We start from the raw sequence: 72,089 nt of genomic DNA, 5'->3' as shown, positions 1-72,089 counted from the left end.
ATGATCATTTAACAAACAAATAAAGGTTTTTTTGATTGCAAAAGTGCTTTCTGCTGTATTGATGTAAGAATCAGGAGGTTGTGAGGGTGAGAGTCCTGGCAATAAGGATTATACGTGGTCAGAGCAGGGTGAGTGGAACCATCACAATATTTGAAATATGCCATGGGGTCAGCCCAGAAAAGCCTTCCCAATTTCTGTCCTCTGCCCCTAATTCTGCTTAGGTCAGAGGTGGTGCTCATCCCCTGTGTGTCCCAATGGCCCCTCTGCCTGAGGTACAAAACATCTTCTCTCAGCTCTTGATCAAAACTCTCCTTGAGTGGCAGGTAGGAGGCTGTGCTGTGATACACTTCATGCATGTTTATGTCTGGAAAAGAATAAAAGTTCTGTACAGGGCCATTTAAGATGCTGAGAGCTGACTGGTGTGTGCGACCTTGATGTACAAAATGCCATCTTCACTTTTCCATTTTCCTCCCTTAGTAGAGAATAATTAATTACATTGGTGGGAGATTTCAATCCAAGAGCAACATGCTCCACTAACATGAACAGGAATATTCTGGTGATTGATTTCAGTGGCTTTTAGATCACACTCGGGAGTGCTAATCCTACATAATGCTGAGTACCATCCACTGTGGTTAACTCAGGTTACACTTCCCGTGAGGACTCTGGGAAGCTCCACAGCTTCCAGTACATTGGTCTCAGAACGGGTTGCAAGGTGTTGCAGAGGAAAGTGTGACAGCAATACTGGGAGACACACATGGAAAACCCACTGACACAGGTTTTCAGATTTTTGTACATACTGCTGGTGTGTACTCTGACCCTCACTAGGACAAGGGATAAAGGCTTTTAATCTCACAGAGGGTAGGCTTGGATTAGATACTAGGAAATTCTTTATTCACAGAGTTGTGAGGCACTGGTACAGGTTGACCATAAAATCTGTGGACACCCCATACCTGGAAGGGTTCCAAGGTCAGGGTGGATGGAGCTTTGAACAACTTTGTTTAGTAGAAGGTGTCCCTGTCCATGGTGGGAGCAAGGGAGGACAAGAGGAGGGGTTGATCCTCCCTTCCCTCCCAAGCCATTCTGTGATCAGCACAAGCTGAAATCCTGGCTGTTATCTTGAATCCAGCAAGATGAAGCAAAGCTGAGTTGGCTGTTTTTATCCATATGTGATCATGCCTTTCCTCAGTGCACAGACATGTTTTAACACTATCATTTGCTTCATTTCCCCAAACAGCACAAAAAAAAATCTTTTTATATTGGTCTTCCCTCATATTGACTTGTTAATTATAAGGTTTAGCACTTAGCTACTATATGATCTTAAATTGTATAAACTGCATAAAAATATTATGCAGAAGAAAAGAAGAAAGAAAGGAATGAAAATGCCATTGTTTCAATCCTGCTTCATCTCTGATATGAATAGTAATTTACCTGGTAAATTACTGTCTATTATGAACTGTGCTGCATAAGTTTGTTCCCTCTTAGTACCCGTTCAACAAATTAAATACCTTGCTATGGGTTAAAGGCAATGTCAGATCATGCTGTCTCTCAAGAGAAATATATAAATGGGTGGTTATTTCACTGGTAAAAAATGATGCACAGTCCCAGGCCATTAGGGAAATACCAGCAAAAGTTATATGGTATAAAAAATATAAAAGCTGGGTTCACAAGCCAGTGTTCAATCACTGTAGCCTTGAACAGCTGGTTAAAGTCAGAGAGGGCAGTAAATCCAGCCATGGCTCTTTAACCAGTAGAGCCAGAAGCATGGATCTGGTGCCAAGAAATAATTTAAAGGTGAGGAAAATCATTTCTGAAGCTTATTCAAAGATAAATAAGGAAAAAACTGACTACATGTAAGGGTTCCAGCTCTCATAGGTTGACAGCTACGGATGTGGTGCTGTCCAGGTTCTGGGATCTGCGAGTGTGAGAGGACACAGGCACTGGGCTGAGGATGCAACGGCCATCATTCAGCACAGCATCCTGGCATGGCTCTTGACTACACACATCTACATGATCCTGGGTAGAAAGTCCATGAGAGAGAGAATTTTGAAAAAGGTAAATCACTCCCATTCCAAAAGCAGAATTTAGCTAAAGTGTGTGGAAATAAGCAGCAAAAAGTCTTCTTCCTCTGTAAATACAAATTCTAGATTGAGTAAAAGAAGATCACAGGCAAAAAGAAGAGAAAAGCAAAATTTGGCCCATTAGAATAGCTCACCCACACATATTCCAGAGTACTTTGCTGGAGGTAAAGCTTTAAGTTAGCTCTTTCTCTATGTTTTTTGGGGAGGATTTGCACCTTCCTGTCCTATATGGCACAACACTGCTGAGTTTTGTTTATAAAAGACCATTGATCTTGGCTGATCTTAAACTTCAGAACAAAAGTCCACCCTTGGTCGTACTCATATATCACTTCCCCCTGCAAGGAGATGTACAGCTAGGGAATCAGTACAGGAGGGGAATAAAAATGTATTTCCCCATAAAGGGAAAACCTAAAAATAAACAGAAGAAAAAGAGCTGGAGGGCTGTTTTGCTATCAGTGGATTATATATTTACCCCACAGACTCCTCTGAAAACCATCCTGTCCAAGTCCTCTGATCAGAGCACAGTCAGTAACAGCAGGTTGCTCAGGGTCATCTAGAGTTAGGTTTTCAAAACCTCCAAGGACAGAGACTCTGCAATTTCTCTGTTCCAAAGTTTGACCACCCTTCTAGGAGCACAGTCCTGAAAATTACCTCCTGAATCACTACATCTGGTTCCTGCATCATACAAGATCCTTCATTGACTGGTACGAACCCCGTTTGGCTTTGTACAGCTCTATTTTTTTACCAGTCTGTTCCACTCCTTCTGATGACAAGACGTTTTCTTGCTATTTTCAAGTCCAACATACTCTTAGCACTGCCTCTAGTTTATGTAGCTCACCCTGCTCTCTGGCATTAAATTCCATGGCAGAAAGCTGCCATGTCCCTCCTTGCTGCCCTATGTCTGGCATCCCTTGCTGCCTTCCAGTCCTGAAGACTGCTGGCCTTACAGTAGTTTTGAGTGTGTTAGTGTTGGTTTTTACATCTTTGCATCCTGACACCCAACCTTGCACCTGGGGGCTCTTGATCACAGCAACACAAAATCGCCTCATCAAGATCATTGTGTCTGGTTTAGACTTTACTCTTTCTTCACTCCTGCCTCCAGGTGAGGATCCAATTTATGTAACCCTTGACCACATAGACCTTAAGTCTTTGTATGTAATCAAATCAACGTTTTTGCAAGTCTACTTAGATTCAAGAGTTGGTTGGGGTTTTTTTCAATCTTCTTTTTTAATGAAATATTTCCTTCTTGCCTTCAGCAGCTACAGCTCTGCTGGAACTAATTTGCAGTAAGTCTGAATACAGGTGCTAAGTATGAATGAAGGCCTTTAAAAAAAAATAAAGTCTATTTATTTAGCTAAACCTTACCAAAAGAAACAAGTTCAGTTCTAGCTTCATAAGCATATACACAGAAAATATAAGTCTTTCTGTAGCAATGCCTGGAAAATTCTACAAACCTGCAGCTGGAAGCAGTACACAATGAGCTCAGACCCCAAGCTGGGCTGCAATAGCCACCAGACACCAGTAAGGGGAGATGAGGCTGCTTAAAAGCATTTTCCTACTGCTTTCCAACCACTGACAGGATTTGCTTGCATTCCGCTTCAAAAATAAAGCTTATGCTTGGCATAAAGACTCCCCTTGCACAGGCATTTGACAGCAACTTAATTGCGGCTAATAAGCAGTGAGAATTTAAGCTTTGTTTCCTGTATTCCTGGGATCCCAGTTCTCTCTCTAAGTGGAAAAAAACCTTATCAGAGATCATGTTCAGGGAGTGACACTAGGACAATGTCTTCCCACACAACCCCACCACCACATGGATCTACATAGGAGAGCTGATGCTCCCTTCAGCATGTTGCAAGTACCCCTAGTGCACACAGTGGGTCCTGTATCTTAAATTCTTCTATCCAAATGATACAGTCTTGGAGGATGTGTACAGCCACACACAGCAATGCAGGGCTGCACCACTGAGACACTGTCCCTCCACAGAAGCTACTCCATTGGGTACCCAAGGACAAAGCAGACATAGACCCAGCCCCTTGCCCCACAACTTCACGGACTGGCCAGGAATGCAGAAGAGGTGCAGCAGGTCTGTGATCCCTTTCCTCACCAGTGCAAAGTCCAGCCCCTCATATGCCTGAGTATATGAATGAGACAAGCATAACAAGGCAAAACAATATCCAATGAAACTTTTGTAACATGTCATGGGCATCTCTGGGTCAAGCAACACCAAAGATGTGACAGAGTTGTGAGTCAACCTCCACCCTATACCTGCACACTGCTGAGTAAACCATGTGTAAAAAGATATCACCTCCAGTGCTGCATTTTCTTGTCATTTCTGGCTGACACTGTGGCACATAGGCCAAAAATTCTTAGAGGTTCAGCCTAGCCATAATCAACGTTGCTCTGTATCATCCAGTTCTGATATCATGAAACAAGCATAATCAAACCAGTTATAGAAAGGATTGTGACCCCTCCATAGAATTTATTCTGCAATAGCAGAGTTAGTCCTTCAGTATTTTCACCCACACTGATCACTTATGAGATCATGGAGACATAGAAAGGTCTGCATGGCTTGAAGACAGCCACAGAGGAGTCTGGAAGCAGTACAAGTTCTTAAACACAGCACCTCCACCTTTATGTACTAATCAAAGGATCCAACTTTGGACCAATTCTTTATATCAGAATTGCACTGGAAAAATATTGAATTCTGTGGCAGCTTTCACAATCTTCATTGTTTGATCAGCGCTGATTGTGTGCAAAGCACACAAACAAAGCAATCAGTCAATGTTATATCTTCATTCTCTTGCTCACAATAGTATCACTTCATCTCCCTCTCATTGCTTTCATGGCTATCATAACAACAGCATGTGAGCATTTCATAATGCCTAACATGCATATCTTATAACAGTTCAGCGAGGTGTGAAAATATTATTATTGCCATTAGAAGACTAAGCACCAAGCAACAAAGTTTCCCATTGACCAAAACTGTTTAAAGTCTTATTCCTGGTAACTGATTCCCAGGCATAACAATTAAAACACCATTGCTGAAGGGACATCAGTGGAACTTATTGTCTTTAGCAGAAGTTACATGTCTGAAAACAGAATCACAGAATCCCACAGAATCCCACAGAATAAATCACAGAATACGTAAGCCTGGAAGGGACCACTGTGGGTCATCTCGTCCAACCACTCTGCTCAAGCAAGCTCATCCTACAGAACACTGCTCAGATTGCATTCAGACAGTTCTTGAATATCTCCAGTGAGGGAGACTCCACAACCTCTCTGGGCAATCTGTTCTGGTGTATGGCCAACCACACAGCAGAGAAGTCCTTCATGTTCATGGGGAACTTCTTGTGCATCAGTTTCTGTCTGTTGTCTCTTTTGCTATTGCTTGGCATCACCAAGAAGTGTCTGGCTCCATCCCCTTGGCACCCTCCTTTCAGATACTTACATACAATGATGAGGTCCTCTTTCAGTCATCTCTTCTTGAATACGCTTGTGGTTGTAGATGGACATGACTCCTCCAGGATTCATCATGAGGTCTCTGTGGGAGTCAATACTTAGTCCAGTATCAGGCTCCAGGTGAACATCCTGCTCACCAAATCATTCCCTGAAAGCAGGGTTAGCAAAATGCTCCAGCATGAAGGGGAGGTGAAGGGATATGGGACTTGTCATACTTCTGGTAACACACACAGGCCTGGAGCAGCATGAATATTGCCAATGATTTTAGTTAAAGACTGATGGGTTTTTTTGCCCAGTTAGCATTCACACTTGTGTGAAATTTTGGGGAAACGGCGAAAGTTTTGGTATTGTCAGAATTTGTCACCATTATTTTAAAAAGTCTTTTCCCATTCTTCCCAGAGCCATGAAGTGTCATTCTGCTCTTGCAATGTTCCCACCTTGCTGACCTTCTGAGCCCGCCTGGTTTCAAATGGCAAGCAATTGTCCAGATTCAGCATCAGGGGAGGGTGGCGCAAGGGACAGAGAGTGGGTTCAGCAGGCCAGACTTGAAACAGGAGTCCGGCTCCTTATTCCTATAAATGAAAGGCAGCAGAATGTCCATCTAATGGGACACCAGAGCTATCTTATCCCCCAGGTAAGCACTGCTGTCATGGTTTGCATACAGTGGCATTGCCTGGTGTCTGTCTCAATTATTTGTATGGCATCCATTGCAACAGTAACTGAGAAGCCTCATGATCTTTCATGTATTTGTCCATATAGCAGCCAGGGAAAGTTTTATTATGCCCCTTTTCAAAAGAAAGTACCAAGGATAAAGGAGATTAAAAGTATGTCCCTAGCAATTGATTGATTCGATACACAAACAAGTTTGATTTTCTAAATCAGACACTGATAACTATAATTTCAGGTGTGGGGTGTTTTATTCACTGAAAACCTACCCAGTACTCTAGATGGAAAATACATTAAGATTTATGCTTGGATGTAATGCCAGTAATGCGAGAAGCATGGAAATACCTTAGTTGGATAGATGTTGGAAGAGTCTCCTTTCCAGCAGGCATGTGATTAGTACGGCCTGTACTGTTACAGCCACCCAAAACAGATTAAACCTATTTACACAACCCTAATCCACCTCTGGCTGAGTGGAAATATTACCTTGCCCAGGACAGAAGCAAAATTTCCAATAAACTGGTGAATGGTTCTCAAGATTTCCAAAGTACCTGGACACCTCCTGCACCCCAGCAGAACCAGACAAACTCCTATCCTTTCCAGCCAGAGATAAGAAGTCCAAAAGTTCTGCATCAGGTGTTTTGAATTCTCCTTGCTGAATGAGAGTAGATTCTTAGTGTTTAAATAATTACTAGATGTCTCATCCAGATCCCACATCTGGCCTGAACATTTCCCTTGAAGCTAACCTTGAATATCACAAAAATACTTAGGTCTCCTTGACTGACTTATTGTATAAGGTGATAAAATGTGAGCAAAAGATGTAATTAATAAGCTGATAGGTTACATATATATTTCTCCCTGAAGTATTATGGTGACATTTCTTCTCTTAATGCCTGAGTGATTTTCTTGAAGTAGTTGAGTATTGTCTTATGCATTAATTTGAGTTTTGAGGTGGGAATAGAAATACTAAAAAATGAAATCAGTTTCCTATTTGGCCCAAAAGGCTTTCTGTAGCAACCTTACCTTCCGTCTGAGGATTCTTCAACATGCTGAGAAAAGGACATTTTGTTGGAGTCTCTAGTCAAAATATAGGCAGAACTCCTCTGAGTTTTTAAAAGTTGTATGAGGAACAAAACAAATGATAAATAGGTACAGCAAAGTTCTGGATGAATTTTCCAGGACCACAGCTAATCGATTCTGCACACTTGAGATACAAGCCGCTCACCAAGTTGGTGCATGTATAGAATCCAACCCTAACTAGCTATGTGTGTGAATTTTGGATTGCTGAAAAAACATGTGTTTTTAATTTAATAAATCTTCATTAATGTGGCATGTAGCAGAGACAACCACAAGAACCATTACAAATTGAGCCTTCTCATGTCCTCATAATCCTGCACTGGAGATACACCTAATTGGGCTCATGAAAAGTAAACATTGATTGGCAGGACCACTGGGATCCTTAAAAGGGCTGTGTGGTCAAAAAGAATCACTGCATTCCTGATCTTTGGAGCAGCAGCTGGCTGTTTGTTGCTTGTGGTCCACAAAACTAACAGGAAAACTTCTGGTAGCAAGTAGTGCATAAGGCAACAAAGAAGGGTATGGGCTTACATTTGCAGGTAAAAGGCCTTAAATACAACACATTACCACAGTCAGGCCATGGTAACCTCCACATGACTGGTGGGGGACGTATGCTACAAATAAAGGTGGAGATTAGGGAATTAAGGACCTCTGAACGATGATATAGTCTTGTTAAGACTTTGGGGTTGTTTCTCCAACATTTTATGTTTTGTAAGTCATTAGCAACAGCAAAATGAGTGTAGGAAAACATGGGCAAATCAATAGTGTATTACATAGGCATCAGTAATTACATAGCAGCGGGGAATTGGGCCTTGGGACTTTTCAATTATTTTCTGTTGCAAATGATGTACAGACACCATTTGGGAAATCATGTTTTGGTCAAACACTACTTATTTGCTCAGTGTGAGTCAGTGTTACAGAGGTAATCAAATAATATGAATGTTTCTGTGCTTAAGAAAAATCTATCAATCTCTAAAGCTCCATCTCTGAGTCCAAGCCAAAAAAATTTTACTGGCTTATTATTGCTTGAATGTCATTTGGCTGGAAAAATCATGTCGTGAATGCTCAGACATTGCCTTAGACATCTAATTCAATGCAGTTTTCAGTGCATAATTTGCCGGCTTTTAAAGTCAGTCTCCAACCTTTTCTTCTATAGAACATGTAAATTTTATTCATCTTTCTGTATTCTAGAACTACACACACATATGTGCACTTCAATGACATCTAAAATCCCTACTGCACATCAGGGGACTTTTGGTAGCAGTCCACAGTACGTGTTCCAAACTTGCAAAGGACGGTAGTGTGACCTAGTGTAGATCTCTCAGAGCAGCATCAGATAGGACAGCAACATTCACATGGGTAGATAGTAATAGTACAAGGAGAAACAGTTTTAAACTAAAGGAGGAGAGATTTAGATTAGATTTTAGGAAGAGATTCTTTACTGTGATGGTGGTGAGACCCTGGAACAGGTTAACCAGAGAAGCTCTGGATGCCTCATCTCTGGAATGAGATGGTATTTAAGGCCCCTTCCAACCCAAACCATTCTGTGATTCTATGGTAAGTTGAATTACCTCACAGTTGCTATGATCAGTGAGAGCACACACGAGCTCCAGTTTACTCTGGACCTCCTGATGTGCAGTCACTTGCTCAAGTGCCAGAGTTTCACAGCTTGTCTGAGCCCTTTGCATCATCCATTGTCCCTAGTTTCCTGCACTAAAAATCTCTAGGGTGACTAGGAACCACAGGAGGTTGTCTCAGTTCATCTCACCACTGCTTGCACTGGTAGCACACAGACACAGAGAATTCCCATGCAGGGATGCAGCAGCTCTGCCTGCACCAGGACATCAGGCAAATGCTTCTGAGCAGGCTGAGGTGGAAGCCTGGGAGGCCTTTCATATTTCATTGGAGCTTGACTGCAGTGAAGAAGTGGAAGTGTCAAAAAGGATTAGTGTGTCAGTGGTTAAAATTATTGTGGCATGAAGGGACTGAGGGCTGCCAAAACCAAAATAACAAGAAAGTGTCTCTGAAGGCACTTATGATGCATTGCTTTGACAGATGTGCATCTCACTGTTAACCATAAATAAAGGGGAGAGTGGAATCCTCTGCAACAACCTCCCTGGCTGGGACTAGATTTGGGATGGGTCATGCTGAAATTGTATTCAAAACCAGCTGACTTGGTCAGAGCAGAGACATTTCTGCCACTGCACTACTGCAAGCAAAAGGGATGGGCCTGAACATAAGAGCAACATATCTTTTGCTGCTTTAAACCTCAGCAGGACCCAGGTGTGGTGGTTGTCAGTGACTCAAGGGCCTGAATCAGCATGAGAATCCAGACTATCCCACTGCTGGAGCGTCTGCATTTTCACTGAAATGTATCTAGACAGTCACAGATTGCAGGTTTGGACATTTTTGCTAGGGGCTCACAGACTCCCCACAGGCACCTGCCATAGGCCAGCATTCCCTGAGTCCCTTAGCTGATGAAGGAAGGAAGGATTTCTTCAGAAAACACCCTCAATTCAATTCACCCTCCGTATTCAACCCTTTCCTTCCATGCTCACACGGAGCACACCACAAGAAGAAATTTCCACCTTGAGAATGCAGGAATGCTCATCCATGCCTGTTTTCTCCAGTTCACTGCCCTCACAAGGATCCTGCTTACATCCAGCACCAGCTTATCTCTTTGTACTACTTAGTCTAAGAGCTGCAGCACTGCAAGCTGTATTTGATAGGGGCAGCTCTGCTGCATGTCTGATGTGAGCCATACATACATCCTTGTCTGTTTTTCATACCTTTGCCTGCCTGGCTGGAGGGCTCTGGACCATTCACCAAGAATGCCATATCCTTGAATGCCAACTGACACCGCTCAGACAAGCACTTTGTGGAAATCAAAAAAGGAAATAGTGAAAAATAAAAAATTGAAATACAAAAATAAATGCAGATTGTTACTATTGTCACTTGTGTTTCTACCTGATTTCTTTGGACCTGTTTTTCCCGATGAAAACTGAGTGAAACCACAATGTTATATGTGCAGCATAGACTGTGCAGTGCTCGGACTACCTGCTGCTCCACATATATTAATGGAGAAATCCTTGGGCAAATTGCCACTCAAGCCACAGTGTTGATAAATTCAGGAGTTGCCAGTACTCCAGCAGCATGCAAAGAAGCTGAACAAGACTGATTACAGTGTGCAGATCTATCTGCAGAAGGTTGATTATATGGTTTGCTTCCTAATTAAATATCTAAGCATCCATTTACTGCAGAAAGTGAAATTGAGGAATCATCATTTACAGCAGCCTTGTGTGGAATAAGAGAGCCAATATGAAAATTCATGGATCACAAAGATGCTGTACTGGCCAAGCACTCTCCAAAAAGCTGGTTGGATAGAAAATGAAGTTTTGCATAATGAACATATCCTAAACCTTGTCACTCATCAGGGTGAGATGAAATCACAAGTGGAAGAAGCAGTAAAATCAGCTTCTGTCTCAGCTTCTGGTATGCGCTGGGACGGAGCAGTGATCATGAGCTAGATTTGCCACAGCATCATGTCTGCTGACACCTCACAGGGACTGCTCAAAAAGCAGCAGAGGGACTTTTTGAAATGATGCCTCAGTGGATCAAAAATCTCCATTCTGGTAATTACTCCTGAAGGATTGCGTGCAAGAGGCTTACCACTGACAGGAGGAGAGGCAAGGGGGAGAGAAGGAAAATGTCTTTAGTAATGTCTTTTCTCTTGTTCTCTCACTACCTTGTCACTCCCTGATGCTGAATCAGACATTTACAAGCATACACAAACATAGAAATTACCATATGGGCTCAGCAGGGTACCCGGGAATGATTTCCCCATCACAGCTACACATTAGGTCTTATCCTGATCTTTAGCATTTAACAGTATTATTTCTGGTGTGCATAATTAAAAATTAAAGTCAAATGGCACTGCCATGAGAATAAATTACTATAAATTAGCCATCAATAATTTTAAACATGATGATTAGAAGACAAGAAAGTCTGGGAAAGTTTCCTGAAGGATACTGAGGACTGAGAGTTACTGCACTGTGTGAAGTCTGCTGCATTTAGAAATTAAACTGTATTATATGATTGCCTGCAACAGGAAACTGGATTTAAAGCCTATTGCACCTTTGCTTCTCTGTCAGTATTTAGCAGGTCTCCAAATTCACTTCTTCATTGTTGATTTTAAGGATTGTCATTTTGAGACAATACAATCTCCATTAGCATGTTAATATTGTGTCTAATCAAATAGTGCTCGGAAAAAAAGGTCACAAAAAGGTCTGAAGACTAGAGTTAAAACAAGCTTTCATTTCATTTTCATTTTGCTTGGGTGGACCTCTGCCTTGTTGTTGTTGTTGTTGTTTTTATTCAGCTCAGCTCAGCTCAGCCTAGAGTAGTTGATGAAAACAGGATGAGTGAAGGGTTAATGGAAAGAATGACTGAGCTGGGCCAGCATAAATGATGGTGATCCCAGGTGTGATTATTCTGCTTTATGATCATACTCAAGTACATACTCAAGTCCATGCTTGGCCAAGTTGGGCAAAATCTGCACCTTTTCTTGCATTTAACAGAGCTACTTCCATTTGTACCTGAGGCCAGGTGAGTATCTACTGAACTGCTTTTCAAAGATCCACCTCTTAACATCAAATGCACAATCTAGCCTCCATTTTCCATATAACTCTTTGATAAAAAACAGGGGCCCCCATATAAACACAGCCCATCATTGCAGTGTCTGTGGTACAGCAGGTGGCATTCACAAAATTAAGGGAATGATATAAGTACCAAATTATTAGGAAAAGGCACAATCAATACATGTGAAATGCATTTAGGTCTAAATTTAGGGGTGAGAAGAATCCGTTGCATATCAGAGATGAAAAGAAAGGACAAAGATAAGCAAATTGCACACTACTGAACTGTCAAATCTTATTACCCTACCAGGAGCCCAAAGTAAGTAATAGTAAGAGTTGACTACATGTGGCTTTCTATAAAAGAATAGCATATGGTTTTAAGGAAACCATAGTCACTTAAAGTTATCAAGTTTATGTAAATAAAGAAAACAGATGCACTGGAGGCTTAAGAGCAAGTTTCTCTAAGAATATAGTAGAGTGACAGAACCACAAATGGTTCAGTAATTCCCAAGGAGCTGGTTGGGGCTGATCGTGCTATTTAAGTGATATTTCTCATAGGTTACTAATGCGAGCAACAGTCTGCCTGCTGCATTTTAAATTACCAGCCCACTGTTTTATGTGACTCCCCCTCTGAATAGATAGGTTTGTTCATGAATATCTGGCTGTTCTGTGAGTCTCCATCTGCAGTGAGTGGAACTCGCTAAACAGTATTTTTCTTTAGTCAATTCTTACCAAACTTGCTCTGTATGGGCTGCTGTGAACTTCATTCAGATGTGCCAAAAGTTGATCACTATTTCGATGAGATTTTAGGAAGGAGTTTTACTCAGGGGGTGGTGAGGCAATGGAATAGGTTTCCCAGAGAAGCTGTGGGTGTCCAATGCCTGGAAGTGTTCCAGGCCAGATTGAATAAGGCCCTTGAGCAACCTGGAAGGTTGCTGGAAGGTATCACTGTCTGTGGTGGTGGGGTTGGAACTAGATGGTTTTCAAGGTCCCTTCAAACTCAAACTTTTCTGTGATGCAATGACTGTGATGACTGAAAAAGGGCCAAAAATCAGTTGCTCAATGTTGTTGTTTGATCACCAGACCACTGTCAAGAGCAGAAGGACTACACAGAGGCATTAAAAAATGCAGAAGGAATGACACTCCAGTGTGTTTACTGAATGCTGGAAAATGCTGTTATCTGAAGTAATTTCCTGCTCTACAGGTCTCATTGACTTCATGGTAAAAAAAAAAGAAAGAAAGAAAAAAAAAGAGGCTTTCAGCAAATGAACATTCCTGACGGGTCGCAGAGGTGACCTGATGGCTTTCCACAGACACCACCAGAGCTGAGCATGTTTAAGTACATTTAATATTAATCATAAGGAACAAGTGTAGTGTTGTAGGTAACAGTGGTGCCAGTGAAACAAAGACACTGGAACAGTGGTTCTGACCATGGTCTCCCTCTATCCAAGAGCAATGAGCACTATGCTGAACCCATGGATCAGGAGCGGTGCCAGCATGCCCAAGAGCAAGATGGCACCTGTCCTCTGCATAATCCACTAGGCAAAGTGGCAAGATAAAAGCAAGAAGGAGAACCCATCCCTCTTCTAATTACAAGCATTATGGCTACTCTGAGGAGTGGAAGGTAACAAAGCCATCATAGTAGTGATAGGAGTTTTCCAGCTGATGTTTGCAAGGCCATATGCAAACCTGAAAATTTTGTCACACAACACGCACATCGTCAGACATAGGATCACACCAGGACAAAAATTCTGGATGAAGAACCTAACAGCCTGCATTGAAAAAAACCCAAGAGATATCACAAGGCTGGTAAGACTAAGGATTAATTCCTATTTTTATTCTCTTTCACTTCTATCCTTGTTGAACAAGAGTTGAATGCTTTGTAAGATGAAAACTTGAGCATATAGTGAATTCTGAGCTATTACCTCTGGCACTTAGAGCAAAAATGTCCCTTGGGATGTTTGACAGGATAAAATGTCTGACTTGATGATGGAAACAAAAGAAGTCCTCTCCATGGCAGATTTAGTCTCTTGAATTTACTAATAATGCACTCTCCTCCAATAAATGAAAATTTCACTTCATCCACTCAGATATTGGTTCTGTGCTCTGTTGACTTGGAAATGCAAACCTCCCGCGAAAGTAAAAGAAAATGTAAGTTATATTCTGATAAACAAAGAGAGATTTCAGAACAGGGGAAATAGCCTTGGTTTACATTTAAAATTAACTCTCTGAAACACTCTAGCAGAGAGAGAAGTGTAAATATGTGCTGGTGCAGTGCACAAGTAGCTCACTGCCATATTTCTGCACTGAGCCTTCAACACAGGGGTCAGATTTCCCTTTGCTAACTCCTTGTCTTTCACCTTGCAGCCCATCAAACTCAGCATAGAGAACTTGCATCAAGTGCAGGGTCATTCCAAAGGGATCTCTCCGTCACCTTCCTCCCAGCAATATGTATAAAAATGTCATTCTGGCCTTGAATTTTCTCTGCCTTAGCATAGGGTAGGTGTAATCCAGCTGTCTGGGTGAAGACGCACATCAGAGCCAGTCCTCCCTGCTATGCAGAGAGGAACAAGTGCCTGCAGGATAGGACTCACCTGTAGTTTATGTAGATATTTAAATTAAGCCAGACGAATTGCCCCTAAAAACACCTGTTTGTCTCCCTCAACTATTGTGTAAGCCCGGGGTGATGTTCTAAGCTGGGGGATAACTGCAGGAGAGCAGATATCAGAGCAGCTGAATCCTGACTTGGCAGTTAGTGAGAGAAAGTATTTCCTGAGGAGGGGGAAATCCTACACAGGGTGAAAGTTCTCATGCTTATATTCTATTCAGATGAGCATGGACTTGCCAATTGCTGACACAAAGAGGAGCCGAACCTTCTGCTGTGCCTTCTACTAAACTTTCTTCTTGCAGATTTTTCAGTTTACGCTGGTAAGCATGGAAAGGATCAGGAGAGAAAAAAAGGGGATGTTGGATTAACAGAATGATAGCTCATGTGTGATGAGCATGGTGGGACATAAACAGAAGTCCTGGTCTGTGCCTGGTTTCCAGGCAGATCACTTGAACTCCACAGCCTGCAGTTCCCAAGGCAGCTGAATGCAACATGCACCACAGGCATTGGCTCCTGCACTAACCATTTCCCACTCAGAGTGGAACCCAGTCCATGTGCCTTCTCAGCTACATAAAACCCAGGTATCTGATCTAAGGTGGCCATCCTGGCTCCCTGGAGAAATCTATTAGCTCCCTCCCACCCCCGAAGGGGCCCATTATCTCATCTGGTTTAGAGCTCTTAGAATAGGATAAGGATGGGTGTCTCTGTGAGTGCCTACACCTCTCCTCACTGCTTATTCCATTTACTAAGGAGGATAAATTCCTCTATATGAAACCCAGCAAAATACTGTGAGTGCTTTGAATGCACCTATCTGTAAAAAGCAGATTGAGGGCAAATTTAGCCCATCCACCCACAAGATGGCAATCCTTGCTTGAGGGGAAACCCTCTGTTCCTTCCTCTCATCCAAGACCTTGCAGGGAGTCTGGTAGGGACTTTCCAGCTCTCAGTAAGGGGTGTCTGAAGCTGGGAGTCCAGCAAACAGAACATATTTAAGCAAATGAGGCTGTGTTAATTCATCCTGGGATCTCAGGTCTCTCTACATCAGCAGTCTTAACAGCCAGCCGTAGCTTGTCTGCATGTTCCTATATATCAAACCTGAATAAAATGTTGACAGAAGAGCTGAATTTCATGCACTAATTCAAGAAACAGCCTGGGTGAAGAGATGTCAAATTAAAGTGTCTCCTTTCATCCAGCTCCACATTTCACCCAGCTCCCCCATTCCACCAGCGAACTGGTACACAGTCAACCTCCCCTAAGACAAGGCAAGGTGTGCAGGAGTTGGAGTGATGTGTAGACCCAGGCTGCAAGCCAGGCACAGCTGAAATGCAAAACCCTCTGCCCCCTCCATGCACTTGCTTTGAATGTGCAAGGACCTGTTTTGCGTGACAGATAAGAGCTGCAAAGCAGGCAGGTCAGCACTGTGGCAAGGGTCAGAGCTATTTCGATGTCTGGAGATGCTCTAATTATAGTGTTGGGAGGGCTGGAACCTGCCAGATTCAATATGGGAATAATGTGACAGAGGAGTTGCAGAGTAAACACACTTGCGTTTTTGTTCTTCATTTCTTAACTCAGGGACAAAGGCTTTGAGGAAGGAAAAGCAACTTTAAGCTTATAATTCATCCCCAGGAATTCTGAACATATATATATAATTAGACACAGAAAAAAAATCAAGGCAGCCTTGTGTTTATTGCACTGGCTCCATCTCCTGTGCTTTTGGCACTGTGTGTTTTCAGCTGAGCTTCAGCCAATTGACTGGGTGGTTAAATATCCTTCACCAGGATAAACAGCTGAGGAAGCCCTGCAGCTCACTCATGCACAGTGCCTTTGGTGGGTGTTCAGGCAAGTACATGGCTTTATATATATTGTGCTATTCCTCTCTGCTCCCTGCTCCCTACTCTGCTGTGCCTCACTGCAAAACTTTCACAAGGTTATTCTTCAGTGTTACAGGATTTAAAGCAGCACTTTCCCCACATTTTTTTCTCTGATTATTCTTAGGGTGCTCTCCCTGGATAGTTGTGGGCTGCACAGCCTACAGAAGCCTTTGCTTGAAGCACCTCAGAGTCATCTCCTACCCCTGGTGGCAGGGGAATTTTATGAGATGGGATGAGCAGTAAGTTGACCCCAGCACTCAACTCTGCTGTTTCCCTTTTAAGTGGCTTTGGGCGAGTCACTTTGCAAACTGGTGCCTGTTTCCCATTTTGATAGATGAGAAAAACAGTACAGAGGCAGTTGAATGAAATATTCTTGGACACTTGGGCACACATAATATCACTCATGATCCACCTGCTGGGACTGCTGCCCACTTCTTGTGTGCACCAGCTTTCCTCATGACTTGCTGTTCCAGTGTCTCCCTGTTTCAGACATCCTCATGCATCCATGACACACCTCCATCTTTTCTGTGCTTCAGCAACTTCTCCTCCAATTATCATTTTTCACAAGCTCATCAGAGCATATTACCTTCATTTTTTTTCTCCTTTTCTCCAGAGATTCCTCCCCTCAAATACTGGCTGCCCTTTTCAGTTTAGGCAGCCTGGCATGCTTCCCATCCCCTCTCCCATGCCCACCACAGCAGCCAGAGCACTGCCTGCTCCCACATGGGCAGCTCAGCAGTGATTTCCCCCAGCTAGTCCTGCTTAGGAGAGAGGCTCTTTATTTCTCTTTCTGTAGGTATAAGAACATTCACAACATGCAAGGTGATGATTTTCTAAATTTATTTCTTTTTCATTTGAGGACTAGGAAAGAGCTGGGAACCAGTATCTGGTGTAATGCCAGAGCACTGGAGAAGCACCAAGGACAAGTTTTGATCTGTTTACTCTGATACTATTCCTCAGGCAAGGATCAATCACCTCAAATCAGAGACATTGTAAACAATATACTGTAAATAGAGATAAAATGAAATACACCGATACCCTTCCATTTTATCCAAGACTGAGTTTAGTCAAATCCAGGCCAAATTTATCCCAGATGTATCTCCAGTAACAATAGTAAACATTGGCCCAGAGTGGAACTCAGTCCATTTGCTTTACCTTCCTGACAAAGAGTTTATGTAAACTGCAAAACTGCTAATGCAAGCACAAGTGCAAGGGAGGATGCAATCTCACAGCAATCCCCTCTTCATGGTCACCATGGCTATTTGTGCTTTGTTCCACTCTATTTACAAATTATTAAACATATTGACCACAGCTTTGTGTTTTGAAAACAAGAAGGCAAAGAATCCATTTTTATTACTTTATTAACCTTCTTTATTTAACCTGCTAATAAAACTATTCAACTATGTGGCAAAATCTCAATTAAAATTTGCCTTAGCTCCAGGAGACACATAGGGAAATGCTCCCGTAGTTATTGAAGTTGGTTTCCTGGTAAAAGCTGTGCTCTGTTATCAGACTCTGTTATGCAGTACATAGATCCCTGCTTTCCAGCCAGCATCACTTCGGGAGGTGGTTTGAAAGCTTTCCGGCTCTCCCAGTGATTGCTTCACTTTTCTTTCACAGCAATTACAGTCTCTTCATTTAATTTCAATGGAAACTTTAGCGTTTTAGACCTTGCCCATGTAGCTGAATGCTCATCTCTGGATCTTATTTCCAGTCCTCAGGAGGACCGGTTTTGATGACCTAGTCTGATTACAGCATCTTTGACAGCTTTAAAGGAATTTACTCTGGGGAACGAGACAGCTGCTGCTCTGATGAAGGATTTTTCTGAGCAGGCCTCCCAAGCTAGACATGTCAGTGTGAGATGCTGCCTACGTTTTTCATTGTGACCAAAGGTACGTCTAAAAAAAGGTTGTGTGTTCTTGCCTGCATAGGCCAGTGTGCAGAGAGCCTCTATCATTAAACTGCCTAACCTGTTTCTGTCAAAACGCTGCAGCTTCTTGGCTTCTTTTGCCTTATGTTGTATATTCAGCCTCTCTGAAAACTGTGGGCCAAATCTTTGTTCTGTTGTAAAGTGGCATTGGTCCTTCAATTTATACAGACTTCAGGTAAGGAACAGTCTCTTTACCAGTATCTGTAGCTCTTGTACAGCTCTGATCTTAAACAAAACTTATGAATATGAGCACATTATTTAAGAACTACAGTAACCCTTATTAGGAGCTGCAATAAAATCTCTTAGCAGACATTTTAGAATTGAATCAGTATAAAAGCAATATGATGACCTGTTCCCCTAGAGCTCATTTTTTCATGAATGCTGAAAACAAGACAGACAACATTTCAGTTCCCAAACAACCCTCTTTACCTCCACAAAGGAGGTCTGATCTAACATGGTGTGGATCATCAGGAAAGCTCTGTGTTCCCTTCCTAATGACATTCTCAAACCTTGGAATTTAACTCCATTTTGCTCAGATAAAGCCCCTAGAGTGAATGAGTCATTATTCAGAGAGGAAAGTTTTGTAATAGAAGGTTTTGACAAATACCTGAATTTGCATAGTTCTGTATATTCATCCTGGAGCAGCTACTTTAATTTTTGGGAACCAAACAAAGGAAAGATTTCAGATAGGAGGGCCAGAATTACCAGTGCATGTACTGTTGAGCAGAACCAAATTTGGGAGAATTCATCCCCAAGATATCTTCAGCCGCAGTTTTGTAAAATGGGTAAGCAGATGGCTTGGAGGCCTGGGAGATGTCTGATACACTGACTTTTCCTCTCCTGTGCTAGCCCATTTGCCATGCAAAACCCTCAGCTTTGATTAGCCTGTAACACTGATGCTAGCTCACATTAAATCCTCCTGAAAGACATGACAAGAGTGGTGGCTCCAGGAGTCACCTTCCTATGAGTGAGTTTAAAGAACTCCTCTCCCCTTCTAACATCAATGTGCTTTTTGTACGTGCTTTAGCTAAGGGACGTTTTGCACCCACAGAAAATTTGTGAGTTTTAAGAAAGCGTGTCTTTTGCAATATAGCCACCTATCTGTAACAGGAGAGGCACCCAACACCTGGCTCACTCATCACAGTCTGGCAAGCAGGCTGCAAATAGGTCTGCAGCATTTGCTGCCACCATGACAAATGACAGGCAAAGCCACCCAGTACAGCCTGAGGCTGGTGGAGCAGGTGAGAAGGCTGGCTACTGCGCTTTAGAAATGGGAATCAGGTGTTGTTGTGCAGAGATGGCTGAATGTGAGTGAAATTCATGTAAAGAGAAGGAAGTGTGATGTAGACAGATACTTTCTTCACTTATGTGCTGCAAGCAGAGTATATTACTCAGTAGATTATTCAGAGTATATTATTCAGTAGGCAGAGTATATTAGTCAGTAGATTTCAGGTGCCAAAAAACCTGGAAATTCACCACTTCTAATAAGCCAGTCCAGGCAGTAAGAATGTGACAGTGAAATTACTTATCCTTTTGGCAGAAGCCAGTGGAGCCATAGCTCAAGACAAGAGAGTGCCAATCTTGCATTCAGATTTTACCCCTCACAGTAACAATACTTTAAACAGAGAAAATCAGAAATTATTTCTTTGGTCACAAGAAACTTGATATCTGTGTTTTGGGATCAAAAATACTTTGTCATGGTTCGTCTTTGTGCTTCTTATTGCTTTACTTACCCAAATAGAAATGCCATTATATTTGGACTAACAAATTTCCATTTGCTGTAATATTCTGTTTGGGCTGTAAGGAGAAAGGCAGATTTGACAAAGTGCAGAGATAAGTTTTGCTCATTTAGTGGAGATCTATCAGTCCCATAGATGTGAGTTGCAGAGGTGAAATTCTGCCTGGGTTCCACATGCAGGGCTCTTAACTGGAATCAGTGGCATTGGATTGTGGAGTGGGTAACAACTAGGTGTTAAAAAAAAAAAAAAGAGAGACTTGTAAAAAAAATATGACAGTCAAGTATAAGGCAACTTATCTGAAAAGATGTCTTATAGCATCCCTTGCTAATAACCTTTTGATTTGGAGTGTCAAATATACCATCAAAGAAATTGACACTACTTTCCCAGCTCTGGAACTATCCACGCAGCAAGTGACGAAGGCTGCCAAAAGCAGGAGTGTCAGTAAAAGGTGTTTCAGGTCTACAGCCTCAGAGGTGTCGCACACATAGGAAAGAACTTCTGGGAAAGAGGAGTGGTGGCATCACCTTTCCATCACCTTTACTTTAGAGCTGGAAAGAGCCTTTTGGCCAGGTATGCTTTAAAAAGGATCTAATACTTTCCCAGCTTTCCAATACACAGGGAGAAATGCTAACACAAGGTAGGAAGTATAAGAACTCTCCAGTCTCAATATTTCTCCCAGAAATGCTTGCTCGAGTGGGTATTATGATTGAAAGAGAGAATGTAAGACAGGAACTAGCTCTCTGTATTCGAAAGTTTCACCTCTGTTAGAGAACAGCCACATCCTCAGAATCACATAATAGACCAAGAGCTCAGCTTCAATGCTCGTTCCTTCAGACGTTATTAATTCTGCGTCTCCACAGCTGTCCCATGAAGCTTTATTCCTTGCCTTCGCTTTTGTATGGCTTTAAAAGAAAAGGCAATGTAATTTCCATTGTTTCATTGAGGAGACTGATTGAAAGGCTCATGCATTTGAGATGATGAAAAATATGCTGATGAAAATGCTCCACATTGGAAAGAAATGCATTTGCTGAAGCCGAGATGATTCTGAACAACTTACTAATTTAAGCTGAGAGGTTTCCTTTTCCCGGACCAAATTTTCAATAAGAATGAAGGAGAGAATGGTGAAGAAAGAGCTGAGCTGTTGCAAAGCAGCTAATAACAATCTGTATCCTAGGGGCATTGCACTTGAAGGAGCTGATTCAAACCTGTCAGGGATCACAGCTGGACTCTGGTTTCCCACCCTACTCCAAAAGCACATCCTGCTCTCAGCTACCCCATGGTAGGACACAAATTGTCTTGGTGTGAGCAGGACTCTCCAAATCTCCTGCAGAATTGCCAAAGGATGCTCTGCTTTGGAATGAAAGCACAACTCAAATCTTCCTCTTGCCTGTGCAAAACATAACTGGTTTTCAACCTGACTTATCAGCATAGCCTGATGTCCACAAGTGTTCTTTGATGTTCTGCCTGAATTTTCCCTTGCTTATTTTCCTTGCCTCAGCTTAAATTGGGATGCAATTGAGTATAGGCTACAGCAGCACTCAGCCAGTTTTGGAAATTGTACCAATTACTCTGTGTTAAACTGACTTGTTTTACTCTGAAATCACCAGTCTCCAGGGCTTGGAGAGTTGGAGGAGAGAGAATTATGTACTAATTACAAAAACAAATACTATCATTAAAAGACTTAACATTAATGTAAAGCGGCTGCCAATGACAGAGGGATTTGCCACTTGCTTTTTATAATCATTATCCTCCAATATCACCACGCAAACTCTTCCCAATTCATGCATTTTTTTACTTATTTGGGCTTTTCTTATACTTCAGTCTGCTCTTTTCTCCATTTTTCTGTTCTTCTTTTATGTCATTAATCTAATCTAATCCGCTTCCAAGGTGACACTGCAAAAGGAGCTCAAGAGCATCAGTGCCTTCAAATCACCTTATATAGCAATACCCATGTGTAAGTGCTTTGGAATTCCCTTAGCTTCTTCCCTTTGCTGTCAGTCCCACTTGCTGCCCTTCTCAGGGCCAGTTTGGCATTAATGGCTCCCAGGTTTCTAAAATCCTTTAAGGAAAGACAGTCAATTGGAGTCTTTTGATATCTGGGATTTAGACAAAACCACTAATCCCCTTTTGAGGCTACATCCTGCAGTCATCCTAGCTGGATTTCTTCTCAGGTCAAAGCTCACCTGGTAAAATGGGCAGAAAACCCCCATCAACACAACAGTGAGCAAAAAGAGATTACAACTAAAATGGAACTCCTGAAGTAAATTCCACTTTCTCTGTTCCTAAGGGGTTTTCTTTACATGTCTTTTTTATGCCAGCTCACAGGTCCTCCTGCTGGCAGTAGGTTCTTCCTTCTTGTTCATCTCATGGTTGGCAGCAGCCATGACATCAGCAGTAGCCCAAATGCTTTAGGTTCTGGTTCCACTCCTTTTTGTTCCAAAAATGTAATAAGTGTGTGACAAAATCTAACTCAGAATGACCTCACTCACTCCAGCCCTGTCGACCTCCCACCTCCCACATCAACGGGACTGGCTGATTTGGATTCAGTGAGCCAACAGTAGATATTAGCATTTGGTTACTTGGTAACTCTGATTTGATCAATACATGCTTTACATTTAAGATCTCAGTGACAGGATGATCAGAACAAATTAGAAAACCTCAAGTGGAATAAAGCTAATGGCTATGGGACCTTTCTAAAATAAAAATGCATGTTGAATCACAAATAATAGCTTGGCTGCAATCTCAGGAGTCTAATTATGAAATGGATGTGGAATCATTCTGTAATTATTTACAAAGTTCATTTCAGCAGCCAAAAATTCTGTGTTTCCTTTATACCATCACAAGTCCTCTGTGGTTATTTGTAACATCTACCCGGAAAGACACTTGAATAAGAGAGGCAATTTTAAGAAATGGAGACAGAACTATGCCTTTTATAAGTCAATGGATTCATGTCAGGGATGTATGGAGACCAGGTTCCTCAACAGAGTTAAATCACTTCCAGTCAGTTCAAACAGAGAAGAATTTGCTGAGCCCTGCAGGGGGGATGTTCTCACTGTATTGCAAAACCCTGCAGCACTTCTGCTCAGTGCTTGTATCTTTGCCTTAGAAAAGAGCCCAATTCAAACACAGTACAGACCTGTGCACACTGTGGATTTGAAACTGGTGCCACAGCTCCAGAAGAGCTACATGGTTCCCCTGCACTCAGCAGTGGTGAGGCCACACCTTGAATCTTGTGTTCAGTTTGGGCTAGAGGTGCTAGAGTGTGTGTAGGGAACAGGAATGGAGCTGTGGAGGGGTCTTAAGAGGAGCAGCTAGGGAAGCCAGATTTAAATTGTAGAAAATGAGGCTCACTCTCTATAGCTACCTGAAAAGAGATTGCAGCCAGATGGGGGTAGGGCTCTTCACCCAAGTAACAAGCAATAGAACAAGAGGAAATGGCCTTAGGTTGCATCATGGGAGGTTTAAATTGGATATTAGGAAAAATTTCTTCACAGAAAGGGTTGTCTAGCACTGGAACAGGCTGCTCAGGCATGTGGTTGAGTCACCATCCCTGAAGGTATTTAAAAGATATGTAAATGTGGCACTTGGGGACATGGTTTACTGGTGAGTTTGGCAGTACTCAGTTAACAGTTGAACTCAGTGAACTTAAAGGTCTTTTCCAACTTATTCTGTGATTCTACATCCACATATAAAGCCATGGCTCTGCCTTCAGAAATTATTTCTGTTGTGATGGATCAGATGTCTACATGTGATAATACCATCCCTAATTAATTTTTGCAAAGGTTAGCAATCCAGGCCGACAGTTCCTGAATGAATGGCTCCAGGTCAGCCCACCTGCATCAAAGGGGAACTTAGAGATCTGTGTGTCCATGAGAACTTCCAGCACAGGGTAGTAATATCTAATGGGTAAAGAGAAGGTTTCACTGAGGGGAAAACCACCTGGGGCACCACAGGGACTGCTGCTCCTGCACATTTTTCTGACCACAACTGCCCTTCCATGGTGAAAAATACACCTGGATACACAGATCTCTGGGCTTCACAGGAATTAACAGATACAGAGAAAGGAAAATTGATTGCTTTCAGACTGGATAGCTACACACAGAAAATGTTATCAGAGCATCTTCCCATTCAGTGCTCTGTCTCCATTATGCTTTCTTGTTGCTCTGTTTTTCCCCCCTGAACTTTATCAAAGCACCCAATTTTGCAGTGATCACCAAAAAACAGATTAATCGTGACCTTTCAGGATGTGGAATTGAAACATGCAGCCCAAAGAGCTGATTTTTGCCTTAAGGCTGAGATTTATACAGTGCTTTCTTTACTGGAAGGTTGAAGAGCAGAAATGGTGCCATATGACACCTCCTGGGTGTCCCACAGCTTTCAGTGGTAAATCTGTTTCTCCAGAGGCAGAAAAAGCTAATTATATTCTGTGGGTCAATTTGCCTTTTTATTTCTTGATGTGCTCCCTGACTAGTGGAAAATCACTCTTAACAAATACAAAACTTACCTTGCTTCCAAAAGGTGCATCTCTAAATTATTAATCAGGAGTACGCAGAACCACGAAAGGTGGAATATTGAACAAAGGCTCAATTGACACTCTGGAAGTTGAGGAAGATATGGAAGACTCCTCTCTAATTTATTTATTTCTTTTCTGTTTTGTTATCCTGATATGCTGCTTCCAGTTACCACTGCACCCCACACTGTATGGTATTACGTGATTTTGTTTTCAGATTGTTGGAGATAAAGTTACTTCATTATTAATATATATGTGCTGTGCATATCCATAAATATTGAATATATACGTGTGTGTAAACCTACTGGAAGTCTTAATAGTTAAGATAAACGAAGTCCATTATTGCAATGAGTAACTATTTCTATGACCCTATTTGCAATAAAACCAGATTCAATGATATGAGAAAATTGCTAGGTTTCAGAATAATTGAACTGGGCCAGACTAATCCTCACAAAGGCATCATTTACAAAGTACTTTGCTTGTCTAAAATATTTATTCCTGCAGAAGGAAATGGAAAAAGAGTTCAGATGGTTACACAGCTATCCTATGAGTGTAAAATTGTTTTATCATGTTATGTTTATTTCCAGACATCTTCCACTGGGGTATTGCACAAAAAATACTGGCTATGCAGTTAATTCCTTTGTGTGCACTGTTCATATTTATTCTCTGGGAAGTCAATCATGTTTTGTTCAGTCTTGTCTTGTTTTTCTGCTGAGCAAACACTTAAGCAACCCTTTTCTTGTAAAAACTTATTTGCATATACAATAGGCACCATTCAACATTGGTGCTACACAGAGAATTGAAATGTCATTGCCTTCCCTCCTGTGTACCATGGAAAGTAGTGGCCTTCTTTCTGGAAATGTTGATGTTGCTCTTTAAGATTGCAGTATATTGTTCGTGTTTAAGGACTGCATCAGTAGTTATAGATAATTTTAGTTTGTCTTGTATTGAAAGCCTGGATAGATTTTTACTATTAAATGTTCACAGCAAAATGCTTCCAAGCAATCTACAGACAAAGAATTACTCCCAGCAATTATCCACTGAATAAATCTGAATAATGAATACATTCACAAAAGTCACTATCTATTTGTGAACAATTAGCTGAAAGAAATAGAGGTGACACTCACAAGCTAAATAATTCATTTATTAATTATTTGTCCAGCTTTACTTCTGACATATGTTGCATGAAATGAGATCAAAGCTTAGACAAAAAATTACTTTAAAAAGAAGGGCAATGTTAAAGGAAATTCTTCTAGCTTCCAATACAGAAATCATCCCACTACCATAACTATTATTTATTACCAATGATTTCAGAGGCTAGTGAAGTTATTTTCCTGGAATATTTTATTTCATGCATTAAGCTATGTTTTATTCCTAACATATAACCAATTTTAGGTTGTTAGACTGCAATCAAAAGCACTTAGTAGGAATGGAGCTGTACCTGTTGTGAGATTTGAATTCCTGACATCTTTATGCACTGGAACTTGAGTGTCCAGGTAACTATTAATTATTCAAGCATTTATAACCATTACTATCAATATAATTAATACATTGTGGGATAAAAGTGAGAATGGCACTATGAAATGATCTTTCCTGGCATTTAGATAACAATCTTTCATGAAAACATTTAAAAGCTATCCCATTATTTTTCTGTCGCATGAACAGAAAATTTGTTTACATTTAAGGGGACTCTAGAACTGAAAAGAATTTTTTTTCTGGCATCAAAAATTATAAATTGTCTCTTTATGTCTATTTCTTGAAAACAACTAATGCCATTGACTTTTCTGCACGTGTTTGTTTGTTTTTGTTTGTTTTAACCAAAAAGTTTTTGAGCCATTGCTTAGAAAATTGTGAGACCTTTCTTTTAAGAAAACCAGATTCAACGAAAAAGACATGAACAAGATTTTTCATTCAGGTCTAAAAATTTATGAGCTCACTGCTGCTCTCTGCAGGAATAAGAGCCTTGTCTTATGTGCCTTGCTGAGTGACACTAGTAAAAATAAATGGGACAATGAAGAAGATGAAGATGAAAACTAGAGTTTGACTTCCCTCTTCACACCTCCATCAGTCCTGCTGGCCAAAGCAGGCCGTTAAATTCCGTCTCGCATTAATTATAGCAAGTGATTACCACAATAGGAAGAAGGAGGAAGCAGAGAAGCCAGGGACCATGTTTGATAGGATTTGTCACCTTTCTGTCTAGAATCTGTTATTAACAAAAGTTTGAAGAATGTCTTTTCCCAGCCAAATGCCAGCTTAGATATTCCAAAATAACTTCTGTGAAACACTTTCAGGACACACCAAGAGAGGGGATTTCAAAAGCACTCCACAAGTTCTGCAGCTGTGAGCCAATCTCAGCATGAGGACAAGCCCTCCATCACCCCAATGTACAGGAAAGAGAAGGTAAGGTAACTGTCTCCCAGTGGCTTTTAGATATGGTGCATTCAGTGAAGAGCCCTAGACCAGGAAAATCTCTTTTTCTCCATGTTGATACTGAGGTCACTACTGAGAAGGGCGGGACTCAAGGATAGCAGACTTGTGCAGAGGCTGAGCTGCAGGAGGGCAGCAAGTCTTGAAGGGTCTGCTGGCCCTACATCAGCCACAGATGCCTCCTCTGCTGTGTTGACCTGGTTTTCTCTGGGAGGGGATCCCAGCCCATTCCCCAAATCCCTGAAAGAAAGTTAAAACAGCGTAATCCACAGAGCTGCTGTGCTCTCTGGTTTCTACTGTCAACGTAAGCATCTTGCAACCTTCTCTCCACTGGGTAGGTGGAGAACAAGGGCCAGTCTGAGCATGCCATGGGAGAATCCATACAACCACCTGGAAAAATATATGTGATCCCACTATATCTACATAATTTCCTGATGGCTTTACCCATGTATTTTGAGGGATTAAAAGCAATCCCACTTGCAAGATTTTTGAGACTGGGATTGGATTTTGGAAAGGAGATCAACATGCTTCACAGAAATGTAGCAATTATGACAAAAAAGCAGCCTCAATTTCACATTTATGCAAAAAAATAAAAATAAAAAGGTAGGTGTTTATCTGTGATTTGCTCCATTCAGACTCTTTCCTGTTGCTAGGAAAGCCCTGCTTCCCAGCTGCACAATCAGTATTATCACTCTGTGCTATTTTTGGCTACTGAGTACACTTCATGTAGCGTCATCCTTCCCACACCAACACTGGTATGAAGGGCGGAAACTCTTCTTTCCACTCCTCTGTCATTGTTGCTGTTCCCATCTGCTCGGTGGTGCTGCCTGCTCCATCCTCACTGCTGAGGGATCTCCAGACACTTTTCCGTAGTCCTTCTCATTTTCTGGAGCAAGTGGTTTTCCCTCCAAAGCTTCATGTGGGAGGCTTCATGTTGGCATCCAGAATACATGTCTCAGATATGTCCAGTTCCACCTTCTGACCCTTGTGCAGAGGAGCTGCTGGTAAGTTATCTTTTGATGGGCGATGAAGTCCCTGTGTCCAGTTCCTGAAGCTTTTTACAAATGAGTTCTTTTAAAGGTCATATAATTTCCCAGCTATCAGTTTGGTAGGTTTCCAGCTGTTGTCATGATATGTTAATGCCAGGTTTCTGTCTGAGGAGAGAACGCATTATTTCTTCTGACACTGTGTACCTTTGATTTCCATAAGGTATTAAAGTCTGGTAAATTTGGTAAAAGTACTTCTTTTTCCAGGTCTTTCTTGGCTAGGTGCTACCAAACCAGCTAGTTGTTTAATGTTTTTCTCTTCTGATGTGATGTCACTGTTAAGTCTTTGGAAGTGCTCTTATGGACAAAAACTGCACTTGGAGTTAAAAATCTCTTCAAGTATAGGGTTCAGTTTCCTTGGTTGTGCCACAGGAAGAGCCCTCACAGCTAAAGCTATAACCACCTCTAACCTAAGCTGAGCTGTGTCTCCCTAAACCTGTTTCATTTTACACAGAATAATCAAATATTGATTATGTGAGTAAGTGTGTGTGCGTGTGTGTGTGGCTATAGCAGAGTGATTAGGGTACTCACCTGGTAGATGAGAGACTCTGTTCCCGGTGACTGCTCCAATGAATATTTAAGTATTACATATTAAGTATTCATTGGAGCAAGGATAGGAGCAGACTTCTGCCACCCCCAAGGGAGCACCCAAACACCAGGCTGTAAAGTCATTCTTTCCTTCTTTAACTCAATAAATATTTAATTATTCAAGGCCAAACAAGACGGCTTTAGCAGCAGAGACTGAGATTCCCTGCTCCCACATGTGTACCATAACTCTGATGGTGAGAGCATGTATATAAGAGATGTGGGTTTGTATTTGGAAAGAAGTTGAATCCAGGTTTCCCATACCCTGAATGGGGTTTCCAGCTTCTGAGCTGCTGCATGAAAAATACAGGGCTCCAATACACACTATCCACAGTCATGCATCAGAGGTGCTATGACACTAAGAACAGAGAAAGCACCCTTATCATTGATAAAGTTGGTTTTATAAATCTCTCAGAAGAAGGTATCAAAGCTGAAGACATTCCTCACTCCATGGCAGTTCCATCTGGCTATGTTATATGCCTTTCTGAGGTTAACCAGAGCATGATGCATAAGAAAACTTAATTACCTTGTTTACTCCTGGGTCTGACACCCCCAGACTCTGGTTAATGGGACTTAATCCTGATTCTGCAGCCCAAGGAGTGGGTGTGTGAAAAGATGAGTGTGGGGAAAGCATCGAAAGAGAAAAGGTAAGGCAAGGGTGTTTGAGCCTAAAAAAGGATAAAAGTAGAGAATTCAGGAGTAGCAAGATTAAAGCAAGATGAAAAACATGCAGTAAGGATCATGCAAGCACTGAGTAGGTAAGTAACACATAAGGGAAAAAAAAGGAGCAGGAACAGTGATCAGAAAGGCACAAATAAATTGTCTCAGAAATAATATCCTTTACCTAGCAGAGGAACAGAGGAAAGAGGGACAAAGGCCTAGAGAAGATGACTTCAATCTTAAAAATAAAATATGGAAATCTCTACTGCACACTGGAGTCTGAAAAGTAGAACATTTGCAGTCTGCTCTCCACTTCTGGAGGACAGTGAGTGTCTCTGAACCAAGACACTTTGGATTCACTTCAGGGAGCTGACTGTGGGAGCATTCCTATGCAGAAGAGTGACTTATTACTGTTATTATAGCTCTGTTTCTTGTAATTATGAAGAATCCACAGCATTATGATTCTGTTGTCAAAGACTGCGGCTTCCAAACAAAAAACAGAGCAACAACATAACTCCTATATCTAAGTGCAAATAAATTACCTTCTTGTACCCATTAGGATCATGTCCAAAACCAAGCCTGCTGCATAGTCCTAGTTGCTGAAATGGCAGCACTGCATTCTGAATGGAACTGCTTAGCTCAGAACATTTCAAAGGTGCTCCAAATGAATTCATGTATTTCATACCATACTTACATCCATCGACCCCAAGGCTGTTAAGCAGCCACCTTCAGCAACTGTTCACTACAATTTAGAGAAATCCTTTCTGAACAGTTTGCTGTCCATTACTTTAACTAACCTTTTCCCTGAGACTAGAAATTTAGAGTACTGAATATCTATGACATGAAGGAATACCCCTATTGTCTTGCCATATGTGTTACAGTGGTCTGACTATAAATGTCCAAGCAGATGTGTTACATACCATGTTCTTGGAAGGCCACAGTAAAACAGCCACAAAAGCTCAAAACTTCACCCAAACACATTAACCCCATTTGAACGGCCGTGTGTTTTGTGTTTTGATCAACTCTTTAGACAGATGACAGTAGCTATCCTGCTTCGATACTGAGGAAAAGGCCATCTGTGGACCAAGCTGTGGGGGAAAAGCGGAAAGTAGAGAGAAGGGTACGATTTCGTGAGCCTGAAGTCATTGAATATGGTATGCTCAAGCTATTGAGCTTTTGGCATGACCTTTCTAGCTTTTAACATCCACCCTGTCTGTCCACATCAGCTTCCTCCTCGGATAATATTATTAATGATTTTCAGCTCCTCATGGAGCAGAGGATGGACAATTTTTGCTCTGTGCTCTGCAGAATTGCATCTGATCCATTTGCCTGCCTGCCCTGGGAGGAGACAGGCTCCGGCACCACCCTTAGCTCTTCTCACAGTGATCTCCTGAGTCCGTCCCCACAGGGATCATTGTAGACCAGGGGTTTGGCTGAGCCCCAGGGCTATGCCAGAACTACATATCCACTCATAGAAAGTATCTCAGACAAAATTTAAACATGTTTATGTCACTCTTGGTAACCAGTAGGTAATGGAAAGGAGGAAACTAGCCCTTTCATGGCTTTGAGCAGCTGTGTGCCACAGAATACAATTGCAGAGGTCTGAGCCTAGCAGCCTGGATGTAATGATTTCTGCCAATGAAGGCACCCAAAGAATGACACAGCTAACAAGAACTCTGGTCATTTCGTTCATAGCACTTTGCAGATAGGTCAAGTGGGAGTGACCTTAAGAAGAAGTCTTGCACAAGGATCAAATTTGAAGTTCCGCACCTGCTATATGCCCTCCCAAATAAGAACTATTCTTATATTCTAACTTTCCCACAGTGACCCAACTAAGAAAATTGTTATCTATTGGTAGAGAACTAAAATTGTATGTGTTTGATACATCAGTCATTAAAAACACAGGTGACAGAATGGTAACATTTCTATGTCAGCCACCTGTTTGGACTGCTACAGCTTCTGAAAAAAAGGCTGGCACCTGCTGATGTGTCTGTAAACAGAACTCTCATTTGTTTGGCAACACATTGTTTGGGATGCCTCCTGACGCAGAAGGGGAAAGCTGTTTCTTGATAAGGTTGTTGCTATGGCCTGGGCTTTCCCATGAAAACTGAACTCCTGGAAACACTCAGTGAGTCAGCCCTAATTGTCCAAAGCTCATCTGACTGCTCAAGAGCAGGATTTTTATGGGAGTTAATAACTCTCTTCATTCTCTGCCACAGTCCCTGCCCCACATCTGGGGCTGGTAAGCCTAAAGTCAGTCCAGCCCAGGCAGACCAGGTTGGTCTCCCACTGACTGTCTTCAGCAAAGCCATGTTGGAACTCCAGGGAACTGTAAGGATGGAGAAGACTCTGTCTCTTTTCCATGAAGAAATGAGAAATGTTCCAACCCGTAATTAGTATTCTGTGTTGCAAACAGTCTGCAATTTAGATTATTTACTGTTTGTCCACACAATATTATTAACATTAAGGCTGGTAAAATGAAGGTTTCTGGCACCACTGAAATTTTTTCATTCTATATACTTTTCATCCTTGATTGTGTCTGGGCCCTGGCTGCCAAACAGAAGCACTTCCACAATACTTTTGGATGAAAGTTAATCTGACAGTGGGCCTTGCTTTTTTTAATTTTCATTCTTCTCTCAGCCTGTTGGTCTATCTCCTTTCCTTTCTAAAAATTATGTGGAATAGGGAGTGGTTTTTCACAGAAGCTGATTACTGACCTACCTGAAACAGCAGCAAAATCTGCCTCTGAACTCTTCCATACAATATTTTTCCTCACTTTCATGAAGTGCACCTGCATCTGCATGTTTGCATGGAGTGGATACATCCTCATCCAGAGCCAAAAGTGTTTTAAGAGATAGCCCAGCATCTATAAGGTAACAGGCAATTTCAGAGACACCACTTGGTATTTGCTTTCTTGCTCACCTGCTGCCAAGAGACCTTTCCAGGCATGTAAGAACATTTTCATTCTGTTTTCTAGCCATTTCCTGCTGTGACTACATAGTGGGTAAGTTGAATTTTCACATTATAACTATGAGCTATCCATAGCATTAACCTGAGTTTGCTTTTGTGGCTGCTGGGATGCACTGTGCAAATACACCCTCTGTATATATAGCACTTTGTGCTGTCAGTGGTTGTTGCCTTTTCTTCTCAGCATAAGCAGCACAAGGTGCTGATGAGGTCTGGTGCAATTTTAAACAAGACGTCTAGTAAGACAAATAGTGGAAACAAAAATTAAATCCCTGAAGCTATTTTTAATTTAAATATAATTAATATATTTTATGGCAATAGAATAGATACAGGTTTTTCACTAAGATATGCAAGGAAAGCACCCCAAGCGAAACAATAGTTCTCCCTGCTGAGTTTTGTGTGTAGGGAAGAGACAATTCATTTATATGCTGGCAGCAGGGTAGAAACAATAAAAATAATATGTTTTTTCTTTTTTTTTCATTCAAGGCCTGACAGCCTCAAGCAAATGTATATATCTGGATGTTCTTATGATGGTGATCTTTTCTAGAGGCCCTGGCCAACATCCAGCCCCTGCTGTATCCAAAGCAGCAAGAGGAGAGGGGGAGATATATATATGTGCATAGACACACACAGACCCATAGTGCTGGGAGGCCAAAAAGCCCTCCAAGTAGATGTCTCCATATCTCCTAGTTATTGCTTTTGTCCAGGAAGAGGGGTTCATGACAATGGAGGCATTAGCTAAGGCAGTTATTGTGCTAGAAAAAAGGTACTACAGGCAGGAAAGAGCCCGGTGGAAAAGCAAAGATCAAATATTCTTCAGGGGACAGTGGAAACGTGAGCCCAAAACTGAACTGAAACAAAATCTACTGTATCTGGGTCCAGTGCTTTTCTCAGATGAGACTGGGTACATGTCTGTGATTGTGTGTGCCCTTCCAATGAGCAATTTAACTAAAAAATTAAAGCATTAAATTTCTACTTGTAATCTAGAAAAACAAACTTAAATTTCAGCACATAATTGTAATGATGTGCTGAAGCTGTTGTGAGAATAGCTCATCACTATTTTCCATGTGAAATTATTTTTATACATTATTTATTTTTCATTCATGGACTGATCATACTTCCTAGTTTTGCAGATTGAGAGGATATAAGGAAAACTAAAGTTTGCATTTGACATGATGCAGAAATTTCACACAGAAAGTAAGTTTTTCAAGGTTGAAAAAGGCTATAAGCACTTCATAGAAAAGGGCTGATGTGAAAAGCTGTTGAGTTTTCACAGAAACGTTTCCCTGGTCCCATGTGTGCTCATCAGCCAAGTCCCTCACTGTGAAAGTCAGGTGAGCACCCAGTTGACAACTGTACCCTGTGGTGTAAGAAATCACAGAAGGGAAATATCAACTTCCAACTCACAAATCTCTGCAAAAGCAGAAAGTGGTGAGCAATTCCCTGGCTAAACACCTTCATATCAAACATTCATAAAATAATGCCAAATAAACAAATTTGTAGAAACTGAAGTCTGCTCATAGATAATTTGCAAACAGAAAGAAAGGCTAAATTCAAATGAATAAATTATTTGCTGCAAATAATTCACTCAGACCTATTATGGCACATTGATTTTGTTTCTGGTTAGCTATAAAATGAATGCCTATTAACATTTTACCTTTTCCCCATACACTTTTTGATACATTATTATGTGTTTCTTGCTTGGTTTTATGACTTTTACCTTCCTCTCTGTACATCTGTATGACAGTTTAATTGACTGGTGTGTATTCCAGGGCTCGGAGTAGAAACTAATTTAAATATGTTACAGCTAATGTTGGCCCTTTACCCATAATAATACGCTCCACATTTTTATCTCCTTATTGATTATGTGCATATGGCAGGAAAATAGCTGCACACTATGGGTTTTTATTCAGGCATGAATTTGGTTTTATACTGCATGTTTAATACTTTAAGTGTTTTATAAAATAGTATCAACTGTGCAATGGCCATGAAGTCAAACAGAGCAGCCAGATCTGAATCAAACCGGATTCCCAAGGCCCAAGGATGCATACACATGTGCAAGGACTGGGACACAGATGTCAGCAAGCTAGATGTAGCCCTCTGAATTCCACATGCCTGACCCATGGCACTATAAATACACCTGAACTGCATTTTGAAGGCAAGAAAAATGTTTACAGGGTCCTCCTGCTTAAGAGTAGTGCAGAGGATGGTTAATGGAGCGACATTTAAGTTCTTACCATATTTAGCAGGAGTCAAAAGCAAGCTGAGTTAGCAAGGAAAAGGACACAAATCTGTATCTTGTTTCTATTAGGGAGCATTTGTGAGTATTAAATAATTGGACAAAGCAACTTCATATTCTCTTAGTATTCAACTTAACTTTTAGCATAAAAGTATAAAAAATTATTGCTGGAGGGGATTTTGAGATCACGCATTAACTATGGTAATCCTGTTCTTATTGTATATAATTAAACCCTTTAAATGCTCCATTAGATGATATCTTTTATACTCACCACCCTCCATCAGGAGGTGTGACTCACTATCGCTTCACTGATGTTATGGGAGCACTCACAACCAGAGCCCTGTGTACCCTGCTGTTCCCACAAAACTTGTACAAAGGATCAGCAGGGGATCAAATTTGGGAAGTGTTTAAGATGACACTAAAATAATGCTGCTTTCTTTTTTTTCTCCTCATCACCATTCAGTAGATGACAGGTCATCATCTGGATTGACTGTGTTCCTGTGGCTCTCATTTTGTGCAGTGCTGATCCTTGCTGTGAGTCTCTACTATACGAGCATGAAACAAGATGTGAAAGTCCTGGAGGAATTTCAATCCCGACTTGTTATCTTCTTTCTTCATATAAGACACACTGCACAGAGATGTTGGACTTGGTTTATGAAGCAGTAGCAATGTCCTCCAGCCTGACACTGCTAAGCAGCATGAGTCAGTGCAAAGCTCCCAGTCTACTCCAGCCACATGCACAAACACATGAGCAACCACCTCGAAGAGTAAGAAAATCACCCTGTTGTGCATCATCCAGCAGACACTTCTGCTTTTTTCTTCTATAGTTTTTTATTCTACATAAATGAAGTCATATTAGTGCCTTGAATTCTCACCAAACTCGTGCTCCATCACTCTGAACAGCAGAGAAGTACCTGAATTGTGTCCTCCCCAGTTTATGAACTGCTGATATGAGGAGCAAAAGTAGAAAGAAAAATAGATTGATCTGCACAGGCGACAGTAAGCTCTGAAGAAAAGTCTCCTGAGTCTCAGGTCAAGGCTGCAGATATCAAACCACCTTTCTCCATAAGCATTCTAAGAGCTATTCAGCAAAAGTTAACTGCTCTGGTGGCCAAAGGCTTGACAAGCTGCTATATCTATATACCTGAAATGATTATTAGTAAAATCACAGCAAATGGCTTTCTTGTTTCCCTTCACACATTTTTTTTTCCTCCATGGGCAAAAGCTCTTTCTTAATGATTCACTTGGCTCCCAGGTGTGAAAAAGAACACAAAAACTCATTTAAACAGAAAATAGTTTATTTGCCTAACATAACAAATAGCAGCATTGAAACCCAAGCTAATCATCAAATCGGTAGTTTAATCCTCTGGGTTTGATTCAGTCCATAAACTGCACAAGCTGACTTACAAGATTTATGATAGTGCTTGAATTCAGGAAGAGGTTATGCTTTTATGTTTGGGTGCAAGGCCCTGTATCATGGCCATATGGACTGATTATGAAGGTGTGGAAGTCCCTTTCTTCCTCCATACTAGGCATGTCTCTGAAGGGAATCCTTTCAATGGAGCTCATGTGAAATGGTGCTCTGGGTAACTGAGAGGAGAGCAAATGAATGCAAGCTTGTGAGAGTCAAAGAACCAGCACAAACAGCTTTTTTGGCCTTAGATTCTTCTCAAGTAGCACCTGATGTGTGCTTGGGGTTATTTAGTATGGTAAGATAGATGTTAGAACCTGTAAGAGCTGAAGAAAAGGAAAAAGGGAAAGAAGAGGGAAAGAAAACACTGCAAAGATTAGGAGATGCCCCTGCAAGACCTTGGCTTGAATTCCCCTGCCATGACAACACCAAAAAGGAAAAAAATGGTGCTTTATTTTTAATTGATTTTTTTTTTTAAAGAAGGCTATACCTCTGCCCCAGCAACCTTCTCTCAAGCAGCCTAAGGACTTTAACCAGGAGACGGTAAAGAGAAACACAATATGCAGCCTTCTCTCAGGAGGAGAGTGGGCAGCAATTAGATTGAGAGCAATGCAAAAAAATTGCAGCCAAAGAACGAAGTGACTTCAGTGACTGTTTTCATGCTTCTCCTAAGCTGTGACAGGCACAGGTAATGCATTTGACACGTGCTGGTCTGGGATGCAGAAGTTGCTGCAGGAGGAGTATTTAGCTCAGAGGCTCTGTGTCTAAACCACTAAGGTACCCCAGCTCAGAGGGTAAGTTTCACCACTGCTTCACTCCCCTCTCCACTGTATCAGCCCTTCTCTTTATGTAATTAAAAGGACAGGTTTTAAACTTGTGTGTTGGTGTATCTCTGATGAAAAGTCCAGATTGTTACCTGAACAGGGCAAGGGGGTCATTGCAACTTCTGTTTGCATCTTTTGATGCTTATGATCTTTTTAATGTTCATGTTGAAACTCTGGCAAATCAGTGGTGTTCTTTTTTGGCTTTGGACTGACATGTCCTCCCAACAGTAGACAGTTCCTTCACTCCAAGTCATGGCACATTTCAGCAAAAATGCAAAGGCTGAGTTGACAAGAGCAACCTCAAGAGCAAGAATGTTAGAGTGATCCTTAGCCACCTGGTTTCAGTAATTTCAAAAGGCCGAAGGTTAAGGTAAAACAGAAACTCCTCTTAGGACTGTAAGGTAAAATGTGAAGGTGGTGTGAAGACCATATCTGTGCTCACCTTCCTGCACAGCAGCCCAGGAGCTGGACATAGGACCACCTTTCCACTGGGTATGCTTTAAATGGAAAATGTCTGGGTTTCTCTTATTCAGACCCAGCTTTATCAGTGTGAGTGAGAACAGCTATCACATCTGGGCTGTCAGGGATATTAAGCAGAGGAATGGCTATTCTGGGCTTTTGCACTGGCTCTGGTTGGGACAGTTTTGGGCATGGACAAAGGCAGCACTTAAGTTATCTGTAGAGGTCGCACCAGAGCTTTACAAGGTCTCTCAGGTTAGGATTGTTTCTTGTGGTCGGTCAGGTATGTGGCAGGCTGCAGAAAGCCAAATTAAATTTGCCTCAAAGCAAGAAGGTTTGAAATAAATAGAAGGTAAATCCCATTACTGGAAGAATGGTGTCATTTTGCAGGTGAAGAAACTGAACCTAAGAAAGCAAATGCATGTGTGGGAGTGAATGAAGTAGGTCAATAACAAGGCTGGGAACAGGAGGAATTCCAGCTACTGGACCTGCATTTGTTTACTGCTGCACAGCTTCACTGTGGACGTACCTATTTTATTTCCTTCTCACACTGAAGCTCTTTTCCCATTCACTCAACCTGTTTAAATCCACACACATACCCTTTTCCCTCTCTGCCCCTTCATTCTGTTCTTTATCCACTACAACTTCATCCTCACCACTGTGAGCTGGAATGTGATTTCTCCTTATTCTTGTTCAATGGTGTTCTTCTGTGTGACACCTTTATGCATTTGGAACTCTAAAATTACAAAAAATCAGCCGTGTTGGTTAATAATCTCCCTGCTGGCCATGCTGGGTAATATTTCCCTTTGGATTGACCAAAAGAGGTAAAAAGTAGAGCAAGTAACAAATTTATTTTAAGTGGCGGAGTTGCTCACCTGAATTCACACTGGTGCCAACTTGGTGAACTGCCTTAGAAGTCAAAAATCCTGCAGCTAATCACCTCTGAGCAATTATTTGATCCAGCTTGGAAGTGATCAAGTTTTAGACATAAATTGCAGAAAGAGGAAGTGACAAAGGACAGCACTCCGGCAGCAATTTTTGAAGCAGACAGTGGGTATGTGTGGCTTCCTAGGAACATCTGAGGTGGCAGAAGTCAGAGGGCCAGAGAGTAGAAGGAAGTTTGTGAACGACAACAGACCAATGGCAAGGCCTAAGGGTAGAAGTGCTGCTTAATATTCCTTATGCAGCAAATATATAATTAATACATAACAGAAATCAGCAGACCACAACAAAAGGGTAAGTGTTGTTTTGACAGTGTTCAGTACATTCCTGCAGTGTGAATGGATGGAGGGCAGCTGCCAACACCCTCTTCAGGCAAGGCCACCATATCTACAGCACCTGATTGCACTAGCAGGCGTAACCATACCCATATGATTAGAGGAGATAGAAAAGGACACAGCAAGATGACACTAGATGTTTCTACATTAACCTTTTGATGCACTCAGCGTTAGTGCTGGTAAAAGGCAGCCCTACAGACTGCTTCTAGTCCCCCTCCCTCCCTTCATCTGTCCAACCCTGATAGTCTGGAAACAAGTTAATGGAGCAGGAGAAGCCTACAGTAGCAATTGTAATTGTCATTTCCGCCTTTTGCCACTTTGAAGCAAGAAGAAGGGCTGGCAGCTTGTGACTATAAAAGGGGTGTTACCAGCTGCCCTCAAGGAATAACTCAGGAGCCTCTAAAATAATAGTGTTGACTTGTTTCTTATTAATTCCTTGCTCCAGGATAGCTGTTGGGGAACCTTTAGGCCCACCTCTGAAGAGAAAGACTGATGCTACATGAAGAAAATTAACCAGCTGGCCTTTAGAAAATTAGCCTGCTCTTGCAGGCTGTGGTCCCACTTTACATTTGGTAATAAGCTGCCTTTCAGCTGCATGGTGACACAGGACTACCTTCTCCTTGCCTCCTATGGCATTAGGGTTCACTGCTGGGAGACAGCACTACAGGGTTCAGGCAGTTTAGGGTGGTTGGTCATATCCTTGAGTATACAAGCTGTGGAATGGAGATGCTGGGGAAGGAGTATATGAACTAAGATGCTGCCACCGACTTTGAGAAAAATTTTTTATCTTACATGGTAACAATTTAAATTCACCTTCAAAGAACAGGCAGAGAAATATTGAATTTTCAAATTATTTATTTTTATATATCACCAAATCATAAAAAGCCAATGCACTGTCCAGCAAAAAGCATCAATATATAAAACACATTAACTCGTTCTCAGTAATGCTAGAGTGTGTCACTTACACTGAACCCAGTCCAGCTCCTACTAAAGCCAAAGCAAACTGTCAGTGACTCCACTAGCAGAAGGATTGGACTCAGCTAGGTGAAAGGGCTGTATTAAAATGCCAGTAAAAAGTTTCCCTTTTGAAGCTGTATCAAAACAATAATAAACCTCACCCCCTTTCCAGCTTTGTCAAATACATGCAATTAAAGCCCCAAATCAGCAGTCATTACACTGCAAAAGACCATACAAATCAAGAGAGATAATATTCAAAACAGGCAAGGCTCTACTCTCAGCTTGTGTGGACTGGCACAGCTGCTTACAGGCTGATCTATATACACTGGCAAGGGATCTGCCCCTCTGCTGTTTTCAGTGGTTAAACAAATTATAAAGAAGTATTCAGTTTTCTCCCCAAATACCCATTGTGCAGGGACCTCTTTAGCAACATAACAAAATAGCTAATCGAGACTCTTATAAAGCTTTTCCCAAATGGCTATAAGATGAAACAGTAGCTCGAGAATACATACATCACAGGACATGCATTTCAGAGAGGCTGAAATGCTTTCAGGCTCTGCACTGACTCACAAGCAAGACAGATCTGCTTCAGATCTTTGCAGGTGGTACCACATAAAAACCCTAAACCTTTTAAAACTATGGGTGCTAATGAGCTACTTTCAAAAAGGTCAAGTCTACAGAGATTTGGGAACAATCTTTCCTTCCCTGAGCAAGTCACAAGCTACACTGGGCAAAGGGCGAATTACGGGATATCTGAATCTGCCAACATGAAGAGCTTTCCAAAGAAGCCCGTACAAATTAGGTGGGAATGTCAGCAACTTCACACCAAATACCTGAATGGCTGGCACTCTTTCCAGAAGCTAACTTTAGATGAGCACATGCTTCAAGGGGATGCTCTGAGGTTTTTGAAGCCACACGAGCAGGTAGTGGCTGAGCAGGCCAAGCAAAGGCTGAAAAGGATGTCAGTGCCAGCATAGACACTGCCACTCAGATCCTTCACATAATAGCCTGAAGCCAAAATCCCTCACAGGAAATGCACTAACAGTTCTCCTCACTACCTGTTTCTATTCAGATTGATGCCACTGTCCTGCACTCCTCAGCTGTCCTTGCCCCTGGCAGGAAGAGATATGACAAATAAGGCCCAATCAGCTTGATAGCAATAAAGATGTCAGTAGAACTACTGGGGGGTTTTGTTGTTGTTTTGTTTTCTTCATAAACCTTCAAAAACCTCTCAGGAGCGTACTTCAGATCATAATATATTGATTTCTCAATTGTGTAGCTTGGGCTGTTTTAATCAGAGAATACCTGACCTGAATTGCTCTGATACCATCAGTCTGTGCTGGCTGTGGACCCCAATGCAGTGGCCCTCCCTCTGGAAGGATGTTCAGTATGGAACTTCTCAGCATCGTTTAGCAAAGAGATTACTTGCTATTCCAAAAGACTGTGATTTAGTAAGAAGACTGCCAGCACCTTGTGAAGTCAAATGCTGGACACTGTTTTCACAATGATGGTTAAAACTGCTGCACCAATGCAGAAAGTGGAAGGGGTTAACAGCTGCAATCTAGATCCAGTGTGTTGCAGGAAGATGTGCTGTGTTTCAGACACAAATTATTGCACTTCACAGAGTTAACGTGGTAAGATAATTCCCTCTGCTGCAGGAGTGATAGGGTGAAGAGTTCTGGACTGTTCTATGTAGGATACCATGACAGACAGTTTTCAAACATTTCTCTGCCTTAAAATCTACGGTTTAACATAGCACTCATCTAACTCCACCAGGTTTCTTAAGAGACTGCTGGCACCAGCCTTGGAGACCTCCCAGAGTTACATGTCAACCAAGTCAGGCCTGGCTTATATAAAGGGAACAATTTGATGTTACACCCCAGAAAGTCTGAATGAGAACAGGGCAAATCTGTAACTGTTTTTCTACTTTTCAGACAAAAGTTTACCATAGAGACTGCATTTTTTCTCACATTCATAAATATCCTTCAGAATCTGTATACAGTCTGGAGTCAAACTCAGTCAAATCTGGGGGAAAATGAGGGGAAAGTAAGGAGGAGATGAAGAGTACTTTTGTCACAGGACTGTTTACTTACTTGTGTGACAAATCACCCAAGATGTCAATAGTAGTTACGAATCGAATGGTCATTCTCACCTCCTGGCAGGTTGTCTCAGCCCTCACTTTACAACACAGTCAATTGGAAAGGGGGAACAAAAACTTCTCACATTGGGTTTCCACCATATACAAATAATCCAAGCTATTGCAGTGAGCAGCTCTTGCTGCCAAGTACTTTATCTCCTTGACTAATGCCAGAACCACAAGGCTAAAACATTGTTTAGGTATTTAAAGCCAAGTAGAAGAGTTCCAACAGGAGGTTTTGAAGGGGATCCAGAATAACCTTTCATGTCTAACAAATCACAGTTGTTGGCTTTTTATTTTGGGGATAAAAAAAGAAATTAAAAAATCGCAAAACAATATAAAATCATTATTTGACCAGTGTCAAGGGCTATTCACACAGTCCTCTTGGGTGCCTATACCCATTTTGTAGAAATTAGGATCTGCCAGGAAGTCAGTAAGCATAAAATCCTAAATCCTTTAGCTATCTATGGAAATAGGATTTAGACTCTCACATGGATTCAGTTCTTTTCGCTATTGTGTGCAATAACAGTTTAAGCAGTTATAGTATCTATGAGAGGTAGAGAACTTTAAGCACTCAGGTGAATACATTCATGTTAATCTAAGTTTTGCAATAGCAGTTCAGTTACACTCTTTGGCATAGGCAAAAGTAACTAAAGAGAAAGGATTGCCATGTAAATACTCTTATCAACAACAGAATGGAAAGACAGTATTCATTACGCACTTGAACTAAGCAGTACTTGCAATGTATTAAGTAAACCCTATACTAACCTCTCAGAAATAAATATTAAGTCTTCTGAGAGAGTGCAGCTCCCTTCTACTGTCAGGAAAGCATCAAAGTGCTGTCTTCTATACAGTTGTTATCTTCATAAATTACTGAGCAGAATTTTGTCATTTCAAAAAAAAAAAAAAGAAAACAAAAACAAAACATAAAAAACACATTTCGGTGCGTATCTCATATCAAAATTCAATTCAGGACAGTTTTCCTCTTTCCTACGGAGGACAAAATAGGAACATATATTTCAAGGCATTTAATACCATGAACAGAAATAGTTCTAAAACAATTTAGAACCACAGGTAAAACCTTCCTCTCTTCCCAGATTGCCTAAGCAGAAGGAAAGGACATTTGTGGTCTCTAGAGTAAACATTTCAATGAGATAAAAATGGGCCATTTCCATCAGCAAGGAAATTATCTGAGGCACAAATTTAGGATCTGGACATGACAAAATTAGCTCATTAGCTCAAGGATATTCACACCCAGGCCACTGACACATAAGAAAAGACAAAAGTTTTCTCAAAATCTGCGGTAGTTTGTCACAAATTACTGTAAGTGTTGCCAGTATAAATTATTATCTAGATTTTCATTAAAGTTATAATTTAAATGGTAGAAGTGATTTTACATGCAACATGTTTGAGAGGGCTTTGGAGACGGGAGGTGATAAAAGTCACATTCACCCAATGCCAGGTTTGTGTGTATTTTGCATCTGGCATCCATTTTAAATTTGCTCATTTGCTATTACATCTTCTGAGACCCATCACATAGGTCAATGTTGAGGGTGTGTAGAAATCCTGTTTTCCACATGAAGCCCATTCAATGGCCTGTGGCTCACACTTCACTAGCAAGATGACCCCACATTCTGCACTCAGATCAGCCTGAAGAGATTCCTAAGCAAAAGCCTCATTTTTGAGAGATGGTCTCCAATCATCAACCTAAGAACTAAACTCTGTGAGGTGCTGACAACTGAGGCTGGACCAACAGGCAATTCAGGGTAACATCAGGGCATTACCGAGGTATAGGGGAAGAGTCAAAACACATGCAAACCCTCAAAAGAAATCCATCTCAGCCCTTTGGAGGTTGTACACTGGCCACGGCTTTCCTATTCCACTCACATCACATCCAGCTCTAGGTATCATAACCTATATTATTGCACAAGTTCTAATACTAAGTAAGTAAAAGGAAGTGTACAAAGTTAAGGAATCCTAAGAACTACTCCAGCCTAAGCTGTCTGTTAAGAGAACCTATATCCACATCACAGAAGAGCAGTGGAATTATTTCTGGCATTTACCCATGTGCATTGTACATACACACACACACATCCACTTCTTGACACTGAATGGTTTTATGACATGGCCTGTACACTCAAGCATCCATCACTGGTTATTATAACACCCCCTTTTTTAAGGGACTATAGAATCTCTGCCACAGCACACGTCTTTCAGTTTTTACAGCAAATCACCAAGCTCTTACTTTTGTGATTCCTATTGAAAGCTCCCAGCTGAAAGATGCCTCATGAATTAATGGAATAAGATGTTATAAGCGTTCCTGTCCTCATGTGGACATTCTGTTCAAAAAAAAGGCTTCAATTGTTACTTTTATAAAAATAGTAATAAATAGCATTTATCTGAAAGCTCTGATGACACTAGTTAGCTTAGATTTTTTTAAATCAATGTGGACAGCTGGCAGAGAATTGGTGGGGAAATTAACCACAGATGGTAGCCAGGGAATATATTTGATATAACAGAATAACTGTGTGTGCAACTGTGTGGCAACTGTGTGCCTTGGAAAGCAGCATCCAGTTGCAGTAAACTGTGTGAGGATATCGCTGGGTTACTCGCAATTTTCACGGGCCAAGATAAAGACATTTTGCCTGTGGTTTTGGCATCACAGGAAACACTGACTGAACAGCTGCATTGCACATTCTCCACCAGAACAGCTCAGAGCTTTTTGCAATGGAAGGGCTGCATGGGCAAAGGCCACAAAGCCTTTTCCCCTTCCACCATGTAACAATAAATAAATGCAAGTATAAGTAACACACAGCGTTCCAGTTCTTTGAATACAGCTCTTGCTAGAGGGTTCCCAGAGACCCGCTTTTGGAAATGGCAAATTAAAGGTATTGAAATATCACAGAAATGCAACATTCCACTCAGAGAAACTTCTCCTGCAGCCACACTGTGCTGGTTGGCAATGGATGACTAAAAGCAGAGGTCAGAAATGTACAGAACAGAGAAGGGCGTGAGAGAGAGCACAGGTATGTAGGTATGTGTGTATAAATTATACCATTATTCTTACACATTTTCAGTCTGACATGATCAGGTTGGCCTGACTGTCCAAGCTTTAGGAGAAGAGGTTGCAGAAAACTAAGTACAAATTAAAAACAGTAGATCCAATAACTGGGAGTTGCAGGATACCTTTTCTCCCCTTGAGCCAGTCAGAGAACTTTTCACTACATGCTCTGCCTTTCATCTTACACAGGGGTTTCTATCAAAAAGAGCTTTGCTTTTAAGCATCACTGATCCTTGCAAACTGGGTGCCAGCATCACATCACCTGGTCAAGTGAAGTAAGCTGGGGAAAACAGGCTGAGATTCAGACGAGACTTAAAGAAGAGCCTCAGCCTTTTTTTTCATTTTGCATGGCAACTCTAACCCCAGGACCAGTGTTTGCTGCTTCTCATGGAAGTGGGAAGGAAGAAAAAGACTTTCAGACAGGAGAGGCAGAAGAGAGCATGAGCTTCAGACAACCTCACTCATGAGCAACATCTGCCTCAGAACCAGAGACAAGGCTTTAGTCCTGGTACCTCAGAGCAAGGATGACAAGGAGACACTTGCTATCTTCTACCTCCTGGTTCTTAAAAACCTCGAACAAGACCACGATCAGTGGTCCCAACCCACATGTTACCTCAGCCTAAGCCTGGTTTGGCACATATATAAAATATATTATACAAAGCAGCAGCATGGTTCCGCATGAGGAATAAGGCATGCATTGAAGTTATGTGTGTGAAGAGACACCACTGCTGCATCAAGTGAGACTCTCTAGTTGGGGAAACAACTGGGGGAACATAGAAAACAGGATAACTTTCAAGACACAAGCTCTTCTTCAGGGTATGAAGAGGAAGGTCATTCCCTGGCAAGGGGCTTAGGTACTTGCAAGAGTGTACCCCTTACTACAATCGTAGAATTGTTTAGAGTGGAAAAGGCTTTTAAGATTATCCAATCCAACCACTAACCCAGCACTGCCAAAGCCACCAACAAGCCATGTCACAAAGTGCCACATCTACATGTCTTTTAAATACCTCCAGGGATGGTGACTCAACTGCTTCCCTCAGCAGCCTGTTCCATGACTTGACAACCCTTTCAGTGAAGACATGTTTTTTCTAATATTCAGTCTATTAGACCAAATGATTTTAAAAAGCCACTTCAACAGTCCTGATACCTGAATTTTAAATTGGTATTAACTAACTTCATCTCTGATTCCTTCTTCATGAACTTCTCTGAGGTCAACTCACAACTATAAAAAAGTCACCGCTATAAAGCTGTCAAAGAAATTGCATTCCCTTGCGGACAGAAATCATTGAGAAAAGTAAGACCTCTACAGAGAGCTCTGGCCAGTTGGGGCTATAAGGAATGTTCACAGGGCTAGCTCACTGCTTAGAGCCCCTGGAGTATTTTTTCTCTAAACCCATGAGAACATTTTGACGGTTAAATACAGTGTCAGATTTTATTCCCTAAAATGCCTACTAATTCAGGGATTTGTTTTGGCATCAAATTCTGTTTCAATCAAATGCTTTAGCTGGCACTTAACTAAGCATCAGAGAGTCCTCAGAAGACAACAGTAAATCTGTATGGTTGTATTAGTCCCAGGCTTGAGCTCTGATGTGGTAGAAGCCCATCTTCTCTCACACCTTTCCAATTTACCAGGTCCTATAATTGTGTATTGTTTGCACTCCTGTTGCAACAAATTCAATCTCAACTCAAGCACAGATGCCACAGGCAGTGTCAGCTTACTCCCAAAAAAATCTTCTTCAGTTCAGACTTAACTGTCTGGTTAAATTTTCTGCTGATTTGGGGTTTTCCGTGTCTTTTGTGTAATGTGTAACCAACGTTAAATGCTTGATTCTAGTACAACTTTACTACACTGCCACACAAAACCCACACTCCTCTGAGTGGCTCTTCTTAATTATTGGATCTACCTCTTGTCTCAACAATCCATCTTATTTGTTGAAGCATTGACCAAGCAAAACTGAAAGCAACAACATAAGTCACTAGTAAGGTTTGTCCAAACAGCAATTCTTTTTTCATTTCACAGCAAAATTCATCTGCCCTGGAACTCCTGCCTGTGAGTAGAGAGGATGGACCCATTTAGCACTGAACTACCTATAAAATAACTCAGCTGTTTGAACTCCTTGCAATGTTTACAGATAAATATAGATACCTACAATGCAAATGTTTACAGTAGTTTAGCAGACCCTTTATGAAATAAATATCACAAATAAATTCTAATACTCAAAACAGAATAGTACACAGTGTTAGGGACCAAGTTACATTAATAAATGCACAAGCATTGATACAATCTATTCAGCCTAATTTCTTAGTATGCAGGCTTCAGCAATTGCTAGCTACACTTCACTTCAGGAGTCATAATAAATGTTGGTCATGCCAAAATCTAAGAAGAAACAAAACCACCAGAAGTTCTACACCATCCTTCCAAATTATACACAGTTTTTGACAGATATTGTAATAATATAGCAGTTTCATGGAATTCATTGACACTGTCCAATATTAAATACCAGGTCTGGAACACAGGTTTCTATGTTCCAAACAAAAGCAGAGCAGGAGCAACATGTTTGTCAGCACTGCACCCATACATAGCAAAAGCAGAGATAATAAGAGTCTGTACTCAGACCAGAGCTGGAATTACCCAGAATAAAGAGAAAACAGGGGCAGCTTTACTGGCAAAGAGAAGGAAAGGGAGAGAAGAGGGACTGCATGTAGCTCCAGTTACAACTATTGTTTAAGAATAACTTGAAGAAATAGTCTGAATGCTGTAGCCTGGTCTTGCCAGCACAGTCCTCAAAAATGTCCCGTCCCAAAAGCCAGTGATAACACATAGGAGCTCTGCTAGCAAGCGCAGGTTACAGCTTGTGCCTGCAGAGGACAGAAGGTTTGTTGTGCCAAAGGCACATAGGGCAGTTCATTCTCTTTATCCTACTTCTACCAAAAATTTTTCATGGAGGAAGTGGGTGATTCACAAGTGCATCACTTTTCAGGAAAGAAAAGATCTCACACACTCAATATCCTGACTCAACTTCAGCTTACACTACTGAAAAATAAAATCTAGATCCTGCCCTGGGAATTTGCTTACACTTTAGATCATTCCACTTTTCTCATCTTGCAAAGAGGATCGTGAAGAGGATCTTCCTAGCAACAGCTCCTTCTCATGGATCAGGCTATCTAGCAGGTCCTCTTGTCTGTAGTTGTGATAAACCTTCAGGAAAGCCAAAATGGTAATTGCCAGCCAAGTCAGCCAGGCAGCCCAGAGACCAAACTAGAGAAGAAAAAAAATCATAAAGAGGTCAGTACTGTATTGTAAAAAACAAAGTCAGCTGTCCAGGTGAATATCAAAACCTCAGCTGGGCAAAAACCCATGGAGTCACACCCAGTTAAACCCACTGAGGTCCTGGGTTCTTCATATAAAGGAGTCACTTTTATGGGATATTTCTGTCCTAAATGCAGATATGCCTGAGCTGGGCATCTAGATGTCAGTGCTGGCAATGAAGACACAAAACAAGTTTGTGTCCCAGAGGCATTTTTACCTTCAGGGAATGCCCCAGGCAGGCTAATGGCTCTTTCCATGTGGGACAATACAAGAACCCTGTGCAAGGATGCAGACTTGCAGGGATGGGACTATTGTCCCTGAAGAATTAGTGTGTGCTCACATGCACCAGTGCTCAAGTCCCAGTGCTCACTGATTCTGATCACTAACTTAGAGCTAGAATAGTCAATAGAAAGGTCTGACAGCTCTTGAGGTCTAATTCTCATGGATTCATCAGAAAATAGCTCTATTTAAATGACATTAATCTTTCATTATTTTCAATGGTCTGATATATATATATATAGTTCAGGTAATATCAGACAAACTCATGGAAGGCAGAACTAGTAGTCTCGTGATGTGGTGCAGGTCAGACATTATTCTGAACAGCAATGAAGAGGTCCAGAACAATAAAGTGTTTTAACTTTTGCAGACTTCATCCTCTGGATAAACAATGAATTTTCCATCATGATTAGCAAGATCAGTGGTTGGGTAAGGTTTTGACATACCTGCATTCAAAACTATTTTGAATTTCAAATGCAAATGTGTCCATCACTACCATCCTGATTCAGCATTTACTGAAGTCAGTGGAAACTGGCTTCAAATTCCCATTGATTTCTGAGGAATGGTAGTTCAGCTCCAGCAATATCAGATCAATAAGCAAATGGCAAACAAACTGGAATAGAATCATGACCTAGACTGACCTACCTGTGCAATAGCAAACTGGTCATAGAAAGCAGAGTTTTCCAAGTTCAGTTCAAGATCTATATCCTGCAATTCTTCACAGCTACCCAGAAAGGCATTTTGAAGGGAGAAAAAAAGAAAATTTTTTTCAGAGATTCCAGGTAAACCAAATATAAAATAAAGCAACATCTGAAATATATTTTGAACAGTCGTTAACAGCATGTTTTATCAAAAGGCATTTAAGTTATTGCAATAACCAGGTTGCTTGTCAGTCTTCTCTAAAACAGCTGAAAAAGGCATATAATTACTTTCTTAAAAAAATGAATATATAATTATGTGATAACACCAATCTTTCATAAGTGGAATTGTAATAGTTATGAAAATAGTATCCTTAAACCCCCCTTTCCCACTACCACCTCGCCTCCCACAGGTATGCCTTGGGCATCACCCCAGGTTGGTTCCTTCACCCCTCAATGAAACAAAGTGTATGAGCCTCTGTTACCTTTTGACTTCATCAGGAAAAGCCTCAGAAGAAGGAACTGTGTTTTTGTTTCGGATGCTCCAGCAAGGAGACGATACTCTGATGGTAAGATAGAGGCTGCCTACAGATTTTACAAATAACTTGACCTTTATTGGTGTGAAAAAAATCCCAGGATTTTGAGGTTGTCATTCTATCTCTTGGTTGATTTCTGCAGCCTCTTCTCTCTCCTTTTCAGTGCTGTCGGTCATCTTGGGTTCTTACCCGAATATTCGATTAGATGTTTTTTGTAATCGAATTTTTAACCGAATATTCGAATAATTCGATTAATCGTTGCAGCCCTAAACAGAACATTTACTATGGCATTTTACAACATATGACAATGTGCAACATGAATGTATGCTTTAAGTAGTACAGTTATTCAATATCATATGACATAAAATGTCACCTTTTTCCTCTCTCTTCATTGTTACTCATTTGATAGGAAAAAATGTTCCTCAACTTATCATGTTTCCCATAAGGAGCATAAACATCATGGGATATAGGAGACCATTTTAGGAGCTGTACATTTTGTGCACTGTAAGAAAACATCAGCCATGTGTACTTTGTGCTTACAAGGTACTTTCCATTCTGTGGCTCTCAGCACATCCACAGCACCATTACAAGGCCAGGATCTCTACCCCAGTTTATTTTGTTGGTGCATTGTGACACAGGCAGGATGAGTGTCTTGTCCACAGTGAGCTGGTGGCACAGCCAGGACCAAGAATCAGAATCCCTAACCCCCAGTCCCCTGCCCTGCTCACAAGATCACACTCCCCCCATTCTTAGAACAGCTCCAAATCTAGCTTTCCTTTAGAAATAAAAACTTTTAAATAATGGATTTCTTTTGCATATGATCGTGACTCAAAGAGACCATGAAACACCATGGAAACACACTTTTGTTTGTGAGCTTCTAAATAAGCAAACAAAAAAAAAGTTTGATTAGCTGTTTTTGTTCCAGATGAAAACAATCTGGATTTTCAAATTAGATTCCTTCTCCACCTTACTTACCTTGCATGTAATAACTACACTCTGTAACACCACTGTTCAATTGTGCATATATGGAAAAAAAAGGAAGAAAATGTATTCTTCAATACTAACCTATTTGGCATGCTTCCTTTTTCCGTAATTGCATCACACCACATGTTAAATCCTACACTCACTATAGTGCTAGCAATAAATGTGATGAACACCACAAAGGCGCTGATCAGCAGATTCAGGAAGGCGTAAAAGAAAGAGCTGTAATAAAAGGGAAGAAAAATGTAACTCATAAACAGCTGAAACACAACATCAGCAGTCTCTGTAAGCAGCGTACACTGGGCACAAAGATATCAGTTTCCATTTAAAATACATCTGCTTTAATTAAGAACACCTAATACATTGAAACACTATGGATTATGATTTTGAGTCACATTATCTTCATTTGTAAGTGCTTTTGCTTTTGACTGTTTTTTCGCCATAAGAGAATGGCACTTTAAATATAAGTACTGAGGGGTGATTGTTCATACACTGCATGGCTTTCATTAACTGTAATGATGAAAATCACTATTGTTAAAATAAATGTCATTAGCTCCAATTATGGAGTAACTGGAGCTAAAATTATTTCATGACTAAAGTGATAATTGGGACAAAAATTGCTTAGGAGAGCGAAACTAAAAATAAAAACATGGTACTGCTAACTATAATCATTTTAAACAATGTAACACAAGGTACTGCCATCATAGAACACGAATCTCAGTTTTATGGGCAAATTGCAGAGCAGGCCAGCTTCTCCTAGGACTTCTCTGGCTTTGGTGTCAGCATGTTATTTCTGCCAGCTGAATATCAATTAATTTCAGTCCCATTAAGTTTGCCCCACCAGGACCAGCCATAGGCATGTGCTGTGTCTGGAGTAGATAGGGAGTAGATAGTGTCTGGATAGGGTGAGAGGCTTGCAGAAGTCCCATAAGGCCATGGAACCATTCATTCATTTTCCAACCTCACTGTTTATCTTCTCCCCTTAATTCTAACTACTGAAAAGTTTCCAATCCTTTTCTCATTCATCTGAACAAGCCCTTCTCTACTTGAAACTGCTTTAAGTGGCTGTTTACAAAAGGACATCTTGGAATACAGCATTACCTAAAAACTGGACATCTTCTCTTGGTTGGAGAAAGACTGGCAACTCCAAGAAGCAAATCATCCTACTCAGGTTATGTAGTAAAGTTGAATATGACAAATTTTCCACTAGTGACACTCATTATTCTGGGGATAGAAGGAGTCTACTCACCCCAGACAACAAAAAACGCCCAGTCATTTCTTTTCCCTGGTTCTGAGCTGGACATTCCTAATTTCTACAGGTTATGCATAGTGATACATATGTGGCCTCAGGAGGACTTCTTTAAAATGAGATGAGAAAGCAATTATCAGCAGTGTTAGGCTGTTTGCTTCTGGGTTGATGGGACTTTAGTGGCTGTTTAGGCTCTCTCCAAAGTGACAGTTGACCCATCCCAAGACTTATATAAAAGAAGTAAACTGCCTTACAGAAATGCCCTTATAGACTGTAGTGGGCACTAGATGCCAGGACACTTGACTTCTAAATGAACAATAAGATGAATCCTACTCTTTGGCTTAGCTGGACTTGGTGAACCAGATCAGGTCTCCTCCGCTAAGTGCCTGGGTCACCCATACAGGGGAACCTAGTATGAACATATCATGTTTTCGGCCTCTGCTCTGACTTCACACCTAGCCTGGATTTCATCCCAAGTGCTGCTAAAGCCATATCCACTGTGTGCACCTTAGCATGGTATGCTGGCCTGAGAGACAGAAAAGACTTGAGCTGTTCACAAAATAAAACAGAGTTGATACTACAATTAGTAACAGCCCTAGAAAGGGAACATTTACCAGGACTATTTAGTGGGTCATCACGAGCCCAGAATCTCTGGTCCTCCCTCTACTTCCTACCCTGAAGCAAAAGAGGTTGCACAGTCCAGAATCTGACCTTCCACCGACAAAGCAGGGCTCAACGTTGCACTCGATTTGCACCTGGCAATAGTAACCATCACCATGTCCTGGGGATTCCCCAGACCAGGGCATCCTAGTAGAGAACTGTGCTAATTCAGCATTCTAGTTCACCTTTTTTGTCTCCTTAGATTAGAACTTCCACCTACACATTCCAGATTGAGTAAATACCCTGTAAGGATAAATGCTTACACTCAAAGTTGCTTTGCAATCCTAGTAGTTATGCCTCTATCCTTCAGCTGAGCTCAAGAGTTCCAGGCCCCTGCGGTAAGGGGTGATGAGATAGTTTTAAGAGGGTGTTTCAGCAGTCACAACTGGCTGTCAGGACTCATTGAAAGTCATTGCACACAAAGGATACATAGGGTGTTAACTAACCCTGACTGCCTCGGCTGGCTCACCCTGGAGCTGGCCCAGTAGCGGTGATCCTCCTCAACAGGATCAGCAATGATGACATTCTGGTTCTTCCTCAACTGCCTCTAATCAGAAAAGACAATTATCATTTATAGTGAGGAGCTTGCATTTATCTCTCCATCCAAACAGAAATGTTTTCACGCCCATTTGAAGCGTTAACAAATGGCTGTCTAAAATCAGAACAGCATGTGTCCTGCCTACTTTTCATACAGACAGTGGCAGATGTGGTACAGAACAGACTTTCCTTCTTATTAAGAAACTGGTGTTCGCAAGCAACCTCCCCCTCAGCCCGTTTTAGTCTTCTGTTACCTGTGGTTATCTCATCTTCCCAACCTGCTCCTTCTTCAGTCTCTACGACCCCACAGCCTTCTGCCTTTCTTGGCTGGAGCAATTATGAACAGTGTTACATAACTGCTGATGCTCAGCCCAAAGGAGCCTGAAAGCAACTCCTAAAGGGACAATTTTCAGGGGCCTGACCAACAGCTTTGAAATCAATAGCCACATTTGGAAGCAGGCCAAACATCTGACCCAAATTTGACTATTACGAGGCTTTTACTGCTGATTTCTTCTAAAGATTAACTAGCTCTGAGCTGCAAAGGAGCTAGATTCAATTAATCTTCTACAGGTATTTGTTTACCTGAGGAAGCTGAATTCAAAGATATTAGGAAGTATGTGGTTGTATTTAGTGTAAGTTTTAATATGGAAATAAGCTTCTGGTCTATACTTACTACAACATGTTTTAGTATTAGGCAGCTTGAGAGTGACTGGAAAGAGCCAGAGGGACAACACTGTCACCAAGTCCCCAGTATTACCCAGCCCAGATGTGAGTAACAGTCCCTGACTCAAGAAATCTCTAACCCAAATAGACCTGGACAGGAGTGATTTACCACTGGAATGGTCCCTAAAGCATGAGAAAATTACTTTCCTGGTCTAGACAGACAACAGTGCATCCAGCAGTCCTGGCTCTGTAGCACCCAGAGGCTGCATTACCTGTGTGCCAGGGGCTCTGGCCTCTCATGCCACCAGAGAGGCAAGCACAGAACACAGAGCTCCTGAGCTGCTGCCTGGCCCACCAACCCTCTCATTATACCTGCTGGGGTCAGATGCCCCTTGGTTTGTCTGAGCACAGGAAGCAGCTGCCAGTGTAGCCCTGAGCTGCTGCAGGAAGTGCTCAGCATTGCTCTCATGTCGTAACCAAGCAATAGTTGTTGTCTGCAGTAGCTGCCATGTCCACAACAAAAGCAGAATAAAAAGTGGAGGGGAGTCACCAACTTCTTCCTTCTGTCCCACCATGCACAACCGCGTTGTTTCAAGGTTTTTCACACACCTAGTATACACCTGGGGAAGGCCTTCCTGGGCCCGTGGTCAAGAGGCACCTGGGAGCTCCAGCCTCCAGCATCATGCCATGGCCCCGAGTACTCCATGCCCACTTCAGCTGAGCTGGCAACATGCTGCCCCCAGAGTGCCAAAGGCAGCAGGTGCATAGGCAGTGGATCTGGGCCCCCCACTCCAAACCTTGGCAGAGGAGCATTCTCCAAAGAGGGCCCTGGACACAAGTGGGGGAGTATGTTTTGTGTGTGCAGTCAGATATGGGCAATACACCACCTCACCCCAAGCCCCTCTGGGGACAAGGATTACCTGGTGGGTGCAAAGCCTAACGCTTCACCCCAAGAGTGCTCCCACATGCCCCAGCCTGGGGGAGGGATGGGCTTATCCCCAGGGGATACTTACTCCTCGTGCCCTTTGCAGAGGAAGAAGAGGGTCCTCCAGGCCTGCACTGTGGCCAGCAGCAAAGAGAGGAGCCCGGTGAAGATGCTGAAGCGGCAGGCGGCCTCGGGCCCCCACTCCTGCACCGTGAAGCGCTGCCGCTCCACGGTCAGGTTGGCGTTGAGCCACATGCCCTCGGTGAAGAGCAGGCAGCGGCCGTGGAAGTCGTTGCCATTCTCCGAGAGCGGCACCACAACGATGAAGCTGAAGAGAAAGGCCAGGAAGTAGCAGATGCACTGAGCGAAGAGGAAATTGCTGAGTGCCATGTCCGCGGCTCTGCGCAAGCAGAGGGAGAGAAAGAGGGTGGGAAGGAGGGAGGGATGCGGAGGGAAGGATGCAGGAGGGAGGGATGCCGGAGGGAGAGACGCAGGGGGCGCGATGCGGGGCGGGAGGCGGGCAGGATGGAGGGATGGAGGGAGAAAGGCTGCAGCAGTAGGCGGTGGGGAGGGAGGGAGGATGCGCAGTGCAATGCAGTGCAAGGGAATGGAATGCGATGCCTCGTCGAACCGGGCTGCTGCCTCTTCCGCGGCCCGAGCTGCCCCTCCTGATGGCTTCAGGGTGTGTGGGGGAAGCGGGGAGAGGAGAGGAAGAACTGATGTGGGGGATCCCTTTTCTTCGGGGAAATCTGGCCGCTACTACGTCCTGGCGCCCAGGGGTTTAAATCGGTCCGTGCGTCTCCAGCAGGGCTGGGTACCACCGCTGAGTGGGGGATCCCCCTAATGACATGGGACACTGATGGCACCAGTGGTGATGGCCGTGACACACACCCCCTCCACCACAAACAAACAAACAAACAAGCAACAAACCCAAACAAACCAACCGGAAAACAGCCTTCTTCCTAGCTGCTGGATCCCAGCAAGTTTAGACCCGAGTTTCAAAAAATCAGGCCACCAACCTCAGAAGGTGGCAATAACAAACAGCCATCCTAGGACCTGCAGACCCAGGTTTTGTTCCTAGCTCAGATGATCATGCCTCTACCAAAACATTGCAAGGGCTCACCAGAAGTGGAATAACTTTTGTTGAACCTTGGTGTTTTTTAGGAGGTGCCTGGTGTTGGGATCAGCTGCATTATCCCCTATCTGGAAGACAGAGTTGGGGTGAAAGAAATTAACCCTAAGCAAGCTCCCGATGGACATTGAGATGAGAACAGACCCACACATCAATGGTCCTGCATGGCAGGAACAGCTGCATTTGATTCCCAGAGGTGAGCATCCACCCTCCTCTGCACTGCCAGTGAGCAGCTCCATGGCCCACACAATGCTTGGAAAGACATCAGAGCATCCCCCCAGCTGTAGGGCCCAAAACAGCAAGACCAGGTTTCAAGAAGTCAACAGGCAACAAAGAGAGTAACATGACCTGAGCTCAGATGCCCCCAAGCACAAAAATCCAAATTAAACAGACCTCAAGTTAGGGTTTCCCCTCAATCCCAATTTCATTTTTCCATCTGAACGTGAATCCTCTTTCCAACACAAGACATCATAATTAATCTCCAGTTCCAGGTAAAGTAATTTCCTAATCCAATTTCCTAACCATATGCAGTCTGAGATCAGCTGCAGGTCTCAAATCGCTTCTTAATCCCAGGGCTGTTTCCTCTCATTTTATCACTAAGCCACATTCTGGGCAGTGTTCAGAGAAGCAGATGAGGGACAGGGACCCCAAATATAGTGCACATGGGATTTCAGGCTTGTGTTTCCATTGGGCAACTAAACAATTATTTTTCTATGCTGTTAATAGGCTAGGTTACAGATGCAGTCCTGAGGCAGGCATTGGGGGCATTCTCAGAGAAGACATTAATTCAGCTTTATTGTAAATAGTTTGTAATGCAGCCTATCTTGAAATTGTGCTCTGACTGTACAGGGGAAATATTTCTTGAAGAAAAATCTTTGTCAGTATATATGAAATGTGTCAGGCTAGTTTTCTGATCCTTACACAGCTCTGATCATCAAAAATTGTATTTTAATTTTGCAAGGTGAGCACAGACCTGACCCTGTGGGGATAGACATGTGCTCCTAACAGAAAAGATTTCACTGATATTTCAGTCTATTGGTAAGGAAGAAAGTTGATTGCTCTTACTCTTGCTCATTTCCCAAAGGATTTTGTCCTTTATCTGGAAAGAAATCAGACCTGGACTGAGCTGGAAAACTCTTTTCTTTGAAACATTACACATCAGATTTGCCAGATGTTTTCTGAAGTTAACTTGGGAGGTCAACACCAACATAAAAGCCCAGTTATTGCTTACACTGGAGCCCACAGAAGGGGCCAGAAGATGCCAAGGGCACTTTGCCTCAGGCAAAGCCAATGCTCACATCTCACCAGCAGCAACCACAGGGCTCTGCTGCAGGAGGGTTAGTGCAGAGGTGAACATGAGGGTCACTTGTTGAGCAGATAAAGTTGTCTTTGCTGATGAGCTAACTCAAGTGAGCATTTTTTGGAGAGTTTCAGAAAATACAGCTAGGCATTTCCAAATATGAACAGACATGTAAAACAGCTGCACTTAGCAGGCTGACAGCTGCTGAAGCACAGGACTTGGTCAGATGGAGTGACCACACATTGGAGTGAGCAAAGGGGTAGAAATAAAACCTGTCAGCTGCAACTTTGGCAGCTGCCTGGATTTCTCATACTCTCATCAGATGTAAATACTGAAAAAAATTATTCTAGGCTGGAACTTGGTCTCAGAAATACAGTTGTTTCAGTGGAGTAAATCTGAAAGTGTTTTATAAAGAAGACTCTAATAGGCTTACTTTTCTCAATATAGTGAAACTGGAGAAGAAAAGCAAGGTTAATGGTTATTCATTCATTCTCATATCACAGGAAATGGAGGATATCAAATATACAGGTCAGGACAAAACTTTGAAACAGAGGAAAAATTGCACATATTTCACACAGCACATAATTATTCTGTGTCACTCATCACAGGACACTGCAGGAGCCAAAAATAACTGCTAGTGGCAAGAGACAGGATCCCTGGTGAGATGATCATTTGGTCTGACCCACTTTGGCCATTTCAGGTTCTCATTATAACATCTGCTGTCTTCTTGGCTTTCCCATTAAAATAGGAAGACCTGTCCCTCAAAAGCATCCCCCATGCCTTGGCTTCTGTGAAGGTCTTCAGGAGGGAGTTACTACGGGACCAGACACATAGTCAGCATTTGGTCCCTTTGCACTGTGGAGGAAGCCAGCGGGGTACTTCTTGCAACTGCACAGCACAGAGAAAAGAGATGGATGTTTGATGAGAGAAGGCTGCACATTCCCCCAGCTCTGGTGGTGCCATCACAAGCAGCACAGTTCAGATGTCTTCCTGCTATAGCAACATCATGACTAATATCACCTTAAACATGACATCCCAGACCTCCTGGACACAGAGGGGTCTCACCTGCTCCAGGGCACCCACCTAGGCTTGCTGCACAAGAATTGAACCCATCTTTTGTGGGCAACAAACCCCAGTGTGACCACATGCAGACATGGACTGAAGATGGCTTGCTCAGCACCAGGGAGGGTGAAGTTCAACATTTGTAAATTCTATTTCTCTGGGGAAACAAAAAGCCACAAAAATAAAACAGTTGTCACGATCAACTGCCATTACACCTCAGCGATAAGCAGGAAACCAACCTGGATAAATCAAGATTAGATATACTGTGTTTGCCTGTATTCCCTTCAGCCCCATATCTCCTTCTAGCTGCCTGGCTAATCCTCTGTAGATCAAGTAACATGTATGAGTTGGACTGATGTGGAATGACTGATGGGGACTGTGGTTTTGGCTGTGCTGCTCCATGCTCCCTCTCAAATCATTAATTATGCCATCTGACATGAGCAGTGCTCTCAAGTTGATATTTGTGAGATAAGTGATGAATTTCTTCTCCTCCTGATAGCTCATTAGGACATGTTTTATTATGAGAAAATTTGCTGAGGAATTAATTATTCAGACAAAAACATTTTGGGGAGCAATGTTATTTGTTTTTATATTTATTTTACCTTAGATATATCATTTCTGTGGTCCAAGAAAAATAATGGCTGCATGTCTAGAAGGTGGCTACTGCCTTGCTACCCGTAGTGCATTGCTTATTTCTGGGGATGAGGCAGAGTCACAGCAGTACCTCTGCAGAAGGATGCCCAGGGAGCAATATGTCTGTATTCTAGGCAGAGAAAACCAGTCCAAATGACTGCTTTTGAACCAGCCTTTCAGTCACCCAAAGGCAACTTCTCCCTGATTTACTTTAGCTCAAACAGCTGCCTCAGCCCATTTTACCGAATGGTTTAGCAAATGCAGTATGCCCCAGGCTTTGGAGTTTATTTTATTCAGACTCTGGTCTATTTTATTGAAACTCTTTGGTCTGTTTTATTGTCATTATATTAATCCATTTTTACTATTATTATTATTCCTCAAATATTGACCCAAGATATTTGTCCTGTGAAACATGGAATAGTTCCAGGCATGTCACCTATCATCTTATGATGGTTGATGTAAATAACACTTTTTGGGAGAGGTTCCTCATGTTAATCACTATATTTAAGGACGGTCTGCCACTAGTTCAGAAGGATTATAGACAAAGTACCAAACTGTCAGCCACCTGTCACATCAGCATTTCTTCACAGCTACCACTGTATCATGAATCTTTCAGGGCATCTCATCTGGGAACACCCTGCTGACATTTTGCCTGTTGTTTTTTTTAAGTATCTTCCTTCTGCTGGGAAAGCTGTCTTGCCTGTGAGGAGATTATGGGCAGAGAAAGTGCCATGCTGACAGGCATTAATGGAGCAGTTATCAAGAACCAACTTAATATAATTTATGTGTACAGACAGAATAACCTCTCTATTTTGATATCCAAAGGAAAAGAAACATATTCAAACTCTTCACATTCTGAACTGACCAAGGCCCAGCTGTGGATAAAATATAAATTAAATAAATAAATAAAAGAAGAGTGCTTGAGTTTTTCAGAGCATCATTAACCCTTAGCTCTGAGTGAACAGCACCTTACAGCCTGTAAGAGCTGTAACAACTGGCAGGCACATGGTCCCAAAATGGTACATTATTTTCTCAACTGCCTCTCCTGTCCTTTCTTAAGGAGAACACAGGTAGGGTAGGAAAAACTCTAGCAAGGTTCTGATGCCAGGTTCTGCCCAATTGAAGAGTACATAGGAAAAACAGGCTTAAGGAGTGAATGGGTATTTTCTTCTGGCACCAAAGAGATGTTAGAAAAGCATGGGGGAGTTGGAGACTGATTAAAAGAATGAAAGGAATGAAAGTGAGGAAAAAAGATAATAGAAGAGAAATCAGGAAATTAGGAACCCATGGAGTCTGAGCAATCAAAATCCAGCCTGAGGATAAATGTAGTACAGCCCCACTTTAGATTAAATGGGGTCATTATATATTACATCAATATCTTACATCTGCAGCTTAACCTGTGATTGCCAAAGACTGCAATATCACCAGACCCAGAAGTCAAGCAGTTGCTGAGGTCTTGTGTATCTGAACAGCTCTCCCTAAATCTGCTTAAAACTCTGCTTCAGAGCCTGTGCTTTCTGTACCTACAGACAAGCACATCTGAAAGCCCCTTGCATGTATGTAACAAAGTTGGTCACAGTGTTCTGCTCTGTTTGAACTGCTTTTTTCTACCTGTACAGTTACGGACTGGGAAGGCACTATTTCACTTGGTAAAATGGCTCTCCTGTGCCTCTTTCTAATGTCCCCGCTGCTTTGTAGCACAAGAGGCACTGAGCAGAATGGGCAGCTAAGGCTGTGCCTTGCCAGCCACACAGCAGCAAAGTCCATTGGGTTGTCCACATCCCCTTCTCTCTTTCTGCCTCTTGCAGAAAAGTGTATTTAACCAGCCTGGTTCTTCAGACATGCAGAACTAGCAGCAACTTCAAACTGTTTTATCCTGAGGTCTTTACTGGTGATGTGGGTGCTTTGCAGGGGGATGCCCAGCACTTGCAATGCTGCTAAACCAACTCTGAACCTGTTCAAAGTGATGCTCAGGGTTGTTTTTTTTCCATGAAGATTATTCAAACACTTCCCAGCCCTAATATGACTTTGAAAATTAACTTCAGCCTTTTCTGGTTTTGTTTTTCTTTGTAAACCCATTTTTATCTGCAGGCACTAATTTTTATCTTAAGATCAAGTTATTTTCTTGGGAAATTTTCAAGGTCGGTAATCACGGTTCCATACAAAGACAGCTGAAAAGCAGAAAAAAATTCCTCTGTAAACCATGTTTTTAAATGAGCTATTTTGATAAAAAGGGCTTACGTTGCAATGGAAGACATATCACATAGTATCTCTGCTGTTCGTTTGTATTCAATGTAGGTTGAATCACATTTTAGGAAAAAAATCTCAAACCCTTTTCCAAGTAACTGGATGCTACAAATCAGAATATCTCAATTAGTTCCAACACTGCTGCAGTACTTTATATCAAAGAAAGTTCTGACCCACCTGTCTTTACCACTTTCTGTTCCAGTCACGGAGGCACATACTAAGAGCAGCTAATGGGTAGCATGCCAATTAATAACATGGAGTTGCTTTATGTCTGACATATTGTACCATGCATTGATTTTTAATCTGCTCATACTAGCATTTGTCATGCAGGGTGAAAGTCTGATGTGAGAAATAGCCTCTTCATTTTCCCTGACAACTATTAACACTGAGCCAGTCTTCGTGCCGCAGGCAACTGCTCCTGCCAAAAATAAATGCAAGGACTGAGGAGAAAAACGTTTTGCAAAATTAAACTCTGTCTCAAAAGTGAATAAATCAGACAGAGAGGCACATCCTTAATTCCTGGAGACAGGAAGAACTTCATGGTGACTGTTTACCTCTGATGTGGCAGTGAGCAAAGAACCCAAAACATTAAGATGTGGCTTTGCTACTGCCTATGGATGGAGGAAACTAGACTTAAACTGGTTCTGGAGCCATAGATAAATTGTACTGAACAAGGGTCTTCTGGCTTCTCCATTTCACAATCATGTCACCGCCCACACTCAGTGTTCTAAAGACTGTCAACTTCAGTAAAGTTCGCCACCAAAATGCACTTTGAGCAGGTAGCTGTGAAAGCTGAGAGACAGACCAAGTGAAACAAAAGACAGATAGACTTACAGGGAAATTAGATGACTATGGCCCTCAAATAGCTCCATCGTGTATTGTGGCCTCATTAGTCGCATTGCTCATATGTGAGATAGAGACAGATGTTCCTCAGCTCAGTTCCTCACCTGAAGGCACTGGCACTAACCTAATTACAGCCAGCAGGAGGTCTAACCTGGTACATCATCTCTCAAGGCTACTGAGAAAGAAGTGGAAATAAATAAAACCAAAAGAGCCCCAGATCATCATATTCTTGAGTTGTTGCAGTTTACAACTCAGCAGATGAAACAGCATAATCCAGGTAGTTTTGCAGGGATCAGTTTCCATATTTCTGTCTAAGCCCAAAGTACCTGCCAGCTAATTCACACAACCTGACCACAGATAATCCCACACTTGGATGTGGGGTATGGAGCAGTTGCTGTCCCTGGCAGTTGACAGGAAATGGGATAGATCTATTTGTTGTGAAAACCATAAATCCATGGGCTTTCTTAAGGTGAGAGTACTCCTGAATGTCTTGTGTCATTTTGCTTTCTTATCATTAGCCTCTCTTGTAATGTTATGAGGTGTTTGCAAAATGTGGTCCCCCTGAGCTTTTAGAAACATTAAAGGTTCAACTATTTATTCCCCTTCTCCTAAGGGTATTATTTGTCTGCAATGTTCAAAATTATGTGATGGACTTTTCATTTAAAGGTCTGTATAGGGAGGAAAACAGTCACTGCTTGAGTACATTCTGAGCACCCCAGAAGTTACTGCATAGCTGAGACACAGATGTATAATGGGTCATTATTGGCAAAGGCCTCAAAGGTTCTGTAGGATGGTTTATAAAAAAAGGAAAAATAATAAAAAGGAGTAAATAAAAATGAAGTGAAGAAATTATGAGTAAAACAGAGATTCATGAGATCTCTAACTACTTTGTAGGTTCAGAGGTCTTACCTTGTGTGAGGGGCACATGCATTTTACACTGATCAAAGCAAAGCTTTGAATACTTGACATAGGAGATGAAATACAAATCTGGGATTTGCCAAGTAAAAAGACAGCAACAACAATAATGAGACATCAAAATAGATCTGAATGTTATGCTTCTGGGTGCAACCATAGTGATATCTTATCTTGTGGCAGAGATGAAAAGGCAGGGAATTCAAGCAAGTTATTGTAAGAATTACTTTAATAAGCATGAAAAAATGGGATTTGGTGGAGGTTTACTGTTCGTTGTCATATTTTGTATTCATTTTCCTTGTGATTGTTCAAGAATTGATAAATAATGCCTTTTATTAAAATGCACAGCACAAACAAGTTTTTTGGAGGTGCCGTGTGATGTTTGAACTTTTCACTTACACCGACTCTACACTGCAACAGACAGAAGCGTTTGACTGTCTATACTCTGAACTTGCCATAACTATGACCAATTTAGCTAATATTTTCATTTGACAGTCTCCAGCTAGGACATACTAGTCAGAACATGTTGTTATATGGTTTGCAGAGTAAAGGCAGACTGTGTCCAGTTAGCTTGGCAGGGGATTCGTGTCCATTGGCATCCTTCTCTGCTGCTATATCCTAATGGCTACTCCTCCAGAGCAGGCAACTGAACAATCCCCAGAAATAACCCCCTATAATAAACTCAGATTGAGAATGGAAAAAATGCAATATTTCTAATATCAATAACCTTTGGCCAAAAGATTTATTTCCTTCAAAAGCTTCCAACCCCACTACAGCCCAACTTCTGTGGGAACTCCAATCCCTCCCTCTCCCCAAATGTGCTTGTCACAGTAGAAATGACAAAATAACAAAGGAAAATAAACAAACAGAGCAACTGTTAGTGACGATGCTGAAGGTGGTCTAAATAAATCACTGAACATCAATTTCTCCCGCTACAAAGGACAGAAATGTCCATTGACAGCAGCTGGCTAAACTCACGGGGCTGTTCTTTTCCTGTCAGAATCCCAAGTAAATTTTTGTTGTTTAAGGAAATTCTCTGTATTTGCAATAAGTGTAAAATTTGTCACTTAATTAGGAGTTTCTGCATTCTGAAGAAAATGCCATATAAATGTGAAATATTTTTATTAACATTTAATGGAGAAATGAGTGCTATATTGACACTAGAAAATGGACTGTATTATTTTTATACTGCGGTATGCAAATATACTCATTGTTATTGCAGATTAGGAGACTGAATTTGCTAATGTTTTTTAATAATGTTCATTATATTTCTGTGACAAAAATACCCATTAAAATACCACTTAAAGATCATGAAGACTGCAGACATCTGAAATTAATTCTGATTTTTTTTAAAAAAGCAAGTTTTAAAAATCCAAATCTGCATTTTTCTGTTTTTACAAATAGCCCACCAAATCAATATTTCAGCAGAGTGAATCAATATTTCAGAACACTGTGATATAAAGTAAAAAAAAATCGGTCTATTAACATCTTTTTATTAACGTGTCAATTGCAGTGCACAAAATTTGCACATATGGGTAAAGAAATTGTTTCCTGAAAATGTGCAAATTGCTACTTCACTGAATGTAAATGAAGTGCTAATTGCTCTTTGCAAACAATATTTATGCAAATTATGCTCTACTATTACATTGCAGTGTGGAGTTTACATTTACATTTGATGCATTTTTTTCTCCATCCATTTGACAGTGCCTGGACAACAGGACTTGGGATATTACTCACTTTCTTTTCAAGACATTTTATGGAGACGTGAATGGGTGAAGAATAAGAAAGGACCTGCAGGCAGTAATACATCATGACCTAGCGGGGCAGAAGATCTAAATCTGTTCTGTTATTCTGGTTCATCATTCACTAAGCAAAGTATTTGCAATAAATGATTTATATAAATTTTTCCTTTTATTCCATTTGCCTTTTGACCTATGATACATTTGAAAATTCTCTAGAAAAGCAATTTAAATAAAAATATCTGCTCTTTGAAACAAAAAGTAACTTAAAATAGCAGATGCCATTAAACCAAACATTGAATTCAAAAGGGATATGTTTGACCTCTGGGGATTTTTTGTTGATGTTAACCTAGTTTTAAGATTTTGTTCATTTCTATTTTTCTCCTCCATTAATATAGCATTAATTTAGAGAATTCAAAACACCTTGTCTATAATTTCCCAGTCATAAGCAAGGAGAGCTGTGAATCCCTTGAAGAACGTATATTTTCTAATATTCATGAAGATCAACTGGAAATTTTCATGTCAAAACCTTGAAAATATTAATATTTTATTTCGTGAGGTGAGAGCCTTCTACACTTGATATTATTAGTTTTCCCACCAGCTGCATAGAATAATTTAGGTTGTAAAAGACCTCTAAGTTCATGGAGTCAAACCATTAACCCAGCACTCCCAAGCTCATGCATGGGGTTCAGATTAGCCTTTCATAGTTTAATTTCTAAGAATTTGTTCTCTGATCTAAAGCATGATTTTTTTCTTTTAATGATGTTGTTTATTGGCTACCAGAAATTCTCAAAGTTTGCTGGTAGCTTGCTCGCAAAAAGTAGAAGACAAAAATTCAGTGGAAGGGATTGGTTTTAGTTCCTTTCAGGTTGGATGAATGGGACACACCACCATAACATTGAGAAGTCAGACACAATGCAATCTTAAATTAACTATCTCTAGAGGGAGGAAACAAATATGTCTGACTGACCTGGCCTAGACTCACACATGATAGGAATTGGCTCTTCTTGCTCTCTGGAAGCAGATAAGCTGCCTTCCCGAGGAGCTGTCCAGTGGCCTGGGTTTCTCTTTCTAGCTCCACTGATTTTCCTGCCTTTGATAGCAGCCATAACACTCATATCAATAGGATGAGGAGTCAAGTCCTTCCTCCTTTAGTAGCTCTGATGGTTGTGTTACATCTCATGGCCACAGGGCCCAGCCCCAGCTCTCAGTATCCGCTCTCCCAGCAGTGGGTTTTCAGTGAGATTCACCTTTCTGTGCCAAGGACAGGGCAAAACAGTAGCATGCCACGAAACCCTGTCTCACACGGACAGAGGGGAAAAAAGAAGCAGAACAAAGACTGCAAAATTCCAAAAGCAGCCTTCAGTCTGCTGTTAATTTTGGGAGAGGTCTTTGAAACAGAGAGGATATGTCAGGCACAGCCCCAGACCAGTGGTAGGGCTCCAGGCTTTTCATTTTGGAGTATCTCTGAAGGTTCTTCACTTTGAAAAACCTTTGTACTGTGAGTGCTTTCACACCTAGTCACTTCTTTCTCTCAGGAGAGATGGGAAACAGCTTTTTTTCCCCTTTTTTGCAGAGTTTTCCATGATGGGTTACTTGAACTTCCCTAAGTACTGTATCTCTCTATTGCTGGTAGAGTGTATCTGTGGAATGCTTTTAAAAGATGCATAAAACCTCTTCCCCCAGCCTTAGAGATTGCTTTTCTGTCTCTGGAGCTATCCAGTCCTCAGGTGCTTTCCAGGGAAATTCTCAAATATCCCTCAAATTTAGCTCTAGTTAAGCAATTGGAATTTCATAATTGCATAATTGAGTTCCTCTGGCTCACCAAGCTGCGTTGCAGTAGCCACTTCAGTACTCACTATAAAACATCTTAATTCAATCCCCCTGAAATGTTTTAATTCAATTTTTCCAGAGAACACTTTAAACTAATGTGGTTTACACCAAACACATCTCCTTTCTTCTTCCTGGTATCCTCCTTACCAATGCTGAATGCAAATTGCTGCACTGTTACCTGCACTCAGGACCCCGAGTAGATTCTCAATTCTTAAGCACTGCCTTGACTTCACTTTTCCCCCTATAACAACATTCTACCTTCAGTGAGTCAGACTCTGTTTATAATCACATTTTTAATTACTCCAGGGAACATATGTTAATGCTCATTCATCTTCAGAATGAGGAACATTGTGAGAGTTGGGAGCCATATGGCTCCCATCTACATAGAGGGAAAAGGTGTGTCAAATTCCTCACTCCATTAGCTCCCAACAAGATTAAATTTGCATACAAGGCTGGGCACAGTTTTGGTGCCAGCAAGATGAAGGCTGAGACCTGCAGCCAGCGCAGTGTGGGCATCCCTCTGAGCTGCAGAGTTCTCCAAGCAGAAATCACAGCTACAGGGCACTGCAAGCCCACTCTGCCTCCTTTAGGGCATCAAGCACAACTTGGATGCCCATAGGATCTGATTCAATAAACGATTAAATGTTAGAATGTTTTGTGTGAAATGCTCATCAGCTGCTTGAACACTCTGCGTAGTCGGCTTGTTAAGCCTGTTTTCTGCACTGGGTATGTCCTTTTTGGGGCCAGGAATGTAGTGTGAGGAGAAAGAAACAGTTGCAGCCTGAGGCATTGAACTTTCAGTTCCTCGGGGTTAAAGGCATGGATTAGAGGATTCAGAGTTGGTTTCCTCTACTTCCTGGACCTAAAAGACACTTGTTGAGGACAGCACCTTTGCATTTGTCAGTCCAGGTGCATTGAATTACACAACTTGTCCCTAAAAACAAAATCAGTACCTTCTCAACAGGTGAATAACATCAATGCAATATTACTTCTAGTAACAGTGAGGTAATACCACATGTGGTCATATCCCCAACTCTTTAATTTGGAAAGTAATTGGTTTACTCTTAGTTTTCTTTTGCTGTCAAGGAAGGCATAATACAAAGAGCAATCTGGGTCCAGCCATTTCTCAGGCACCCAAGACAGAAACGCTGGCAGGATTCCAACCAAGGTCTGATCACTAGCAGATAAAGTGGTTGTAGAGGTGTCACCAAGGGCACACTTTGATCTTCAGGTTTTTATTACTGGTGATGACATGTGAGAAGACAAGGATGTTATTTGCTCTTGGACCTGAGATTGAATTTCTAGTCCTGGCAGTTAGGAAGGAATAAACCCAAACAAATCCTTGGTAACACACAGCATCTCATCTGGCAATCAGAGGAATACAAAGGCATATTACTATTTTAAAATCAGATTTTCCAAGAACAACTGTGGTTTAAAATATATGTATAAATAGCAATCCCTAGAGCCTACTAATGCTAGTCTCTTCCTGAACCAACAGCTTCCAAATAGTTTGTAGAAGGCATCAGATTCCCTAATACCTCTCACACTGGTGCAAAAACAGTCTCACATACAGACAAAGAAGCTATTTGGGATTTGCACCTCAGTCACTGAGAACAGTGCCCAAGTGTGAGGGAAATTCATGTCTCTCAAATACATGAATATTTTATTAACCCATGACAAGGGCTCACCTCTCATCACCCTGGAGCAAGGGGGTTGCTGCAAGCTCTGCTCCCAGAGTTGGCTATCGGTCTCCCAGCATATGCCAGCTCTCAGCATCATCACCCCACAGCTGCAAACTCCAGTATGGAGACAGGAAAGCCTTAAGAGATGGCAAGTATAACACAGTCCACCCCAGTGGATATTTGATGCTACTTCACAATTAGGATTCCCGAATTCACTCTCTCTTTGCTCTCTGAGGGCTGCCTGGGTAAGGGTGCTTCTGGCCACAAAAATTGCCATCTATTTGCTCCAGTGCACCAGGAAAGCAACTTCAAACCAAAGCAACCTCATGTTCTTTCTTGTTTTGTTAAAGTGATTCAAGATTTCAGTTACCAATACTTTTTAAAAAGCAAATAGAGAGAAGGAACTAAAGGATCAGTATTCCAGTGATCCAGGCATTGTGAGGGAGGTGTTAGATGCCCAGCCAGCAGTGGGATTACCTGCTCCACGAAGAGCCCATGGTCCCTCTGAGAAGGGAGGAATGGGATGCCTGAAGGCTGAGAGCATTGAGTGAGAAGCTTTCTGAATGACTGAAAGCACCCTGCATTTTGTTGCTGTTGTGTTAATTACTGACCAGTGGGAGAAGAATTACCTGGTGTGGTAAAAATCTCCTGTCTCCCTGATGGCATTTGTTCCTATTGGAGAGGGTGAGTACTGCAAAGGCTGTTCCCACTGCCTTTCTTTTCCTTGTCAGGCGGCAATTTTACTTCTTTGTTTGACATTGCAACGGAAATTATTAAGAAAAATGTGATGGCAGTAGTGCTGCTTTGCTGATGTCACTCAGAGTCTTTGATCTAGTGAAAACTTCTCCAGTGTAGGTTATAATTTTGAGGCCAAGCCTGTCAAAACCCAGCACAAAAATTCCCAGACATTGTGTAATTAATATAATTTATTCAAATGACACATTAGACCACAGGGTTTTATTTATTCCAGTAAAGTCTGTCTCCATTTCCATTTCTAAACTGGAGATATTTTAAATATATAACCTATACATCACTGTTCGCAAACATCCACCAAAAGCCAAAATTAGCCTTGATTTTAGTCCTATAGCAAACATACAAATGAACCATTTACAAAGGATGTTGTAGTTATAATTAGCCTCAACTTCTAATATTTTACAGAACATTATTTTCCAAAAGCCACTGTCTCTCTTGTAACCTTTAAATTTCCAGGAACTGATTAAGCCATTTGCCTAAGCTCAGAAACTTTGTCTTTTCCCCAGCATATCTAGTGAAGCTTGGGCAGGGTCCCATATTGTTCCTTTAGAGGAGAGTTCGTTCTTCTCTTCCAAGCACTTCTAGGAGAGGTTTGCTGTGACTGGCAAGAGCCACACGCCTCAGTAAAGCATCTCTTCCTGGAGTACTTCCTTGGCAATCAAACCAACTCCACCATAGAACTGCCTTCCAGCAGCCCAAGTGTTGTCTTCTCAACTAAACTTTTCAGAGATCACTTTTTCTCTTCCTTAGAGGGGAAGAAAGTGACAACGGGGAAACATACATAAGCTACAAGGACTCTCAATAGCTAAGGACCAACTCGTCGAGATGTGCAATAGAAAATTTGCCTCATAAAATCATATTGGCCATAGACAGAAACTATAAAACCTTACTAGACTTCTCCTTGCATCATTCATGACTGTGTGTTTTTATTTTCCCCACAACAGTCCATAGCTGCATTTTACCTCCCACACATGAAACATTATGATACATTTAAAACAATTTTAGTGCTGATTTCCGTTGGCTGAGCTTCATGTTGTCCAAGTTTTTTAATCTCCATAGTCAATTGCTTTGGAAGAGACCATATTACTCAAATCACACTCATGTATTCAGTTTAAAGTATTCCCAACTGACACATCTAGGGGGTTTGTTTGTTTCATATAATGTAACCCAGGTAAGCAGGTATCAATCAGTCATCTGTGTTCCATGCTCAAGAGTTCCAATCTATTTAATTGTTTTTCTACTCGCCTTTTTTTAATAGATCTTCCTTGCTCCATAAGATTCAGGGCACAAATATAAAACCTTTCATGCAAAGTAAGACAGCCTCAAAGCTTGTTTCCACCCCAAATTCCCCAGCACTGTGGCAGTAAAACCCCCTGTCTGGGAGACAGAGGAAGGGAAGAGATATGAACAAGAGCTTGGCATTTCCAGAATCTCTCCCATGTTCCCCATTTTCAATGACAACTTCAGGGATTTTGGTTACTCACTGTTTCAGAACAGAAATGTCATTAATAAGAGTGAGTACTCTTTTCCAACCTGCTCTAATAAGCAGCTGTGAGGTAACTACCTTTGCTAGTCAGGGACTGAGTTCCTAAAATCTCTTCTCATACTCCTGGCAAAGCAACAATTTTCCTGTCATTGTTCCTGCAGCAGAGTTCATATAAAAATGTTCAGCAAGCTTCCTAGGGGTAAGTTGTAGTTTGTACTTTTTATGATGCTGAGTTTCCTCATTTCAAATTAAAAAAAAAAAATTAGCTGAAAACATGGAACTGTTCTTTGTGTCTAGGAAACATAATGCTACGGTGCTTTCTTTGGCTCGAAATGTACACCTATAAACACCTTAACCAGGCACTCAGCACATGCTATTGTTCCTCCCACAGCAGCAGAAACTGCCTCCGATTTGAACCTTGGAAGCAAGGGAAATGTGAAGTGGATACAGAAAAAAAGCATATTTCTCTCCATCTGACAGCTCAAGGTTATTTCAGAAGTAAATAACTTTTTGCTAAAGAGATTTCTTTCTCTTTTCTGATAATAAAGTTGCAACATGCTGGATTTGACTGCTTCTCATTACAGCAGAGCTGAACAGGTCAAAAGGTGGGCAGGTTCAATTTGTTGTTTCGGTGTGCAAGTGCCAAAAAGCTTTCTTTCTGTTATGCAGAGGGAGTTAAGCTTTCAATCTCCATAAGTACAGACCACACTGGGCAAGATTTAGCAGAAGACAGGCAATTTCTCCAGGCTTTCCTTCATGCAAAATATCTCCTCATTTTCACGAGTTATAAAAGTCAGAGAAAGGACTGAAGATCAAAATTTCAAAACTCGAAGAGCCTTTACAGCATTAAAAGATGAAGAGAAGCACTCAGAGTCAATGTTATCTCTGCTACAACAGGATGACTGTGACAGACTGCTCGAGTGTAGCTCTGAGCAGCTGAAGACCCCAAGTCCTGTTTCGAGCACTTGAGCAGCATCTGACTGACTGAAATATGTTAATTACTGATGTCCAGAGCTACAGAACAATTCTTCTTTTGCACCTTACAGGCTTTTCCTATAAAAGGAGGAGTACATAACCCTTCAGATTGTGGTGTCATACCACCCCCTTCACTGCAGAGTGCCAGGAAGGAACTAAAAGTGAATATTTAACTTTCAGATCATTCAGTAGTGGCACAGAACAACAGAGAGCATTGCACATTCAGAAAGGCCTCCTGTGAAGGAGTTTGTATTGCCACTTTTCTCCTTTTCTGCAGATTTTGTGGTTACTAGTGATAAAGAAAACTAAAATTAACCTCATTAATTGATTTTGCCTTCTAGGTCCAAGTCTCAGACCTCCAGGTAGGTACTGAATTGCCCATTACAGCAATAGGAAAATGCTGTCTTGCCCTCCAACTGGCTCTCTCAGCTTCATGTTAAGTTTGCTTGTGTTTTACCTGTATACTTAAAAGACAGTTCAGTCACAGATAGGCAGCAAAAATGGTTCACTGCCTTGGGAAGGGGTGGTCCTGCTCTTTCCACCACACCACTTCTTTTCAACCATTCTCCTGCTACCTGAGCTGCTCTGCTCATCAGAGGATCCTCAGAGAATCTCTTGTTGATCTAACACAACTGGCAGAAAATTAAGCTGTTAAAAAGCTGGTTAATTTAGGGATATATATTTATATTTGAGGATTTTCCATATAAGTAAGTCAAATCAGCTCTGTGAAGAGTGAGAGAATCACTAGATTTTGCACAAGCAAGGAGGCAAGGTCACAACATGAAGCCTGGGGGTAGAGGGCCTGTTAGCAATCCATAAGAAATAGTTCTTCATTAGGTAGGCTAAGGGAGACAGGAATGAAAGGCAAGCAAAACAGGTCCATAAGGACCTAAGCTTCAGGCTACAAGTAGATACTCCTCTCTTGGCAGACAGCTGCTCCTCCACCACAGGTTTTCAGCCGCAACACACCAATAGCCTGGCCCTGCGATGTTCACACAACAAAGTCTGGGGCTAACCCTAGTCTGGGGCCTGGAACCCCAAACTGGAATAACTGCACCCTATTTCCATGCCAGGGAAAATGGGGGAATTTCCCTCTTC

General features: G+C 41.6%; 2 protein-coding genes across 2 annotated transcripts; one reads left to right on the top strand and one right to left on the bottom strand.

Moving 5' to 3' along the window:
• Window positions 1-27,875: 27,875 nt before the first annotated feature.
• On the top strand, window positions 27,876-35,261 carry C6H14orf180 (chromosome 6 C14orf180 homolog). The gene is made up of 4 exons (XM_071559379.1): window positions 27,876-28,000; window positions 30,318-30,441; window positions 32,265-32,291; window positions 34,957-35,261. Exons 1-4 carry the CDS (start codon window positions 27,914-27,916, stop codon window positions 35,157-35,159), a joined length of 441 nt encoding a protein of 146 aa, XP_071415480.1. The 5' UTR covers window positions 27,876-27,913; the 3' UTR covers window positions 35,160-35,261.
• A 4,040-nt stretch (window positions 35,262-39,301) lies between these two features.
• TMEM179 (transmembrane protein 179) lies at window positions 39,302-54,950 on the bottom strand. The gene is made up of 4 exons (XM_071557412.1): window positions 54,483-54,950; window positions 50,445-50,582; window positions 48,851-48,929; window positions 39,302-47,878 (listed from the first exon to the last, which is right to left on the bottom strand). The coding sequence occupies exons 1-4, from the start codon at window positions 54,782-54,784 to the stop codon at window positions 47,699-47,701; spliced, it is 699 nt and encodes a 232-aa protein (XP_071413513.1). The 5' UTR covers window positions 54,785-54,950; the 3' UTR covers window positions 39,302-47,698.
• Between the last annotated feature and the right edge of the window lie 17,139 nt (window positions 54,951-72,089).

This window comes from Pithys albifrons, chromosome 6 (genome assembly GCF_047495875.1).
Source record: "Pithys albifrons albifrons isolate INPA30051 chromosome 6, PitAlb_v1, whole genome shotgun sequence".
Taxonomy (NCBI): Eukaryota; Metazoa; Chordata; class Aves; order Passeriformes; family Thamnophilidae; genus Pithys; species Pithys albifrons.
Note: the sequence above shows the minus strand (reverse complement) of the source record. Positions and strands in the feature narration are given on the sequence as shown.

What these genes read in the sequence shown, in the direction of transcription:
- TMEM179 (XM_071557412.1), bottom strand. Translation starts at nt 54,784, where the DNA reads ATGGCACTCAGCAATTTCCTCTTCGCTCAGTGCATCTGCTACTTCCTG. An exon ending in CTCTGCAAAGGGCACGAGGA is followed by an intron (nt 50,583 to 54,482) that starts GTAAGTATCCCC and finishes CTTTTATTACAG; the next exon opens with CTCTTTCTTTTACGCCTTCC. An exon ending in ACCAGTTTGCTATTGCACAG is followed by an intron (nt 47,879 to 48,850) that starts GTAGGTCAGTCT and finishes TTTCTTCTCTAG; the next exon opens with TTTGGTCTCTGGGCTGCCTG.
- C6H14orf180 (XM_071559379.1), top strand. Translation starts at nt 27,914, where the DNA reads ATGTGGGAGGCTTCATGTTGGCATCCAGAATACATGTCTCAGATATGT. An exon ending in CTTGTGCAGAGGAGCTGCTG is followed by an intron (nt 28,001 to 30,317) that starts GTAAGTTATCTT and finishes TCAACTCTTTAG; the next exon opens with ACAGATGACAGTAGCTATCC. An exon ending in CTGCTGTGACTACATAGTGG is followed by an intron (nt 32,292 to 34,956) that starts GTAAGTTGAATT and finishes ATCACCATTCAG; the next exon opens with TAGATGACAGGTCATCATCT.